The 60,948-nt window shown below is 39.2% G+C and overlaps 2 protein-coding genes across 2 annotated transcripts; both read left to right on the plus strand.

Annotated features, from left to right (window-relative positions):
- Positions 1 to 33,855: 33,855 nt before the first annotated feature.
- On the plus strand, positions 33,856 to 51,054 carry LOC308232315 (hypoxanthine-guanine phosphoribosyltransferase-like; the record flags this gene model as incomplete). The annotated part of the gene is made up of 10 exons (XM_080638388.1): positions 33,856 to 33,994; positions 40,225 to 40,340; positions 45,780 to 45,886; positions 46,367 to 46,550; positions 47,340 to 47,402; positions 47,942 to 47,959; positions 48,191 to 48,273; positions 49,292 to 49,338; positions 50,002 to 50,078; positions 51,007 to 51,054. The coding sequence occupies 10 exons, from the start codon at positions 33,856 to 33,858 to the stop codon at positions 51,052 to 51,054; spliced, it is 882 nt and encodes a 293-aa protein (XP_080494514.1).
- A 1,429-nt stretch (positions 51,055 to 52,483) lies between these two features.
- NUDT7 (nudix hydrolase 7) lies at positions 52,484 to 57,105 on the plus strand. Its single transcript, XM_080638825.1, has 4 exons — positions 52,484 to 52,526; positions 52,732 to 52,885; positions 54,417 to 54,575; positions 56,262 to 57,105. The coding sequence occupies exons 1-4, from the start codon at positions 52,492 to 52,494 to the stop codon at positions 56,643 to 56,645; spliced, it is 732 nt and encodes a 243-aa protein (XP_080494951.1). The 5' UTR covers positions 52,484 to 52,491; the 3' UTR covers positions 56,646 to 57,105.
- The last annotated feature ends 3,843 nt before the right edge of the window (positions 57,106 to 60,948 follow it).

The following is a 60,948-nucleotide window of genomic DNA, read 5'->3' on the forward strand; positions in this document are numbered from 1 at the left end:
TGAAAAGCTGACTTGAATGAATTCTCATTATGAAATTTGTTCACTTTCTACTTTTCTACTTTTTAGCCTGTCTGTTCTCAGGCTTTCTTACATAGTGCTGCCTTATAAAAGATCCATGAAATGTTACAGCTTTTCACCAAATAATTTTTTCCACTCACAGAACGTTACTTCAGGAACTGGTCCCACCTTTTCCAGGAGTAATTTGAAAAGGGTCCCACCCTGACCAAATCTGACCTCTGATTGATTGCTTCAAAACCTACACACCCCAAATGAGAATAACTGTCCAGGACAAGACATATAATAATGATCTCACCTGACAGAATGAGAATGATACAACTAAAGTAAAGCCAGAGTACTAGAGGGGGAAATGGATTGCTTTCTTACTTCCAGTGCTCATTTTGTTTGCCAAACACACTCAAACAGGAAGGATAATATAACAGATGATGGCCTGAACTCCAGAAGTCAAGGACCAAAGCATGTGATTCGTATACACTGCAACTAGTTAAGAAGAGAGATATTAACTAATTCTGGAAGGAAAACAGCACTTGTCTGTATCATTTTAGTGCTAATACAAAGAAACCCATAGCTCTGCCTAAAATACATGAGACATCCTTTCTGTGCTATACTTTCCAGGCAGTTACATGTACTTTTTCAGCAGCATGACCATAAACTCCTAGATATTTTTAGCATTCGGTTACTATTAAATTATGTTTCAACTATCCCAAAATATCAGTAAATGTCAATTCAATTAATATGCAGCTAACTGGCTTAGCTGTAGCTAATATAAATACATTTCTATTTTAATCTTGCCAACAAATATCAAAGACCAATTATTATTGACCAATATCTGATGCCATTAACTCCACTTTGATCACATTGTTCTTAACTTAAAACTGGGGTAAATGCTAACATTCTTGCAAAGCTGCAAATGTATGAACTTTCAACATAAAAATGTAAATATTATTATATGTGCATTCCTATGTTCTTTATCTTTACATGTGATCAGCCCTGAGCTACAGCTGAACCACTTTAAGTCATTAAGGAAACTTAAAAGCATGTAAAGCAGCGTCATTTTAGAAGACAAATTTATGCTCCAGTGAACCTCAAGAACTTCACTGAACCTCCAGGTTTTCAAGGATCTTTCATCACAAAAAACGTTTATATTAAGCATATTGCCTATTTAGAGTATAATTTTTCATTCTGTGTAAAATTCTGCCCTTGACCTCGGAATTGCAGGCAAAATTCTTAAGGCCAACATGGATCTTCAAACTGATTCTACTGAATCTATTTTGTTGGAATAAATTCAGTGCAAAGACCGTGAATTTCCAAGTTAATACTATCTGAAACTGGAAGGAAGAAACTCAAGAATTCTGTCTTCAGATTCTGAAGTCAGCATATCTAGATTTAATTTTTAAATGCATTTTAAAGCAAGTTTTCCAAAACCTCAGGTTGGTATTTGCCCTATTGCTGCTATATGAGAATCCAGCATTCCACACCGTACAATTCCCATTAAATTTAGTGGGAGACTGATACTAATTTTCTTAAAGAGTTGGATGTGTCCAAAGGATCAACTTTAAGCAAGTATTTGTGCCTGGTTTTTTTTTCACAGAGAGATGCTTTCCACAGTTAAGTGCTTGTTTTGAAATTATTTTAGGCAGCATTACAACCCAGATAAAACTTGGAATATTAGAATACCTAAATAAAGCTAAAAGCAATAATATAGAACAGAATTTGGCTCTCTATATCTTATTACCACACTATCTGTAGGCCTTCTCATTGTAAAGACCTACTGAAGCATCTCTTTGAATAGATGTGATATGAACAAAATTCTTGCACTAATAATAAACACTAGGTTATGTTACTCACTTCAGATATTTTCAAAAGCACTTTGCATCCTCAAGTAGCCGAGAGATTCAGATAAAGTAATTTTTTCGTTCTTACTGATTGTTACACTTAGAATGAATTATATTGGAACAATACATAGTAAGTAACTATGGATATGTAAACAGAAACCACTAAATTTTTGCAGACATTAAGTTTTCAGTTTATTAACCTCAGCTCAATCCAGCTTTCAGGTTCTTTTCTCCTGCAGCTCCTCCTTGTGAGTTATTTTCACTAAACTCCATGGAATTTCCACAGATAGGATAGGACCCAAATGAGCATCCAGTCATGCTGAAAAAAATGAGTAAAAGAAGGCAAAGTTATCATCTTCTTGCTGAGGGCAGCTTAGTTCTTACCTGAAAGAAAACGAGTTGCAAGGCTCTAAAAGGCTTTAGGAGCATAGACCTAGGAGGCATCTGAGTCAAGAACGACTGATAAATTTTTGTGCATGTTTGGGTTTGGGTTTTTTTGATAACACTTCCACTTTTCAGCATAAACTTGCTTTTTAATAGATTGAGAATTGCATTCAATCATCCAGCCTTCACTGCATGGGCTGAAGTTGAGTTACTGTTCATCTTGCTTTAAAACTTGATAGTTTTAAGCTGGCTTCATGTTGTTGAACTCCATAGGTCACACTGCAAGAACACTTTAGTATACTGACCGGAACACACATCAGCTCTCTTGTTGCGTCCTCAGAATGAAGAAGTGGACCAATGGCTCACACAGAACCAGATTTCAGACTCAAGACTCCTGGGGACTCTTCCCAGTTCACACCATATTGGCCCAAAGGTCCCATGACTTGTGCCCAAACAGCTACACAAACAATTTTGCAACAATCACTGTAAATGCTGTCTGCTATACTGGGAGTTTATACAAACTGCCATGCAGCTAACAAGTCTTTTCACAGTCAGCAGCTAGCAGGGAGGTTCTTTCTACTCTTTAAGACACTGTAATTTTGATTTTGCTCTCCTGGTCTTCCACACAACACAAAGTTCTTTTTTTGCTTGTTTTACAGTCCAGTATTCACATTTACCTGCCACCATCTCAAACATGGGAATATCGTATTTGTCAAGAATCACAAAATGTTGAAAATCTTTAAAGTTCTGAAGCTGTGGGACTCATTTTAGCTCGATCCAATTTGCTAATACCACCTGCTCCCTTTCTGGAGACATCTCTCTTGGACACTCTTAGACACTGAGACACAGCAGTATTTCTTTTCAGTAACTCTGAAAACAATGGGTAAATTTGTTAGTAAGAATTAACCAAGCTTTAAGCTTGGTTGAAAGCGTGCTCTGCATCCACACATAAAACTGAGGTTATAAACCAGTTTTAAACAACTTAACATGACTTACCTCCATCACTGCACCCTGTAATTTGGGGAGGTGGCCAGACTCTATCCTATGTGGCCAGAGTATGAACTGGGCTTGTAAGGCAATAGGGATACTTGCTGTCCCTCTGTTTCATGATGATTGCAGGGTTATAATCTAGGTCTGCATGGTTTGCACATCAAAAAAGTCAAATTAGAAAACTGTTGTTGAATTATACTTCAAAAGCAGATATGCATCATCCTTTCAACAATTTTTAAAAGGTAAAAATTTTCCATTTCCATCCAGAAAATCCAAAGATCTGATTTCAACTGACAAATTCTGGACACTTTTCAGCTGAAACATGAAATTTGAAAAGCTTATACTACTTTACTTGATTTCAGTTTTTCCATACTGTATCGGTCTGTATACATAAGCAAGGGTTCGTCTTCAAATTCAGCCTAGTATTAGACTGGGAAGTTCACTGTTCATTCTCCTTTGTTCCCATTTCCAAGGTACTTCCCTTTGTCAGCTATCTGTACCGTAGCTCAGCCTGGTAAGACAACACGTGCAGGATACAGGCGCACCTGTGCTCTATAACCTAGGCTCTATCCTTACATCTACTGTCGGGGCTGTTCCCCGCTGCTCACCCGCTGCTCTGCTCACCCGGGTGAGCTCCTCGGTGACCCCGCAACTGCTCCGCCAGCCAGCGCTGTTGAGGCGACGGCGCCATCTGCTGGGCAGCGAGCGGCACCGAAACGGGCACCCCTGGACAGCGCCGTGCCCGCTGGTGAAGGCGGGGAAGGAAGTAAAGGGAAGGAGATTTTTCCAGCTGAAAAGGGCGCGATCTCCCACTGTTTCTCGGAATGTGTAGTTCAAGACTTGCCCTGCAATTACATTGGTAACTGCATGTTATCATAAAGTCATGGAATCCTCGAATCACAGAACGGTTTGAGTTGGAAGTGACCTTAGAGCTCATCCAGTTCTAACCCCTGGCCACAGGCGGGGACACCTTCCACTAGAGCAGCTTGCTCCAAGCCCCTGTGTCCGACCTGGCCTTGAACACTGCCGGGGATGGGGCAGCCACAGCTTCTCTGGGCACCCTGTGCCAGCGCCTCAATACCCTCACAGGGAAGAGCTTCTTTTTATTACCAACAGCACTTTGATTTCCAGAAGGCCAGTAGTAACTTGCAATAATGTAAGCCAAGAGGCAGATTTGAAGAAGAAAGAATAGGTCCATAACCTCCCTTGCAGTCACTCACACATACATAGAGGAAACACTGTTGCCTCTATCTCTTTGATGATGTGTGGTTCTGGATATTCAATGCAGTCATGGAGCTGCATGGACCCCACAGTTCACAGTGTGACCAGACTGTCCTGTTGTTGATATAACATAGGCTCTATTCTCACATCTTCTACTGCAAATAGAAAATCCCCTAATAGAATTATAAGCAAAGACTCTTGTTGGCTTACGGTAATATGATTTGGAAACTCAAAAGCAATGCCTCTCAGTTGGCCCTAACCGGCAAAGCTCGCTGGGAGCTCAGGATACTCCTACAATTATACTGACCAGCAAGTCAGCCACAGATTTAAAATCCAATATGAAAATCTAATTGGGTTTGGGGTCAGTGTCCATAGGTGTTGAGAATAGCTGTGGCTGCGCCTGGCTTTCCATGCTGAGCAGAGTGAAAAGGAGTAGATACAGGAGCATGTGCTATGTTTGCTGCAGCTTATCAACACCTTTCTGTTCAATGTAATGGCCACTCCAGGAGCTTAGATTGAAGACAACAGGGAAGAATATGGCTATCTTGTCATATTTTTCTTCTATCTTCTGGCATCTTTGCATGCGAATGTAAGCAAGCATTGTCTTTTTTGCCGTTTAAGTTACAAACCCAGTCTTGTCTTAATGACTTTTAGAATTGCTAGGGAAATCAGTAATTAAAATTAACAATAAAAATTTATGGAAAGGTATCTAAGCAAGATTACATTTAAAAAAACCCCAACAAAACCAACAACAAGTAGGCACAGTAAACAACGTCACTGTTGGCATGAGGAGTTGACCAATGCTGAATCCAGGGAGAAAAATTTAAATCTATCTAAAGTTGAAGCCTCACAGCTTCCAAACAAAGTAAGCTAGTTAGAAGAAGACAAAGCATAAACAAAACTGTCCAGAACAGAGGCAGCAATCAGAGATCCATCACAGACTGTAAAAGGGTTAACACACAAGGGTCAGAAGATGCTCATTACGTATTGCACCCATCTTTGAGGCGCTCAACAGCTTATTCTTAAAAAGCAGCCATAAACACCCTTCCTATTTTTCAAGGGGTTCCAGTGTATAATTTATTGTTGCTACCAGTAGCAAGAGCAGTCAAAAAAGCAATAGGCAATAAGTACACTTTGTTTGCCTTTTGGATATGATGGCATGGAACATTTTTGACTTGCTGTATTATATCATAATTTTCCTCTTGACTTCAGCTGTCAACATGTCAGACCGCTCTGATCCCCTTTCAAGCTTTCATGACAAAAGCCCCCAAGAGATTAATTCTTTTCATTCATCAGTTTTCTACTTTAAAGCCTTCCGTGCCTTGAGGGAAAGAGAGCAAACACTGGAGGGTCAGTAGGGGGTTAACATTCTTTGGCCATATGAAACAAATGTGCAAGCCTACTAGTTGTCATAGGCTGGTACTGGGGAAAATTGATTAGCAAATGAAAGAGACAAAATAGCTAACTAACTCTGCACATTTATCTGTGAAAATTCATCACTCTAACCGACATACTTTCTCATAAAACACTTCTATGAGCTTTTCTGGTTTTAACTGCTTTGATACACTTTCCACAGTGCTTTGATTTTCAGCTAAGTGATTTCCACTTAAGTGAAAAATCTTTCTATATGTAGAAGCAGCAGGTGTTTGTTACTATTTTCCACGCCTTGACTGGCTAGATAGTTTTATTTCGACATTCGCAGTATAAAATGCCTTAGAAGTTTAATGTTTCTCACAGTGATTAATACATTGGAGAAAAAGAGGAAACAGGATCAATGAGTTCTTATGGTTAAAATGTTAATTTTTAGGAAAACACATCAGAATATTCTAAATACATAAATCCTACCTGAAGCTTCTCTGAAGGTTTGACTTTGTGTGTGAAAGATTTCACACAGTTTCTTTGGGGAACATAAACAGGCTACAGTAGCTCGGAGCAAGAAAGCTCAAGGGAATATCCTTTACTGGCAGTGCATTAAGAGCATTTTCCTTTCCAGATGACTGCTAATGATAACAGTCTGTATTTGGTTTGAACTCTTGTACCAACTGAATAGGTTTTTTCAACTTAGCAAGATTTAAGTTATCTCTAAAAACCGGCACCATTAGGGAGTCCAGCCTCCTGTAGGTTTCCACTTGATTTCCATTGTACTCTAGATTAAGATCAGTGCTGTGATCTAAAGAGTACTTGACTTTTCAGACTATGTCTTGAAACATATATGATCTTAGAGGTATGCTCAGAGCATGTCAATTGAATGTCCATTTAAAAGTGGAATCTACTAAAAGTATTGAATACTGTACATAAACTAAGTTCAAAGCAAAACAAGAGTGAAAGTAAAAAAACAGAAGGCAGCAAACTGAAAATACAGATAATACAGCCTGCATGCCTCCGACTTTTTTTCCCTACAGCATCTACCCAAACAGTAACTCAGCATAAATACATTTACATGCTTTTTAGGCTTTTTAATATATTCTGCTAAGAATGTGGAAAACTGTCTTTGACCCTTTCTATGGTCATCTGGAATCATTTAAGTGATCTTGGAGTGTAAGCTCTTGTAAAACACAGCATCACTACAGCTCCCAGTTCAGTTAAGGAAAGATGTTTAACCACCTGAAATTGTAGCTACATAGGTAGTAAGATTCTCAAACGCTCCCAGGATCCTAATTTTCACTATGAATTAGATATTTTAGAGGGTTTTGGAAATCCTAGTAGCTCTGTAACCTCAATTTTAGGTGTCTTTAAAATTTGGACCTTCAAAGTCAGGCCATTAAATATTTTTTTAAGTGTTGTCTTTTGAATCTCCAGGTCTTCAAGATGTTGGCTTCTGCTTTGCCTGGAATGATACTGTGTGTTACATCTGATTCTACCCTCCAAAGTCTTATATAATGGGGGAGAATGAACACCTCACATGGAAGGACCCTACTAATTCCAAAGAAAGAGTTATTTGATAGCTACCAAATAGCAGACTCAAGGTTACAAGTATGAATGGACAAGTACACCAGGCATTAAACATGACATTTTAGCACCAGTGGTTCTATATTCAGCACATGTCCCTCTCAGAACTGAACTCTGTAACTTTCCCTCCCACAGACAGAACCTATGAACTTTGCCCAGAGACTCCCATCTGAGCTGCATCTGCCCTGTTCCAAGCTGCTGGTAGCTGAATTCGTCGCTGGCTAGTTTTATGAAAGCATTCATCTATTATCACCATTTCCCTTTTGATGTATGTTGCAAGTGAGCCATTTCTGGTGCTTTGTACAAACTTGCAAAACAAGAAATTCTTGAAGCAAACTGTGTAAACATTTCACACATGCATGGCTGGAAAGGCAATGACTGTAATAAATGCTGCACTAGCTATCTGTATGGCAAGATGTGGGGGGGTTGTTGATAAAAAACTTGTGTTAATGACAACCCCATGGACACACCAGCTCGCTCTGCGTATGGGAACCCACTTAGAATTCCAGGAAAATATTCTATAAGAGTATGACAATGTGCCTGATTCTCTTGTGCAGAATCCAAAGGTCCACGCTCATGTTTGGGGTTTTTTTTCGAAGCATGCAGATGAACTCAGAAGTATCAGAATAAGAATACAGGCATGAATACAAGCATACCTTAGTAGAGCAATAAATGGAATGGAAAAGTTAGAGGATAAACTATGGTCTACAACCCAGAGAACAAGGTCAGCCCCACAGAACAAGGTGGACCTTAAGTTGTGCCTTTCGTGACAGCACATTAGACACAAGAAAGAAGTGGCTTCCAGCCTTCCAACAGGGTCTAAGAGTTCCTTCTCTATTTGTAACCTAGCTGTAGGCAACCTCTATTATACAATAGACAACATCAACTCAAGCAGCGGGCATAGGCATACGCACGAGATCACATGCCATGAGGACTGTCCCAGGGACAGCTACAGGTTGGGCAGAGAAGAGATTCAGAGCAGCCCTGCGGAGGACTTGGAGGTGTTGGTTGATGAGAAAATGAACATGAGCCGGCTTCAGTGTGCGCTCGCAGCCCAGAAAGCCAACTGTATCCTGGGCTGAATCAAAAGAAGTGTGAACCAGCAGGTCGAAGGAGGTGATCCTGCCCCTCTACTCTGCTCTTGTGAGACCTCACTTGGAGCATTTTGTGCAGTTCTGGTGTCCTCAACATAAAAAGGACATGGAACTGTTGGAACAAGTCCAGAGGAGGCCACGAGGATGATCAGGGGACTGGAGCACCTCCCGTATGAAGAGAGGCTGAGAGAGTTGGGGCTGTTCAGCCTGGAGAAGAGAAGGCTGCGTGGAGACCTCAGAGCAGTTTTCCAGTATCTGAAGGGTGCCTACAAGGATGCTGGTGAGGGACTCTTCATCAGGGACTGTAGTGACAGGACAAGGGGTAATGGGTTCAAACTTAAACAGGGGAAGTTTAGATTGGATATAAGGAAGAAATTCTTTACTGTAAGGGTGGTGAGGCACTGGGATGGGTTGCCCAGGGAGGTTGTGAATGCTCCATCCCTGGCAGTGTTCAAGGCCAGGCTGAACGAGGCCTTGGGTGGCATGGTTTAGTGTGAGGTGTCCCTCCCCATGGCAGGGGGGTTTGGTCCTTTCCAACCCTAACTATTCTATGATTCTATGATTCTATGACTACACCAGTGGTTATGAAGTCACTTGCTCACAAGTCAGATGCACATCCTACCACGCAGGGGAATGGGCCCTGGGTCAGGATTCTCGCTGTTTCTGTGCTGCCTCTGCTGGTATGGTACACGTTGTATTTTCAAACAAATAAAGTTCTGACAACTGATATCAGTAAAATATGGTGTTTACTCCTGCAATCTTCAGCTGAGATGGGTGCATAGCAGTGAGTGTGCAGCAAGAATATATTCTATGAATATAAGAAAGCAAAGCAGTTCAGTTAACATTTCCACATAATTAATAAAATGTATTCTTGTTTTGCTTTATACTCCAGTATCTTACTTTCACTTTTTCCTGATGGTCCAGCTGATCAATAACAAATGCTACCCATGCAGAGGGAAGTTTTACTTTGAGATGCTGCTGGGACTGCCTCACATGTCAAACCAAGAGGTGTGGTGAAATATAGCATCTCATGCCAGGTTGTGGGACTTAAGAAAATAAATACCTTTAACCTTACAGTGGTTTGTGGCATTCCTGCTAATTATCTGAAGATGCCACAGGAATTCTTGCTTATTTGTTTCAACAGTATTCCAGTTGCAAACTCATACAGCAACACCAGGCACCGTGAGTTAGAGTTAACTAAGGCTAAGCACAGCTCAGCCATTGTGTGCATTTACATGTTCTGAAGTAACTTCAAAGTCCCCACCATACTGGAATGTATACATATTTGCAAGCAAAGGAGTAGTTTCCTGGATTTCAGAGGTTAAATGGGTGCTGCACTGAGGTTTCATTTGTCAGGTGAATCCTGGTTTTACTTACAGAAGAGGAAGCAAGTATACAACTATGGTTATTTTGTACAACAGAAGAGATCATCACAAAGTTTTAACATACATGCACAGCAGTAGTGGTATGATTTTCTAATTACTCGTTATAGAAACATATAGGCTATATACCACTAAGAGCTAAATATAAACAAACACAATCCACTTGTTTAACTGTCAGTACAGAACACACAGGCATATGGAAATGCAGTAGGCATTCAATCCCTCAGGCAAGCAAAGCAAGCTCTATGGACAGATTTGGCACACTAACTGTTGCTCTTTTTATTGTACCATCTTGTGGATTGCAATTAAAACTGCAGCAACACTCCTCAAAAAGGCATGGTTTGATGACGCTTTTGGGTTGGTTTATTTTTGCAACCTGAATTTTTGGATGGAAAATGGCTTCTTCCGAGTTATGTGATGGGCAATAATTCATAACTAATGCTTTTAGAACATAAGTATAATGTTCTCTTTTCAATTAGAAGCTCAGCAAAAATGGGACTTTTTTTTTTATCCTTAGCAAATACTTAAAATTCCAAGGAATTTCAATTTAGCTAAATCTTTATCTGTGAGGAAGCCTGCTTTTCTTTAATTAAATAATTTTGCCTGTGTATATCCATATGAGTCAGAAGCCCTCTGTACTCTCATGCACTTCAAACTTTAGAGGCTGTCAGATTATGGTTTTACTTATAAGGATTCCCAGGCAGCAAAGAAAGATGGAGGTTCATTCCTTGGTTTGGAATAAATGATGAGCTAACCATTGGCGAAAACCTCCTGGTTCTTTCTGGACAGAAAGGTTTGCAAGTGGATGTTTTAGTGTATTTTTAGATTTTGTTTGAACAGCTGACAAAGACAAAATAATCGACAACAGATGCAAAGTTAAAGAGAGGCAGAATTGAGAGAATCAGCATACGTCTGGAAAATTTCTTATGGGGAGATGGAGGAGGATGGGTAAAATAGATACAGTTTGATTCCTGGGACTGTGTTTCACGTGTATTTGATTGTTATGTGACTCAACCTCAGATTACTTTTATTTCCATTTAACATCATGTGGAGTGCCAGAACTGTGATATTTGGTTCTGGCTGAATAATCCTGGTTTCTTAAAAGGCTCAAATCCAAAGCCTTGAATCAAGGCTGTAAGAAAACGGGAGATTTTACATATGTGGACACAAGGTAAAGACTTTTTTTGGAATTTAGGAGCAGATCAGACCAAGTGACACAATCTGTGTTAAGTGACCTGCTTGTTATAAAGTGTACATGCAGAATACATGTTCAAGACAGACTTCATTTAGATGAGATGTTCAGATGAAATTACTGTGGTTACTTTTAGTCTTGGGAAATTCCTCTTATGCTGTAAGCATTCATAGTGGAATATTCCTACAGTGATCTCCAGTTTTAATATATTTTCTGGCAGATCATAAATGAAATACATACTGCCTAAACATGTATAGTTTTCTAATGGCAGAAGAGCCTATACAGATTGCCTACAGCTGTCCTAACCACATGAAACAATTGAACAAGCCCCAGTAACCTTATTTTGCTGTAAATTCATTCATCAAATGTTAGATGTTGGGCCTTAGATAAATAATGAGCAGTTTGACTGCGTAACATTGTCTGCTGGTACAAATTTACCCTCTACAGCAAAACAATCGTTCCTACAGGATGTATACGAGGGCATATCAAAGACTTGTTTTCTTATGCTGCTATTGAATTTCACAAATGAAGTTCATGTTAGGAACAGATTGTTGAAGAAAATGCCTTTCTGTGGATTGATTTTCCAATCTTCATTTAACCAAATTGTAAGATCTGCCAACACCCATCAGAGCAGATATTAGCACTTGCTAATTATTGTCTGCATACAGAAATTGACATTATCATCCTTAATGGATAAGCTAACAGCTCGCTTTGTTTGGGACTGATTCTATGTAAATTAAATCTATGCAAGATTTTTAACTGTCTTTATACAGAACTCTCTCAATGGTGTTAATTATTAGAGAAGTGATTACTGAGTCTCAGACTTGAAAACATTTCCAGCAATTCAACATTTCCAGAGTTCCAAGTCAAGACCCAGAACAAACTGAAAGCCAGATTTATTCTGATGCAATTCAAATGAAGGATAAATCCAGTCTCAAGATTCCAGATCATGCTTTTGTAAGTTTGGAAATGTCCCAAGTCCTTTTTACTTACATTTGTTTATAATGTGGAGCAGGATAACGGGAGGCTGTGAGTGCCACCTTTTTCATGGTCTTGGGAGCCATTTTTAATATTTTCTAAACATGTCACAGTCTTTCAATGAAAGGTGGGATGAAATTCCATATTATTCTTGATTACTTTTCATACCAACTTTCACAGACAATGTATAAGGCATAGAATGCCCTGATTTGCCCTGAGTCTGATTTACCATTTTTTCACCAGGCTAATTCTATTGTTGTCAAGGTTCACACTAATTTAACATTCACACCAGTGAAAAATTGTTATAATAGAACGGGATTTGCCTGTAATAAATTGCTATACTGGACTGGTGAAGGTATAGGAACACTGATATGGTAAACATGCACAACTTATAACAGCACATATATAGGCAGATCTTTGTAATTTCATGATTGTTTTATAAGTTTGAAGTTAAAAACCAATGGTCAATCTTTCTTTATGTGTTTTTGAGCCTGCTGTTATGTATATACATATCTGATGAATGGTTAACATTTTACCCTAAGATTGTCCTTGAGCCAGTCAGAAAATTCTTCCCCAAATCCAAAATGCATGAAGATGCAAAATGCATGCAGACTGTTAGCAAGTCCATGTGGCAAGAGCACAAAATACCAAAGCAGTGCACTTGTACTAGACTCACAGGACATTCTGATCATGTTTTCTAATTGCTGTAACGGTAAAGTCAGTTCACCATATTGTATGTGTTTACAACTAACATGAAAAAAGCTAGCTTGCTTTCAACAATTTCTTAACCATTTTATCTATTTATAATACCCCAGCTGAAAACAGAAATGCACAGAACTCTTGCAATATCCAGAAACTTTAAATTACTTTTAGTCACAACAATTTGTAGCAAAAAGGGAGAGGAAAGGAGGACCATTTTTTTATCCCTTATTTTTTTCCTACTCTATCTCACACTGTCTAACTTAGAGAAATAGTTGGAATCCTTTTCTTGTCTCCCATCCAAGAGCATTTATCAGGTATTTTCCTAGCTCAGAAAGCGCTAAGAAGCACCTGTCAAAAGCTGTATCTCACTCACACATACACAAGATAATCATCAATATTGTAATTCATCAGCTAGGTCCATACAAAATCTGATTTTTTATCACCTTCTTAAGACTTGCCCTGTATCACTGATGAGAAAAAACATTGCTAGCTTTGCAGAAAAGAGTCCCATATACAGTTATTTACCTTCAGTTAGAGAGAAAAGCCTTGCTGTTAGCCAGGTGATTACACTGAAATACAGAAGTGGCAGCTGATTTTGTAAATCCTGGGTAAGAACATACACTTGATCACTGCTTAGACCACTGCGGAGGACCTTGAGCCACTCTTCCTGCATATATGTTCTCACCACGCCACTAAGTATCAGTATGAATCTGACACACGTCACTTATGCTTTGCACATTGGTGTCCCCACATTAGGACCGAAGTGGCAAGGTAGCACCAACACAGGTTTTGTGAAGTAAATAAAAACAGCTCAAAGGAGCCTTGAATCTGGGAATCAGAATCAGAAAAGGAAAGCACATATATATGGTCTGTAATGCTTTGGCCCTCAAACACTATGAAAATACGGAATACATCTCAGCATCACATATCATATCTAGAAAAGGTGTAGGACAGCCAAGGTTTACATTTGCCCTAGGCAGGAAAATTACTAAAGTAATTATATTCCAAATGTTATCATAATAAGGTATCTGGAAATTAAAATTCTTTGTTAGTTAATCAGTATTTATGAATGTGAAAACTGGGTAGGATCCCATTCTACAATTTCATGCATAGCAAGCTGAAAGATCACTCCTGTGATAGCATCTTCTAGCTACTAAAGCTTATAATTCAGAGGTTTGGTCTATTTTTAAAACTTAGAAGACCAGAAAGGGGGTTAGGTGTCTATTTTTTCATCTTTGGTTGCAATTGCAGTGGTGAAAAAAATGTTGTTTTTTAGACATAGCTCTGTCACAGCATGTACAGGAGCCTGAAATACCATTTTTGTGGTGTGCACTGATGATTGCAAATGCTCAGAGTAAGCCTCTGCTCATCAACTAAGTTTCACAGACTATGTGCATTCCTAGTCATCCCCAATGGTAAAGCAAAACTTCAGCTTACAAACTCATTAAATCTTGGTAACTAAATTGGTTGTGAACATCCATAGATATTCTATGTCTCATTTTCAAATATCACAGTATCACAGTATCACAGTATGTTAGAGATTGGAAGGGACCTCAAGAGATCATCTAGTCCAATCCCCCTGCCAGAGCAGGAACACCTAGATAAGGTTACACAGGAATGTGTCCAGGCGGGTTTTGAATGTCTCCAAAGAAGGAGACTCCACAACCTCCCTGGGCAGCCCATTCCAGTGTTCTGTCACCCTCACTGAGAAGAAGTTTCTTCTCAAGTTTAAGTGGAACCTCTTGTGTTCCAGTTTATACCCATTACCCCTTGTCTTATCATAGTTTGCCATTGAGAAGAGCCTGGCTCCATCCTCATGACACTCCCCCTTTATATATTTATATACACTAATAAGGTCCCCCCGCAGTCTCCTCTTCTCCAAACTATAGAGACCCAGCTCCCTCAGCCTTTCCTCATAAGGGAGATGCTCCACTCCCTTAATCATCTTAGTCGCCCTGCGCTGGACTCTCTCCAGCAGGTCCCTGTCCTTCTTGAACTGAGGGGCCCAGAACTGGACACAATATTCCAGATGCGGTCTCACCAGGGCCGAGTAGAGGGGAAGGAGGACCTCTCTCGACCTACTGACCACCCCCCTTCTAATACACCCCAGGATGCCATTGGCCTTCCTGGCCACAAGGGCACAGTGTTGGCTCATGGTCATCCTGCTGTCCACTAGGACCCCCAGGTCCCTCTCCCCTACACTACTCTCTAACAGGTCGTTCCCCAACCTATACTGGAACCTGGGGTTGTTCCTGCCCAGATGCAGGACTCTACACTTTCCCTTGTTATATTTCATCAAGTTTCTCCCTGCCCAACTCTCCAGCCTGTCCAGGTCCCGCTGGATGGCAGCACAGCCTTCTGGCGTGTCAGCCACTCCTCCCAGCTTAGTGTCATCAGCAAACTTGCTGACAGTACACTCAATTCCCTCATCTAAATCATTGATGAATATATTAAATAATACTGGTCCCAATACTGACCCTTGAGGCACTCCACTAGATACAGGCCTCCAACTGGACTCCGCCCCATAGACTACAACTCTCTGGCTTCTGTCCTTCAGCCAGTTCGCAGTCCATCTCACTACCTGATCATCCAGGCCACACTTCCTCAATTTAGCTATGAGGATGCTGTGGGAGACTGTGTCAAATGCTTTGCTGAAGTCAAGGTAGACCACATCCACCGCTCTGCCATCATCCATCCACAATGTTATTTCCTCATAAAAGGCTAGGAGGTTGGTCAAGCATGACTTCCATATGTCCTGCAGGCAACTTTCAACAGTGTTTAGGCACTTTGAGAGGCACATGGAAACCAAATGTGATCTCCAAATGCATGTAAGCAGATTGAACGTGCAATTAAAATTGAGCGTAGGCACATTCAACAAAATTTTACCAGCTACACCTTAAAATGTCTGTAGCTGTCCTTATTTGGACATAGGCTCCTAGTCTAAATGAAAATTTTAGTCCCATCTACCTGGACAAATACGTGGTGAATGTGTTAAGGTAAAGTAAAAGCAGAACTGAAGATCAACAGTAAATCAGTAGCAATTTTTGGCATGAGGCTGTGTTAATGTTGAACTCATACTAACTGCATTACAGTTGCAGCCGCTGCATATAGAGAAACATAGAGAAGCCTGGGCAGCAACAAAGGATTTTGTTAAATTTCATTTCAGACAAGCTCCTACTTCTGTTTTTTTGGCAAAGGAAGTATTAATGTACCTTACCCTGAGCAGTCTGCAATATGCAAACAGTCCTACTGAATTATCTATTAGCAAACTAAGCTATTTCTTTACCCACTTTACTGGTTTAGTATTGCCAACAGGCCTACAGCTATTGCACCTTCATTTATATTGGTGAGATTTCTCACAAAACAAAACTCAAAAAGAGTTTTAATTTATGGTGTGCTGACAGATTCCCTCTGTCCTGCATCTTCACTTTCAGTTATACTTTATGTGTTAATCTAGCTCAAGGAAATCAGAAGGATTGCAAGGAAACCAGAAGTATAAAGATAATTTTTAATTCTCCAATGTTAGAACTAGACTTTGACATAAGCAATAATAACAAACTGCATGAGTAGATTCATTGCGATCAATATTCTTGTAAAGAAACATATTGCTTAACAAAAGAAAGACCTTGTGCCTCTCCTCTTCCTAAGACACTGAAAGTATGCCTTAGCTGTTATATACAGCATGACTACTTCTTGCTGTTTTTTCTCATCATCTTACAGAGGCAATGCACATCCACAGTACAGCAATTTATTTCAGTAGTGTGTGGCTTTTTCATAGCCCATGTACATACTGGTAGTTATATACTAAAAAAAAAAAATGAAAGATACTTGAATTACAGTTGGGTGCGCATTTTAGCATTTTAAGGTGCCAGAAAAAAAGGGGGCAAAACAGTGGGGGGAAAAAAAAGTAGTATAACTAACAAAATATTGCTGATTTTATTTAAAACTTACTCATCAAAAAATCTCCCCCTTCAAACCTATTTTGCAGTCAACTATAGTGAATACAAAAATCAAATTTATAGGAAATTGTAAAGTCCTGACCCACTGCCCTTTGAGGAAAATGGGAACTAAGCCCTAGAAGACAAAAGAAATACAGGAAGGGGGAAAATAGCCCAGTCCAAATGTGTACTCCTGGACCATCCGTCTGAAATCCAGAGGACACATTCCAACAAAGAAAAACTCAAAATTCTAAAGCACACTTTACCACTACACTGTTCTTTCTGAAAACAAAGCAAGAAGTCCAGGGTTCCACACGCTGCTCCATCATGTGTTTCACTCGCGCCCTGCATAACACTCTGGTAAAGCACTGTACAGAAAAAGAAAGCCAGAGTGTACTTCAGTCTTCACATGCTTCATTCCTCTCCTGCATAATAAGCTGCTAGAGTATTTTACAGGAAAAGGAAGCCAGAAGGGCAGACACAGACAGAGCAACTGAAGAAGACAATTAAGGAAGAATAATGGAATTGAGTGGTAGATTAATGTTATTATTTTTTTAAAAATCTTATAAAAAATATCCTATTAGTTCTGAATGAGGTCAAACACAGTTTGGGATGGAATGCATATGACTGGCTATCCTTTGTTTTCTGAATGTAATAATAGTTAAAAGAGCTGAAATATTTTTTCATAAAATGATTATGAGTTCTAAGAGGTGAGATTTGAAGAAGGATATAAATTATAGGGAAAACATCTAAACGTTTTTATAATGTTGAAATGGTTATTGTAAAAAATGTATTTGAGATAATAGGAAGCATATGTTTCATTAGGCTGAACCCACAGAAAATGTCCTCTACAGAACAACTGCATAATCATTCACATTGAGTATACGCTATTCACCTCACAAAACATGTGCACTGTAGTCCTTTTCACACAGCAAACACTCTGTTGTTGTAGGAAAAAGGAACTTGGAGTCAGAGGTTTCTTAAAAGTTTTTGACTAAGAAAGGGAATCTGCTGTCCATAATTTGCAAAGATGCTTACATGAAATGTGCTGGAATAAAACCGTATTCAAATATAGGTTACAAGGTATACATTTTGCATACTCAATGCTCATTTAAGCCGCTGAATTCCTCTCCATTATTTGGAACACAGAAGTGCCCAATGGCCCAAGTTGGAAGCCTCTCCATTAAATTCATTGGACTTTGTGTAAGCGTAGGCTAAAGTTGAGTAATATAAGCTTGAACTAACCATGTGATAAACCTAGGAGGTTTTTTTCAACAGCTCTTACACCTATCTACCCTAATAGTTGGGATGATTTAGAGTTGAATGTTGCTTGCTCAACCATATAACGCTGTCATTGAAGTCACTGTATCAAATTAACAGGCCCTGACCTTTACAGGTAGTTTAATGAGTACAATGACGTAAGAGATTTTAACGAGTTCACAGTATATATCCTTCAAGTTACAGATAAAATATTTTAATAGCTGTTTGAAATATGCTGTCTTTAAAAATTATCCACAGAGAGAGATGTACACTGCAGCCATCATGGCTTACATCACGGCTTACTGTGCTTTCGCAGCATCTAGATCAAATGTGCACCAACACATTCAACCAAAACTTACTATCTTTATCTTTAAACTGATCATCTTTGCAAATATGAACATTAACATAGGGAATGTATTTTTACCTCATGTGAGAGAAAAGTAGGCATCTAATATGCCCAGTGTAACAAGATCACAAAACCTGCAGTATTACATACCCAGGTTAACTGTCCGAATGATCAGTGCTAAACAGCTATGGATGTAATCGTCACAATCAATTAACTGACATCAGGGAGAGACAAGATGTTATTTCTCAGGTTTTAGAGAACTAAGAGAAAATAAATCACCATAGAGATGGCAAATGTGACAGCTGACTACGAACATTCACAGTTGGGATGACTGAAGCTTTAGCAGAGCTGCCTGATGCTCAAGTGATTGTTCATGTCAGAAACATACTCAGAAAAGAAACCTTCTTAACAATTAGTACAGGACCATTTAGGGCCCCCAAATGAGGGGAGTGTAAGAAACATACTGTAAGCACATACCATTATACAAGCAGCTAAAACTGTAGCTATTGGCAAGGATGGCAACAAACAATGTTCAGGAGTACAGTAAAAGACACACAGGCAAAAGGTTAGATTTCTATTAGATTTCTATGTCTAAAAGTTAAATACCAAAGTTTGGACTTGCATCCTTTTAAAATCACAGTACCACAGCAGTCCATCCTGTTAATAGGCACTAAGTTACTATGTCTACTTAAGACCTAGGTGCTTAACTTTCACAAGCTTACATAAAAGAGTTTGAAGTCAACACTTCCCCAGTGAACTTTCTGGCATTTAAAGCTGTTTAGGTAAATCCCATCTAAGGTAGTGCATTATCATTAATGCTGAATTATGTTAAGATCACTATGGAAAAGACAGGAAGATAAGTGTTTGAGACAAGAGAAAAATCGTACTCTTGCTTTTTTCTACAACTTTAAGTCCTAAAGGACCTTAAAGAGCCAGAATAACAAATCCTGGCTGAAGTCGTATAGACAGTCAAGGGTTGAGCTGAAACATGAATGGAAATCTTGGTAACCTAGCTCAGTGTCCTATCTATCAAACTGCACAGCCTCCCAACTCATCCCTCATAAAAACTGGAGACTGGAACTGAGGCAAGGATTACCGCTTGTTGTTTTTTGCTCTATTTGTGCAGTCCTTTGTGAAACATATCCCAGTTCCACTTCAGGTTGTTCCACGTTCCATGGAATGAAAAAATAGCTTGTTACTATACAGCTGTGCTCATTACTGAGCAAAAAGCAGCACTGAAGACATTCAGAAAAGTAGAACTGTAGGTCAATCTGACATTTGTAGTCTTGTGCCTGTGAAAACATTTCTTATGAAACTTGGACTTTAAAAAGTTTTGGCTCAAATTAATGCAATTAAAAGAAAGCAGATTGTCTAAACTGACCGCAATGAACTGTTCTCCTTCTTTGATAGGAATTATCATACTTACAGCCCAAATCTCAGTTTCAGTCTGGGTTTGCCCTAAAGCATGGAGACTGGAAAACACTGCTTCTACTCTAATTCCTTGTGTAATGCACTGCTGAGCCACTATGAGTTGCACAAAAATTACCTACTTTGGTGTGCCTATAAAGAATGATGCTGACAATCAGAACAGCTAGAAGTCTGCATTATTGCTGATATAAGTGCTATTTAGGACATTACATCATGTGAAGCCATAATTTTTATGAAGTGACAGAATCACATTTATCATAAATTGTTAAAAAGTGAGGAGGTCTCAAACATAAAAATGCCATAAAGTGGAATGCAGAAGAACATGTTTTAAAGGAAAAATACATGCATTCCATAGTAAGACAGTTTCAATGAAATTCTGAAAAGCAGAAGAGAGTCTAGTCATTCTGGACTCGTACAAGTACAATGTACACAGAACTCGTACACGCTCATTGTACATGTGCAATGAACACAGAACAGGAGAAAATGGCTCAATGTAAAACAATTTAAATCATCATAGCTCTGCAGTGCTTATAGACTAAAGATGCACAGATACTTCCACTTCCACGGAAGGCAAGCGAAAGATTTTACAAGTATGAAGTGCAGGTAAATAGTCTGCAGTGTTCTGGAGTCTATGAGTTATTTATTTATAGAAAAAGAAAGATCTGTAAGAGATGAAAGGCCTCAATTTCTGAGATTCCAACAAAATATATACTGGATCTACCCAAGTCTTTTTACTTCTTATTAACTCCTTTCCAATTTTACCCAAATGGTCTGGTCCATTCACAGCTCAGGTCCTCATTCATCTTTCCTTCCTCCACTTTCCAGAGATATATTCTTATCCTAATTCCCAAGGCAGCTTCCCTGACCCAATTCTTTTCTGTCCCCTTGATACTCTAATCATCCCTCCAGGAACTGAGTTCAGAATGCACACAGTGTTCTATTCAGCCCTCCTTTTCACCTGTGTGACTCTCAGCAAGGCACAACACTTATGTTTTACTGTGATATAATCTTACTGAACATCAGAGAAAGAATTAACAAGACAACTTGTATATCTACTGATATGGAGCAAAGACACAAAACGCTTATGAACGTTTAAGGCCATGCCCCATATATTTTGACAACCTGAGAAGTGTTCTGCAAATCACCAAGTAGCCATGTTTTAGCTCCTTTGTTACAGTGCAAATGCTTTCCTCCAACTATTATGCTTTCTTCCCATCTGAATAAATAAAATCGTACTATTTTTCTTGTATTTACATCATTCAGCAATGTACATAATACATTAGTCTTCACATGGACAATAATTTAACCTAGTTTTTGTCCTTCCACCACTTAATAATGCACATATTTCTGAAGAAGCAGCAAAAATTTAGATGTGTTGCACTAAATGACTTTGAACAGAATTTACTCTTTAAGACAACCTTGAAAAGATGTTTCCTCTGAATTTGTCATAAATTTTCAAAAATCTGGTTATTGCTTTATGAGTAAGAACTTCAGAATGTAGCTGTCATTATAAGACTACCTTCATTAGACATAGCTGTTCAATATATTCAAGTAATTACTTTTGCAGCTGTTGTGTAAATTAAATAATAGCTGATTATCAGCTCATAATAAACAAAAATTCATTCTGCCACCTGGATGGTAATCTTCAAAACATGCTTCTCATTACCATTACCTAATCTAGGTCAGGTCAGAGAAGTTAGACGAATTGAGCAGCAACAGGAGATCCCCTAATGGCTTTGTGAAATGAGACAGACACGCTTTCTTGTTGCTCCAGAAGGATGACACTTCTAACACTGGTAGCAATCACAAGAAAAACAGAGGGTTCATGAAGACCTTAAGAAGTACATAGACCTGGTTCTGTTTTCAGAAGATGTATACTGACACTGAAGACATTGCCAGCAGATATTAATTGATGAGGTGAGGTGATAATTTAAGACTTGCTCTTGCGTATTTCTAAGCAGTTTGAACCACATTAGCATGCAGACAGAGAACAGAAGGGAACCTAGATACTAATTGGAAGTACTCAGTCCTTTTGAAGACAGGGCATGAAACTACTGACATAGTACTTTTTGAAGAAGTAGAATAGGTTTTCAAATCAGAAATAGTTTAGACAGTTGACTAGGACCTTTTAGGGCCTACATAACAAGCTCTGTAACTGCATCTCCTACATCAGCATTTTTGGTGGCTTCTAGATTGTTCAAGAGAGATAAGCTCCCTGAAATCCCTGTAGCTGTCACACATACGCACAAGTAAGCATATGACTGGTATTCCATCATTTACACACTGTATTAAACTGTCACTGAGCACTCTGTGAAGGAGGGCATCCAAAGCGGTATGAAAGCCTCTATCCTGCTGACACAGGAAGCATTACAAAAGGTGTCCAAAGGACTTGAACACAGGAGCTGCCCATGTTGAACTGAAAATCAAAATTATGATCACAAATGAGAGCCACGCTATAAATTCAGTCCTCTGAAAGTCAGTGCAGATAGAACCTGGAATGGACATTTTCCAATGCAGTAAAAAGGCCTTGTTATAAGTAAAACCAGAGCAACCTTTCAAGTACAGGAATAAAATGTGATAGGCATGCACAATTTGGTATTACTGTAGCATTACTCTGACCTACCATTTTACTACTCAATATTTTATTGTAAGCCACCTCTGAGCCAAACCAAAAACCACACTGATTATTTTACATTAGAGAGTCTCCTTCATTAAAAAGCAGTAATGTGGGTAATCTGTCATTTTGTTAGGGATATTTTTATACTGAAAATGAACACTCCTGTAGTGGGAAACGGTCTGCGGGCAGGAGCTGGGTGAGGGTGCTAAGTGCTACTGAAATACAGTCAGAGTTGAGGAATACTGCCACACCACATACCGAAACTAGGTCATCCTTTGTATTTGGAATATGATCCACCCCACAGCCAGACACCAGGAACAATTTTTCCATGCATAACTGTCTTCTGGGAAAATAAGGGGAAAAGATTATCTGGTACTCAGAATTAAAAGCAATTAAAACTGGGAGGAAGCAAGACAGGTGGGACACATGCTGAGTTTCTGGAATACAGAAGGCAGAATTTCCAGGATAAAAGGTACTTGCCCAGATAAGCTTTCAATCAGCTAAGATCCAGGTCAATACCTGCTTCAAGATATGGTCAGAGGCTGCAAAACTTGCCCAGAAAGGCTACATCTTTGGGCAGTTAGCCAGCATTAAGCACATTGCTTCTGCAGCCAACGTACTGCTGGCAGTGAAGTATCATAAATTATGCAGTCCTGCATGAAATCCTCTAAGTATGGGATTTTCAAAAGATGCTCAATCTGATATACACTCTTCTCACTCCTAACTGCATTTAGAAAGGCTATCTGCACTGGTTTCATGAGTGAGTTCCCTTGAGAATCTTTTCACAGAATCTGGCCTGACAAAGTCTCTCAAGGCTTCAAGATCCCTGCACATAAAGTTGTATTCTTATTAATGAGGATGAAATGGAAGTTCTATCCTAAAGAAACCAGAGTAGAAAGCAGGAGTTCTATGCAATGGGACTATACTTACCTGTAAGATCTGAGAGATACCAAGAATACTGCAGCCTGAAATCCTCCCAGGACACAGTTCCACATGTTCTTTCTCCCACTGCCAGGCAACCAGAATGTAGAATTTCTACAGATGTTATGTCCACAGGGTGAAAAATTCTGGGACCTTTTTAGAAAGACTTTGTGTCACCTTATGTCCTGTATATTTGCCATTGAAAGCACTGTGAAGTCAGACAGGATAGATTAGATCACTAGGCAAAGTACAGTCCTGACAGCAGGTCAGCACTCCACAGTAGAGGACTCACCCAATTATTTCCTCCTGGGAGTACCAGCAGATTGCTCACAAAGCCAAACTAATAAGAATTTTTGTAGGTAAATTGTGTGGATAGATGGAAAAATTTGACCTCATCTGAAACTCAAGACTGCTCTTGCACAGCAATAACAATGTACTATTTTATCAATTACCCTAGTTCCATGATTTCAATTTGTATCAGTCAAGAGCCTAGCTTAGTGCTCTGAGCAGTATCTGAGTGATTTCCTGTGTTAAGATAATGGGCAGGAAAATATAACAGAGCCATTAATTTCCACACATTGTAGAAACACAATGGCAGCACAATCATCAGCCTAACAGACTGCCACATGGAATTTCTTTCCACAGGATGTTGTAGATGCTGGAAGATTGCAAAGGCTTGAACGGGATTGAACAAATTTGTTGAAGAAACATCTAATAAAGGCTTTTAAACACAAAGATTACCCTCCAGCTCAGAAAGTCCCTGAATACAAAATAATTTTGGCAGTTGATTATTCTCATAATATATCACTATGCTTTTTTCTATCCTTCGTTATCTATAGATGCTGTCATCTTTCAGGTTTTTTGCTGGTTTTCTTTCAAACAATGAGTTAAAAACATTTAGAAATGAAAATTCTGATTATATCTGTGATCATTTCACTATGAACTGAAGAGGCTTTGTGAGAAGGAAAAAACCCCACATTCGGTTGGAGACTAAGGAGTCTAAAAGCACACGACAGCTATTTAAGGGCTTGGTCAAGAGAAGAGCTGACAGGTGTTCTCAAGTCAAGATATTTCTTGGTCTCTAGTACCTGAAGATCATAGAATCATGGAATGGTTTGAGCTGGAAGGGACATTAAAGCTCACCCAGTTCCAACCCCCTACTGTTGGCAGGAACACCTCCACTAGAGCAGGTTGCTCCAAGCCCCATTCAACCTGGCCTTGAACACTGCCAGGGATGGGGCAGCCACAGCTTCTCTGGGCACCCTGTGTCAGAGTGCTGACAGTGTTTTAAGTTCACTGAGATGGTGTGCAGGCTTGGGAAGAGATGTTATCTGGCTCATCCCCTCCCAGCAAAACAGTTTAGAAATTGAGTCAATAGGTTTGGACTTCTATATAAAGATGTAAACACAACACATTTAGTCCTATAGAGAACAAGAGCAAATGAAGCCTAGTGGGCTTTTGATTTGACCTGATCTGAGCCCACCACACCACCACACAAATAAGGAGCTTGCTTTTCTTATTATTATTTATTTTTCTTTAAAAACCTGATGTTTGAAATTAAAGGAATATAGGGACAGTCTTAATTTATGCCAGTTCTCTGATACTTCCCCTAGTGATCTGCAGCCCTTTTTTAGAAAACCATGAAAAAGCCATAAAATTAAAATAAAAATTGCAGGGGAAAGTGATACCATGTCTTAAATAGTACAAGTCTGTGTGCTGTTTTCACATAGCATTCAGTACTTCATGATACAAATTAATGGTTGGGAAATATTTTTCCAGAACCCAACAAAGTGAAACAATAGTTTGGGTTTGGATTGACTATTTGGCATGGCAAAGATTATACCAATTTTCATTGCTATGAGATTTGCTTTGATATAGAGTTTCTTTACTAGAAAGTAACTTTTACAAATTTACTTTGCATTACATTGTCCTTTATATCACCTCGCCAAAGACAGCTGATAGTCACTGATCCATATAATGCTAAAATAGGCTACATGTTACAGATCTTTGCTCCATTTAAATACTACTTCAGATTTGGAGCTATTCTTTTCAGGCAAGTTGCCTCTTTTTATCTCTCCCTAGTGAATCTTTCAAGAGGTCTAACAAAACACCTACCAACAACATCTAGAACAGCTTGTGGCGTGTTGCTAACTTTCTTATTTGGAAGATTTTTAAGGAGGAAACTTTTTTATTACTCTCTTCAGATTTTCAAAAGAGTACACTTTGTAGTCAGTTCTTTACACATTGGGAATAATGCTTTCTCTTATCACTACATAAAAATGCAGCTGTTTTGAAGGATCCTGAGCAAGCTTCCATCCTATGTCTCTACGTTATACAAGGCACACCATTTAAAATTTTTACTCATTGCACTGGAAGACTAACATCTGGAAATGTGAGGCAACTAAACCTAATTCAGATTTGAATCTAATTAAAGGACTTACTTAAATCAAGCTATTTGCATAAGTAGATAAGTAAAACGTGTTAGTTACATGCAAAAAAATCAGCAACAATCGTTACCACACAGTGATATGCATGATACCACATGCTTTCTTATGGTTATCTAAGACAACTACTGGCTGTTTCCAGTTCTGAAGGTTGATGTGGTTTGCAGCTCACAGCATGAGCTCCTTAAATTTTGCTATTATGATGGGAGATTTTAATATGGCTTCAATTCTATTCCTGAATTCAACAAACAATAAATACACTGTGCCAACAACTGCATTCATTCACAGCACTAATTAATAGACTTGAAAAAGCAATGAATTTTATGAATAACACTGCAGCCTTCGTTTGGAGACTTGCAATTTTTATGAATGAGTTGTGCTCAGCATCTCATCTACATCCTGTTAGATGCACTTCATCTAGTTTCACATGATGATCAAGTTAAGCCATAAAAGGTTCTCATCTACAGAGAGTTTTTATCTCTCATCAACAAGCCCAAATGTAGAAACTCAAGGAAAAAAAGAAAAGAGAAGTCTCAAGAAAATACGCATTTGGGTTTATTTATGTCAATCACCAACTGAAATAAAAAAATCAGTGGATCACTAACACTTTGGAAGGTTTCCCTTAAGACTGCACAGATGTCCTTATCTGACTAAATAGAGAAAACTGTTGAAAAGTTGCAGTTTGCTTCTGAACTTACATTTAAAAATTCCTCATTCTGGGAATAAGCAGAGGCTGAAAGGTTAGAAAGGTAATGAGAAATTAGACTCCATTTGAGACCCATCTAGTTCACAGCAACATTTCCAAGAGCAGAAATATCTTGCTGCCTCTGATAAGTGAAAGGTAACCTCCTCCCCTGTAAGTAAGGAGGACACCAAAAGGAGGCAAACATTGATTTATTACGAACAAAATGTCTGAGAAAACACAACTTTTTCTCCTTATTTTTTAGAGTAGTTACACCTTTCTTTTTGATTTCTCTAATCTAGCTTCTAATACAGTAGATGGAAAATATTTCACATTATTTCAGTCATAAACCACTAGTTCAGGTGGATCTGATTACCAGTTGCTGGAGGTGGCATGTTTCCAACACGCTACCAAGCGAACTTACATGTTTTTTATTCATAAATTCTTCATCTTGTGGAATCTTATCATTTATTTATGGACTGTTTGGGTTTAGAGCTTTTAGACTTATGTTCAAGTTTGTTTAGGTTTTGCCTTTTGTACTTCAGCCACTATTTATAATATCAGAGCTCTGAGTAGGATTTGGGTAGCATACCTGCACTCTAACAAGTCTGGGGGGAGGATCCAGACAGTGCACACACTTTTCACTTGCAACTTGGAAACGTTATGTTTTCTTCCAGCAAACATCACCAGGAACAGGCAATGAAAAACCAGATGCTACATGAAGCTTTTCTTAATAAAACCGCAGCTGTGGAACCAAGCAAACCTCGAAGACAAAAAACTACCACTGACACCAAGCAGTCTAAAAAATGTTACCCTGAATCCTGTGGTTTCTTGGTAAAATCAGGTCTTAGAAAGCCTCACAAAACAAATGTCGGGCCCTTAGATACACCAAATAATTAGTGCTGGAATAAACTTTGAAAGAATGACTATATGATTTAGATCAGCCAAACCCTGGAAAGTCTGTGGGCCTAGAGTAAACCAGAGTAGGTTTTACTGAATTCATTGCATCTTCTCAGATTTACTCCAGCTGAGGTCTAGCCCTTTTGTTTATTCAGACATTTTGATGTTTTCCATGTCCCTCATCTGTCTCTGTCTCCTCTTTCATGCCAAACCAGACTGGTCTCTGCTCTCCTGATCCTGTCATTCCAGTTCTGTGACTCCCAGCTGGTTCAGAGTAAAACCATTTCAGATTTCATCCAGCAAGCATAATTCCTTTTCCCACCACCTCAGAAACTAAGGTAAAATGTGATTTTGCTGGTTAACACACTAAAAATCTTTTGCACAGACAGAATTATCCTCTTAGTACTGATCATAACTTTTTGGTTGTTATGAGCATATTGATGTTATAATGCTTCACTGTCTAACTTTAACTAAAGAGACAGCAGTCAAAGTGTCTGTGCTTACGTGTGTGTGTGATAGGATTTGGGAATGCAGGTATTCCTGCTGCAAAACCGGAATAAAGCATTTTATCATAGTCTGAAAACAGCAACCCCAGCTGATAGGCAAAGAGCAAAATAGTAGAGCGAAACAGAGTATTTTCCCAGGGGGAGGACAGAGTCACATATATCACATGTCTTGTTTAAGCTGAATAGCATGTAAATTCTGTTATCTGCAGAGCTAAAGTGTTCAGAAAACACTTCTACACAATGTACAGTGCTCTAACAGTGATAGTCTCAGTGTGCGGTACTGCTAGAGGGGACAGCGCTCTCAGCCGACTCAGCAAGCTAAAAGTGAGCTCTGTGTGGAAGTGACTATAGTGCTCCCTATTTGGGTTGGCAGGGAGCAAGACCAGCTTGCAATTGAGTCTACCTACACTTTTGTAATATTTTTGCATGAATTCCACTTTGTGTTTCTTCTCTAAATGGTAGAATGAATACTCAGCATAAGCTTGACTCCTCTAGCATTGTTTATTCTGGAGAAAAAGAATTCTGTTCCCATACTGTCCATATAGATTCAGGCTTAAGAATGATTTGTCTCATAGAACTGCTATGATTCACTTTCAAAATGAGTCATTAGGCACAAGGATAACCATAAGTGAATATTGATACACTGTCATTTATAATAACATCTAATTTTGATGCTAATACACTGTTGATGTCATCTACCTGGACTTGTGCAAAGTATTTGACACTGTCGCACACAACATCCTTGTCTCTAAATTGGAGAGACATCAATTTGATGGGTGGACCACTCGGTGGATAAAGAACTGGCTGGATGGCCGCACGCAAAGAGTTGTGGTCAATGGCTCAATGTCCGCCTGGAGACCAGTAACGAGTGGTGTCCCTGAGGGATCGGTGTTGGGACCGGTCTTGTTCAACATCTTTGTCGGTGACATGGACAGTGGGATTGAGTGCGCCCTCAGCAAGGTTGCTGATGACACCAAGCTGCGTGGTTCAGTTGATACGCCGGAGGGAAGGGATGCCATCCAGAGGGACCTCGACACGCTTGTGAGGTGGGCTGATGCCAACCTTATGAAGTTTAACCATGCCAAGTGCAAGGTCCTACACCTGGGTCGGAGCAATCCCAGGCACAGCTACAGGTTGGGCAGAGAAGAGATTCAGAGCAGCCCTGCAGAGAAGGACTTGAGGGTGTTGGTCGATGAGAAAATGAACATGAGCCAGCTTCAGTGTGCGCTCGCAGCCCAGAAAGCCAACCGTATCCTGGGATGCATCAAAAGAAGTGTGACCAGCAGGTTGAAGGAGGTGATCCTGCCCCTCTACTCTGCTCTCGTGAGACCTCACTTGGAGCATTGTGTGCAGTTCTGGTGTCCTCAACATAAAAAGGATATGACTGTAGTGGTAGGACAAGGGGTAACGGGTTTAAACTTAAACAGGGGAAGTTCAGGTTAGATATAAGGAAGAAGTTCTTTACTGTGGGGGTGGCAAGGCACTGGAATGGGTTGCCCAAAGAAGCAGTAAATGTGCCATCCCTGGCAGTGCTCAAGGCGGGGTTGGACAGAGCCTTGGGCGACATGGCCTGGTGTGAAGCATCCCTGCCCATGGCAGGGGGGTTGGAACTAGATGATCTTAAGGTCCTTTCCAACCCAAGCCATTCTATGATTCTATGAAACTGTTGGAACAAGTCCAGAGGAGGCCACGAGGATGATCAGGGGACTGGAGCACCTCCCGTATGGAGACAGGCTAAGAAAGTTGGGGCTGTTTAGCCTGGAGAAGAGAAGGCTGCGTGGAGACCTCAGAGCAGCCTTCCAGTATCTGAAGGGTGCCTATAAGGATGCTGGTGAGGGACTCTTCATTAGGGACTGTAGTGATAGGACAAGGGGTAATGGGTTCAAACTTAAACAGGGGAAGTTGAGATCAGATGCAAGGAAGAAGTTCTTTACTGTGAAGGTGGTGAGGCACTAGAAGGGGTTGCCCAAGGAAGTTATGAATGCTCCATGCCTGGCGGTGTTCAAGGCCAGGTTGGACAGAGCCTTGGGTAACATGGTTTAGTGTGAGGTGTCCCTGCCCATGGCATTGGGGTTGGAACTTGATAATTTTAAAGTCCTTTCCAACCCTAACTATTCTATGATTCTATGGATATAGAATCATAGAGTTGTTTAGGTTGGAAGACACCTTCAAAGGTCTTCTAGTCCAACCCCCCTGCAATGAGCAGGGACATCTTCAACTAGATCAAGTTGTTCAGAGCCACATCCGGCCTGGCCTTGAATGTCTCTAGAGATGGTGCAACCACCACCTCCCTGGGCAACCTGTGCCATTATTTTACCACCCTCATTGTGAAGAATTTTTTCCTCATATCAAGCCTGAATATTCCCTCTTTTATTTTAAAACTATTATCATATACACCATGCTATTGATGCTGCTCAAAGCAAAAAGGCCTGCTATTGTGATCTGACATTTAAATGGACTGGTGAAACCTCAATTCCACAGAAATCAAGTAGCCTTACCACTGATTTCAGCAGACCCACATTTTTATGGATAATTATAGTAGTTTTTACTATCCTAACACAGACACTTTAGTTGCTGTAGGAAATAAAACCACTTAGTTAAAATGCAGCTTAACACTTACTGCTATGCTGCAGATGAAAGGAAGACCTCTCTCTATAAAAAATTGTGTCTTTTTCATTGCTGAAGCCAATGTTGACATTAGAGATTCTCATTCCACTATAGTGGCTTGGCCACTCACCATCTGCTATGGAACTATGGTTAAGTACTCAAGAGCTCCTGCACTCCAGGGAAGCAAACACTTCCAACAAAGACATTTTTATCCTATTACTCTTCTTTCAAATATGACTCAAATATTTTATGCAGACAATACAATGACCTTTGGGGCATAGAGGCCAGCATAAATGCTGCACTACAAGCCCAGTTTGTAGTTAATTTTATTGGAGGAATGATAAAATTGCATTGTTTTACATGAAGTATGGCAATGAGGTACTCAGTGGTAAAATCTATAGACTAGACATCTTGTACTGGGGCTTGTCACACAGCCAGCAAAAGCATTATCATCTATTTAACCAGACTTCATTTCCAACATTATTTTTAGGATCATTTTTCCTCATTGCTAATTAACTGCATTCACAGCTATACTACTACAAAATACTGATTAATTTATATTGCTCAATTTTCTTTTCTAAGCAATGTAAACAAGATAAAATTAGTATATGCACAAAGGAGCTTCCATACTTTTTCCTGATACTTTGACAGTTAGTTTCCTGCTTTTGAGTTGCATCCAGAGCAGTATTTTTGTCATTACTTATTTGCATTATGACGTAAAATCACCTTACATTATCATCATCTACTCACCAGCCAAAAATGGCTCCCATGTTGAGAAGTTCACTATCATCAGAGAGGACGGAAAAGAGGTTTCCTATAGACTGACTAAAGACAAAGTTTTCAGAGGTAGTTATAGGAGATCAGTGAGCCTGACACACACATGTACATTTAAGAACTTTGAGTTAGTAAGCCCAACTTCCACAGTACATGAGAAGATAAATTCAGAAATGTCACTCTCATATCAGTTGACCCAAGAGACATCAGCCTGATCTCCCTAGATTTAGTCTCTGTCTCTTCTGTATCTCTTCATATTGGGTATTAGCAAGCTGGCATTTACTTACTTTTATTTCATTGTGTTAGCTTGTTGCTGGCCTTCTGAAGCAGTGAAAGAGGAAACAAAGACATTGACTTCCTGCCTGACACTATGAAGTTGGTTTTAAATCCATCTTTGTACCTTGAGCAATACAGTGGGTGCAGTGCAGGCATATAGAGAAGGAACAGAACAAACTGGAAAAGGAATAGAAATTTCACTGTATGCTGAAAAGCTGAGGTAGGTGGGCCCTTGGGGAAAAGCAAACATTCAAAAGATGGCAAAAAAATACTAGCTTCCTTTTGCTTTTGGAACAAGAGAAGAACCTGATTTGCCTTCGGCACGTATCTAACACAGTAAAGTCTTCATAGAGCAGTCAGAGACTGCTCCTCAGGCAGGATTTTCAATCTGTTTTATAAGACCAAGTACTGAGTCCACATATGTACATTGGTATACAGGCAGACTAACTCCTTGTTCAAGGAGCAGACATATTAACAAATCTGTAGCTACCTGCAGTGTCAGTTAAATAAAGATATTAGTATGTGGTCCAAAGTTACCATGAACTACGACTAAGAGGGATTACGTCAGTCCCTGTATTACACTATGGGTTTGTCAGAAACAACCTGTAACACTCAGAGTCTTCTCTTTGCATAGCAATAAGGCAATTTATCCAGATATGTACAATAAAACACTCAAATTAATATCTATGCATAAAACCTGACAATCAGATGTATGATTCAAAAAGAAAGAAAAACCTTTTATTACCTTCAAATCAGCACTGAAGAAAACCATGGAAAGGGAATAAAAAATTAATGTCATACAATGTGACAAGTTACATTTCAGAACTGAATGAAAAAAACTGGTCACCATATAAATTATTTGTAGGATATTCTTTTTTATTCCTGTTCCTTAGATACCAGGTGTTTAATTCTCTTTTCTATGTATTATCTCACATTTCTCAGAAGGTGTTATGCAAAGTTTCTTTTAAAGACTATTTCAGTTTTGAAGTTTGCACTGTTCTGACAACCTGCCTACCTCCCAACTCCCAGCTGAAATGATTTCTGTGATTAAATACTTTTCTTATATGGCTGTGTCTCTGGGCTGGCAATAGAACAAATGGAAAAGGATTTTTTGTACGTTTCTCTACTGTGGATCAAAGCTAGCAAGAACCCTCAGAAGTGAAGATACACAGTGTGGAGACTCCCCGAGAGGTTGCATGTAGCCTATTTCTAACAAGGTCACGGCTAAGCTGCACCAAAACTGAACTAACTGCAGAGAGATAGCTCCTGGGGAATCTCTCCACAGAGATTCCATATCTCACAATACCTGCTTGATGTCTGTTTTCCATTACTGGGACCTATCCCAGTTCCTCATTATCCTGACTAATACACCTGACAGCACATATATGACAAATTACTCCCTCACACAAATAAACACGGAAAAGCAAGTAATTCCCCTCAAATTCTTCTTAAAGGTTGCTATACACAGATGCAGGATGCAAAAATCCATATAAGACTCTGTTGTATCCCAAGTTTATTCTCTACAGTAGGGAAAAGTCTATGTTAATGAAAGATTAAATTGGCCTTTTTTACATTCTTTTTGAATAATGATAAAAGTAAAGAAATTGGGATAGGAATATAAATAACATCTCTGACAATGCTTAAGAGGTATGCAGTTCACTGGATACCTCAGAGATATATATGCTTTCTGTTAACTTTATGATGATGGGCTGTCTGAACATGCCTACAGTAAGAATAATAGTTCTAATGCTCTTTCAGCCTATGTGGGGACAAGGATCCAAACCAGCTGCCCTGTTCAAGATCATGCCATTTATCTTCTCACTTCCTCTGAAGATGCACAGCTGTGGAAGCATTTGATGGAAACAGATTAGCTTCTTGAATTGAACTGTTAACCAATTCAAAGCCTCAGTGCTAAACCTGAATGCTTATTGTAATATGAGAGATTTTGGATATTACTATTTCCTTTGGTTTGAACAGATTTTGTGTGATCTCAAAACTCTTTGGCTAGAGCAAATAAAACTTATTTTTGTTGTTCTTTTCCAGTCTTTCAGGTATGCATATCAAGCATGCACAGTTATTATGTATAAAACTATCGCAGGTGGGTCTTAATTGTGATTTTCTCTTCTGATTAACTCTAAGCATGACTTTTCTGGGTTTCTTTAAAGAGAAAATCCCCTGTAGTTTGGGTTCTCATGACATGTGGCCTGTGTCAGGGCCCTGTGTGCACAAACAGGCAAGACAAATACTTGCTATGGCTAATCTTACCCGGGGCCACCAACAATATCCCTGTCCATGGGCCCAGTGACTCCATTTAAGTGCAGGGCTGGGTTGTTAGTCCTTGTCAGAGCTGTATCGTATGTGTAGCTGTCGTCAGCTCAGTCAGATCTATTTTGTTGCTGTGGACTTGTGCGATGGTCACTGTGCCTGACCTGTGGATTTACTTCCCAGTTTGCCCTTGGACCTGCCGCATCACCACAACCTTTTCTGGTGATCTGGACTCCCGGCTGACTCCAGTCCCATCCCCAGGTCTGTTTTGCTCATCTCAGTCAGGTACTGTGGGTCTAAGCCTTGGCTGGTGAGGCCCCTGCTCTGCCTGCTATGTCACCATGCTTGACTCCTTGCCCTTTAGGCAGCAGTTTTCTGTTGCTCCTCCCTGGCAGCCTATTCCTCAACCTTTTCTAGCTTCCAGATACGAAGCACAGCTTGAGATGATGGATTTTTTAAAATGTACACTTAAGCATAACAACATACTGTGTGTTTTAACTCAACACAGAAGCTTTTGCTTTGAGCCCATTGACACAGCTGTGTGGGAGTACTATTATACATCCTAGCTGTCCAAAACTTATTTTTCTTTTAATAGCTTATCTTGTTTTTCCTGGGTAGACTCACTATACGTACCATATTAGCCATACAAAAATGTTGCTATTACAGCCTCTTACTGACAGCATCCTTGTGGAATTCCGTGAACTGAAAATGTGAAGATATCTTGTCTCAGTTGATACCCGTGACACCCGGACAGCCCTTCCTTCTGCCACTCCATAGTGCAGCCATCAGACAATCTCTTAGAAGATGAGGGGCTGCAAAGCTGCAAATGGGACTTTTCAGTTCCAGTTTACTCTATGCCTGAATCACTCAAACTTCTTTAGTTCCACAACTGAAGCCAGTGACTTCAGTCCGTGACTGAAGCCTTAGTACATGCCTGCCATTAAGAATGGTTTTAACTATTGCCTTCAACAAGGATAGTCCTTGATGCAGACTTCTGTGCTTTCCTAAATTGGACCCCTACTGATTAAAATGAATTTTTGAAAAGTCAGTCATGGTGGATGATGTTTTAAAATGGAAGCTGTTTAAGAAGATAATTAAAAGAATAATTTCTATAATGAAAACTTAACATGTCTGGAAATGACCAAAGTTATCACAGCTGTCTTCCATGAGTTTAACTTTCTTCTTTTCTCTTAGTAAAAGCCAAGATGTTAGAGATTTTCCAGCTTCACCATACAGTGGTGCATTTTTAGATTTGTGGCTAGACTGAGTGAACTTCAGCCAGAATCTGAGCCCACAGTCTTACATTCTGGTTTTTCTTGATTACTACTGCATTATACCTTCTACAAAGTCATCCTCTCTTTTCAGTCAGTGCTGGACGGCACTTTCTGAAATGCATGCTAACAGCAACAAAGGAAAACGAAAAGCTAGCTGCTATGTCACATGAGGGTATCACACAATGTTACATAATGGCTCCCTCCTAGTTATTAGTTTGATGTCAGTTTTGGCATAGACTCTAATTAAATATGGAGAAGACTAGTTAAGGGAAGAAAAATGTATGCTGTTTCCCTTCATTAGTATTCAGCCATGGTTTTTATCTTCATTATGACATACTCTAAGAATGGTTGAAAAACAACTGCTGTGTCCACTGTGTCATAAAAACTTGCATAGCTCTTCCTTATTAACAGGCTTGGAAGATCCTTTTGATGACATGTGTTCTGGGTTCAGCAGCAGCAGTCAGTTTTTCTCCTTCTTAGTAGCTGGTGCAGTGCTGTGGTTTTGACTTTTGGCCTGGGAATAATACTGATAAAGCTGATGTTTTCAGTTGCTGGTCAGAATGTTTACCCTGACCAAGGACTTTGTGAGTCTCATGCTCTGCCAGGGAGGAGGAGAAGCCGGGATGAAGCAGGGACAGGACACCTGACCCAAACTAGCCAAAGAGGTATTCCATACCACAGCACGTCATGCCCAGGATGTAGAACTGAGAGTTCCTGGAAGGGCTGGATCACTGCGGGGTGGGGGTGAGGTACCAGTTGGTGAGCGGTTGTATTCTCTTCCTTGTTATTTCCTTTATCATTATTATTATTGGTGGTAGCAGTAGTGATTTGTGTTATACCTTAGTTATTAAACTGTTCTTATCTCAATCCATGGGAGTTGCATTCTTTCGATTCTCCTCCCCGTCCCTCCAGGAGCGGAGGGAAGAAAGGTGGGGGGGGAAGTAGACTGCATGGTTCTGATATATGGCCTGAGCTTAAACCACTACAACATGCAAGCTTTTTTCTCTGAGTTAAGGTCTTCCCATCTCTAATGAGGATAAAAGTGAATTATTCTGAAAGCAGACTTTGCTTATATTTGTGTTACAGCTTTCCTTCATAAACAAAATCTGTGAGAAAATAAAATATGTTAGAAGAGATCAAAAATTGTTGAGTGGAAGGAGACAATGAAATCAGAAGCAAAACAGGGACAAGCGTTCAAGGAGGAAAACATTAACCAGGTCAAAAGCTGCCATGATGCAGAATTAGGAAATGAGAGCCCAAACATTTCCTGTGAAGGCAACTCAGTGAATGGACAGAAATTGTAAGTGATGTCTCATAGGAGAATGGAAAGAAGGTAGATGATGGAGAGAACGAAATTCTGCTTTTACAATGGAAAAGCTCTAATACTACTTGTGAGATGCCAAAACCAGGTGGAAATTATTTTAGAGAATAGGATAACAAGATATCAGTACAAGGTAAGTTCTTCTCTCATTACTAGATTAAGAGGAAATTTGCAAGGAGAGTGAAGGCATGAAACCTGAGGGGTGGAAGTGGAAATGAAATACAGTTTTCAGCAGTATAAAAAACATACTGGAGAGGGTCCAAAGGAGGGCCACGAAGATGATCAAAGGTCTGGAGAACCTACCCAATGAGGGCAGACTTAAGGAGGTATGGTCTTCTTAACTTCTTAAGGAGTTAAGGTCTTCTTCCCCTCCTCCCTGGAGAAGAGAAGGCCCAGGGAGGACCTCATCACAGTATTCCAGTACTTAAAAGGTAGCCATTAAGAGGACAGAGGCTTACTCTTCACAGGGTGCCACATGAAGAAGATAAAGGCCAATGGATACAAGTTGCACTGGGAGAGGTTTCATCTTGATATAAGAAATGGAACAACCTCCCCAGGGATGTGGCAGAGTCCCCACCACTGGAGATTTTCAAGGTGCAATTGGATGGGGTGCTAGAAAATCTCATCTAGGCTCCCTGCCCCACGAAAGGTTGGATCACATGATCACTCAAGGTCTCTTACAACACAGGCTGTTTTAGGATTCTTTGAAAATTTTTACTAGGATTTACTGACTTCACAATGGCATGGGCCCCCAACGGAATTGAGAGGCTTAACTAGGTAAAGAGGTTCCAAAGAGTCATCTATGCCAGTAGATTCGGTACTTTAATGGAGATCTGAACAAGTAATTGAAAACTTCAGAATCAGTAAAAAGCTTCTTAGCTTTCATTTTGTTCCCTCCATTGTCTTAGGAAACTGTACTGACCAGCACTAAGTTTCCTTTTGATTGTGGGCAAAGGCTAGTTGCCACTAGCAGTGGCTTTCACTGCAAGCTGCCAGCCACTGGAATAAGTAAACAAGAGTATCAGAAGTGAAATCTTTCTAAGCAAGCTCATACAAAAGCATCATCATTAATCAACATCTCAACAAAAGGCACTGGCAACACTGAAATGTTTGGTTTTACAAAATTGAGGTTTAGAGATGAGCTATCTTTATTCGAATGCACTAATTGCATGGTATCTTAAAAGAGCTTTTTTTTTTTCGTTTTATCAAAATGCATAATCCACATTTTTCTTACATGCTGTTATGGGAAGATAGTACTTAGTTTTTCTAATAGTCAAGCATGGCTTTGCAGAACAGAACATTGTTAACAATTAAAAATAGTGATTAGAAAAAACTAGAGGGAAGAATTTTAGAGTATTTTAAAATGTGGCCTCTCTGTGGTATGTTTCAAGGTCTCAAGTAATAGAAAAATCATACAAAGGTAATACAAGTAATCTGAAATCCACTACATGCAGTTCTATTTTAAAAGAGCAATTCACACCAAATTCTTTCACTGCGTTACGAATGAGCTCAGGAAAATAAATATCCAAGGAGGAATATGGATTTAATTGTTACTGCTGTTACATTGCTAAAATAAAACAGCTGTGATCACACACTCAGATAAAGCCATTGTTTAACAAATATTTTTATTAAACATCTCTGCAGTGAAGATGAGTCCAGCTCCCCAAGAGCACAGCAGGCTGCTTCCTGGACCACCCATTGCTCCCTAGGTAAAACAATTCAACCAGCTGTTGGGGGGTGGGGGGAACATGATCAGGCACACTGGACACTATGACAGTTATGGAGCAGCTCACGCTTGTTCACTGACACACTGAACTATAACAACTGTATTTTAACATTCAAATAAATAGACCATGGTCTTTTTTTCAAAGCATTAATTTGACCACTAGCTAATGACAGCAACAGCGTTTCTCAAATGGCACCTTCCCAAAAATAACCATGACCTATGTAGCCCACAGGAGAGGAGTTTCAGAAAACTAAGGTCAGCTGATTACAGGAGGAACCAGGGGAAAAGCAGGCACATGGGAAGGTCAGAGGTACAACAGGAGCAGTCAGGAAAATAAATTGGCCACAGTCATACAGCAAATAAACGGTATGTCAGAGCTGTGAATTAAATCCAGAAGTCCTGATTCCTTCTCTCTCTGCCCTATTGCCACTAACCAGATCCTCTCTCAAAATGACTTCCTAACATAGGCAATACAGGAGACTGAAACATTTTTCCTACGTACCAAACAAATGCAGCAAAAGCTATATAAAGGTTTCCTTCACACAGTTACTCCACCATTTATGCTATGGATGTAAAGACGTTGCTAATAAATATTGTACATTTCCTCCAGGTCAACAATCAGAATGAGTAAGCCTACAGAATTTGTCATTTGTCTATTTGGGAATTTGTGTTAGTGTATTTTCAAGAATTATCCAAACTTAAATCTGAGTCACCTTTTACAGGAGTGTTTCCTTCAAGCTCTGCCATCAATCAGTCTGTGTTTGCTAGATGTCTAGATGTTGGGGGTATTAGAGGAGTTGTAAAAACAGACATTTCCAAGCACAACATTAATAAATATCCGATATTTGTCAAGATGTCTACCACCTTTTTGCTTCAGTAAAATAAGAAAAATCTCATATTCAGATTGGACAGAAAAGAGCCAAGTAAAGCATGAATGTTCTTACCCATGAAATTTTTTACGTAAGAGTCATATAATAAAAAGAGTACGTGTGATAAAGACTAAAATAGCAAAAGTGTTTCTAATTTCTAATCATAAACTTGCACTGTTTACCAGGGGATGTGCAGTGTGATTTTTCCAAACAAAAACCAATTAAGCAGCTGGTCTTATCTTAGACTTAAAAGTGCCAAACAAAAAACAGATTTAGGATGGGCTCCAAATTACTAAAGTTGAGCCATTTCAAAGTGTATTAATTAGGTTTCCTAATAACACATCAGTCACTGAATACAAACGATCAGCTTTAATTTAAGGTTTTATTAGCCACTTGGAACATGGAGCCCATGGGTCAAATCTCCAGTGATGGAAATCAGAGCAGTTTTCCTTTAATCCACAATTGTACAAGTTCAGAACTGATCTAAATATTTAAGACGCCTGTTTTAAATTACCTGATTGTATTTGCATTTCTTTGAGATATCTGTGCAGTTATTAATTGAACACAGAGTTTCTTAGTCTGGAAAGTCTGCTCCATAAAATGTAGGCTTTTCTTCTTCTTTGGCAAATACTGTCTTCCATGGTAGAGGCTTCCCTCTAGTGGACACTTTCTCTGATGCTTTATTTGTAAGGTTTTAGTAATCTAATGGAACATTTGTATGATACTTCCAATCTGCTTTCCAATTCAAAATAACTAAAAGAAAATGCCAGGACTTAATTAGTGACTACAAAATGTTTCTTGAGGACCTTTGAAATTATTACCTTAGTCTCAAGACCAGTTACTTCAAACTGTAATGAACTTAGGTATGTATACAGCAAAATCATGTCCTGGAAAAAGTAATTATTGATTCAGTAGTTCAGAGAATAGATTCAAGGACAAGAGCAGTGTTGTTCTGTATTGACTGGATGCTGTTTTATCAAGCTATCAGTGCTGATCTAATTAATCTCCAGTCTGTTTGTACAGGCTACCTTACCGGCTCTCTCAGGATCGTGTTGTTTAGAGGAGGGCAGTAGATTGAGAGCAGATTCACTTGGTGGTTTACTCAAAATATTTTACTTTAAAAAAGATGCACTTGGGACTCCTATATGGAACAAATACATAAGCACATACACTTTTTTGTTCTCTCCTATGGGAGTATGATCACATAATATACAACTGAGACACTGCGTAAGGACGCCAACTGGCTACATTCTATTCTATTATTCAGCAATGACAAAGGGCTCTCTTAGCATGAACCTTTCACCTGTGAATTTTTCTTCCTTCAGAATGGGACAATAAAAATAGTCACTGTAGCAGTAACTTTCATAATGCAAATCTCAGCCCACTAATTGAGACCACTAAGACATTTATTGGATTGTCAAGTATTTGCCAGCTGATAGTGGTATGTGGCTACTATTATGGTTCTATGGAATTTACTGAGAATCCTAAATCAAATATTATTTGGGAAGTAGTTTTCTGAGTTTCAGATAGAGTAAGCAGAGGCTTCTTGAATGAGCTTAAATTTTATGAAAGCATATATTTTTCCCAACACTAAACTTTTCTATTCCAAGTCTCCCATAGTTCTAAAATCTGCTTTTTTTTCTCCCTGGTGGGCTGTTGACTTTTTCTCATGAATCCTTTCATAAAGTTTTGGAGGCTACATGGTGGCCTGTCTGACACTTTCCATCTATGGGGATTTTAGTAGAATACACTTATTTTCCCAGTTCAATTAGAGGAATCTCATTCCAGCTGAACAGACGCCCACATCACAAAGCAATATCACAACAGTTTCTTTTGTTGTCAGTTTCTCTAAAGAGAAATCAGTACTTGCTAAGAAAATGTAATAATACTATAATTATATAATACATGCATATATATATATATATGCACGTACCACTTATAAATGAAATTCTTCTGCTCTTTCTAAGCACGGATTGTAGTAAAAAAGTTGGTGCTTATTTGTAGCTCAGACAATACTCCCAGTGCAGCAAAAACTCAGAAATAAAGTGAGTGGGAGGGATTTTCTGCAATTTTTTCCTGAAACAGAGTTAAACAGGACTTTAGAACTGGACTCAGTTCAAATGAGATCAAACACTACAGTGCCTAAAGGAGACAAAGCTTTGCAAGGTCCAGTGTATATAAAAATATGAGTAATGTGAAATCAAACTTGCCTGCAGTAAAGACTTCAGGGATTTATAGAAGTAATTTACACAACAGAGGTGGTCTAATAGACAGACCATATTACACTTGAGAATATTTTAAGGCTGCCTAGGATGTAAGATCTTCAGTCAAGGTTTTGCTATACAGAGATCAAGTGCACAAAAAAATTCATAATATAGAGAAGAACAGAGCATTTAACAAAAGAGCAGAGCTAAATTGGGTGCTACAGATCATATCAGATATGCACACAGTATTCTTCACTGTAATTTCAGTAACTCAGCTCAGTTAAGCTGTTGGAAAGTGCAAACTGAGATAGTACCAATAATTAGCCCCTTCATTAAAAAGAGGTTTAAAAAAGTAGTTTCACACATACTATTGATCTTGGCAAAACTACACTAAATTCTGTTTAAATGTGTGTTGATTACAGGAGAAACAACAAATATGAAATATAGATATGTCTTTTTTGCCTGTAATTGGGAAAAAAAAGTTCGAATCCTAGAACTAGTAATCTAAAGCTGTAGGTGTGATATATGGGCAATTTGTATAAGCAATACTGCTGCACTTAGTATTCTACCATGGCACCATCCATTCAGGGCTCTCTAGAGCTCCAACACCCTTTCAGCATAGCTAAATTTAAATTACTCTGGGTTGAAAAGCTCAGGAGAGAGAAAACACACAAACTAGTCTGAGATTCCCCCCCTTTTCTCTTACTTTACTCCACAAACACTTACAAAGGCAATGCATGTTTGCATGAGTTCCTTGTCAGTGCTGCTGTTCACCTTCATTTTGGCTTCTGAGAATAATGAAGGGAGAGTATCTGCTCAAGCCATTGTTCTTTACATGTATGGGTTTTGTTAATGTTTGCTTTCAAAGCAGGATTTTGTTGAGGAAATTCTCCATGTTTTTGAACACAATTTACTCCCAGAGAGAAAGGACTGTGTTACACTAGGAATTAGAAAAGCAAGGCTTTTCACAGGATAGGGAGCTCACATGTGTAAGGTAGGGAATACAGTGGGAATTTGTAGAAGGAAAGTGTTGCCAGCTGTATGAAAGGCATTAGTAGTTCCCAAATAGTACTACTATTTAATGTATCACTGAAAGTTGTGGATATGCCCATTAATCCACTTGGAAGAGCATTTCTCTGTTATCCCAAGTGTTATCAACCACAATCTGAAGAGCATCCGTAAGACTACAAAGAGAAAAGAAAAATCTTGTTTCATAAATGTGCCCTCTCCCAAAGAAAACACAATACTTGATGAATTAATAAAATTTACCCAACCTGGTAAGAACATTCTGTAACATTGCATGCAAGCTGGCTTTAGCTCATTTTGTTAGTACGATTAATTTTTAGAAATCTAAAACCTTCATGTTAATCCCAGATAATAGAGCAGTTTGGTACCCTAATCAGATTACAGTGTATGTCAGTGAGATTTGATTTTAAATGATGTGAAGCATGTTACTCGAACTATCACCCCTTCATTTTATGAAAGGATGGCCTGGAACAATGTCAGACAGGGTTCACCATGTCTCAACAGCTCCAGACCTCTTTGCTTCAAGTCATCTTTAAAAACATGGCTTTGTTTATTCAAATACTGATTTTTTACAGCAACTTGGAACATCTTAGGTTTAAAAAGCTGTGGGCTTTATCACAACAATGGATGTACAGATATTATGTAAGAAAATGATATGTAAAATTACCTTCTGCACATATACCACTTAATTACCATTGTAATTAAATGTAATTAAACTCATAATCCAATTTGCATTTTCAATTAGAAAAACCCTACCTTACCTAGACCTTCCTACTAATTTGATTCATGATCTTCCCTTTTGCATCCCTCTTGTTCCCCAAAGCTTTTCTGTGATTGGTCATGGCAGGGCTCATGCCTATTTTATCTCTGATTAATCTGATTAAGTAAGAACTCAGGATTGTGATGTCAGTGCTTTAGCAGAAAGAAGTAATGCTTCGTGTAGGAAGGATGGCAATTTTGACCTTTTAGAAGCAGGTCATGATTTGACTGCAAGATGAAAATAGAGCAAGACAAACTGCAGTGACAATACCAACTCATTCTCTGGTAGCATAGTTCAAAGAAAGATTATGGCTCGTGGACTGCAGGTAAGACAGCATATTGCCTCGTATTTGCTTATTTAATTGAAGGGTGCTTTGGGCATGAGACAAGTAGTTAGCTTCAGCAAAATACTAGAACATTAGAAATACTGACTGATGAAAGGCCTTGTTTCTTACATCTACTCACGAGAAAAAATGGCTTTCAGAACAGAGGCATATTAATAGACTAAATTTTTTTACAAACTTATGACACTATTAATTTGACATTAATATACCTATATTCATATTCTTTCCTTCAGTGCTGATGAAACAATACTTATTTATGAATCTCTTTAGTGTACAAAATTGCTGTTGGGTATTTTTTTTCCTCCTTAAACTCAGAAAACTACATCAGTAAATGAACAACAGATGAGACTGAATCAAAATTAAACAACTAGTTCTCCAATTCATAAGCTTATGATTTAAAAATTTAACGACTTTGTGTAATAGTTTAGTAGATTGCTTTATTATAATGAGGTTCTGCTGTATTATTTAGCATGTGCCACAATACAAATGCTTTTATGAGCCTATAAGGCATATGCGGGATGTTGCTATGGTGATGTGGAGCTCAAATTGATGCAATCCTTTAGGTTCTGTTCATGAACCTTTCAGCAGAACTTAAAAATGTTTCACACACAGCAACAAACAAGATATTAATGTGGCAGACATTGTGCAAAATAATCTCAATGAGCATAGTTGTTAGCCAAACAGAAGGTACTAAACTGCATTGTCAGAGTACCTAGAAGCAGTAATCACTACACGCACCTATATGCATCAAGATCAGCCTTGTTCAATAGTTACATTAACATGGACAAAGCTCATCACTCACTCGAGCTGAGCCAGTTGTGTTGCCTCTCATCAAATGCAGCAGAAAGTGAAATTCATCATCAACAAGGCTGAACTTTACCTCGCTGTGCAGATGAAAGACCAATTTATAGCTGCAAAAGCAAATTGTAAAGCTGATATCCACTAAATATGACAATCAGTATCATGACTGGGCGAAAGAAAAACTGGTCATTTCACAGGTGGCATAGTCATTATATTTCAGCTGCAGTTACGCAGAATGCAGTAGAGATGGGGACTCTTGAAAAAAAAACAAACAAACAAACAAACAAAAAAACCAACCAAACAAAAACAAACCACCACAAAATCAAAACCAAAACAACAAAACAACAAAATAAACAACCCACCTTTCAGCACTTTTTAAACTGTTTATCGTGTCAGTGACTATCCTTAAATGTGCTTTTTCTGTACTCCAAATGAGAATTATGCTTTTATGTTCCAAATAAACAAATAAGCACCATCTTTTCACTTTGACCAATGCTTCTAATGATGTCCCACTGTTACAGCTTCATGTTGACAGAACTCCATATCCTGTATGTGTTTTCTGTCTGTCACCACTAGCAACCTCACACAGGCAGAAATTAGCCCATTTCACACTGGCCAATACTCCAACAATAATAACCAGTTCTGCACCATATTAAAGCCTGCTCATAGATGCTACTGTCTAGCCTGATCTACAGCTGACACCAGTGTAACTGCCCACATCTTTTCCAAGCTGAATAAAGAACAGGCTTAATTTAAGACAATCATTCACTTAAGCTTTCACTTCGCTGACTTCAACCATGAAAAACATAGTAACTAAACCAGGCAAAATAGTGCTGCTGACATTTAAACAGTGCTCAACTGCAAGGCTGCTCTGTAATTTTAACTTGGAACACCAAGGCCTATCAATTTTGAATACCTGCAGATTACCCCTAGTTCAGCCAGGATGAAATTCTATATACATTGCCTCGTATTATGATTATTTGTTCCTTGCAATTCTTGCTAACATCTGTCTCTTTAGATTTATCTTTAAATTAAGTAGGCTATTTGTGGACAAGTTAAAAATAAATGGCAGTAACTGGTTATCTCATTTTTGTGGCTGCTGTTTTGCAAGTGATAACCTATTCCTGCTCCCTACATCCATTTTAACTTTCTACCTATATGCTCATCTCCCACATGCCAAAAAAGAAGAATTAGAAACAATTCATCTGTCTAAAGAGTACACAGGTGTTAACTTGTTTGCTAGCAATACTTTAAACTATTATTACCAAGTCCACAGCTCTGTGCTGTCTGTTAACCAGCCACTGTATTGAGTTCTGTTGAACGCAACCAGTGTGTAGTTCACCTATTTCCACTAGTGAAGCTTTGAGCCATAATTTTAATTTTTGATTGTCTAGCACACAAGCAAGCTGCTGTGCTCCACAGAAGGGGAAAAGGAGAATACAAGAGGGTGGTTTGTTTTTGGGGGTTACTTTTATTAGTTCACGATGGTTGAGAATTTCTCTTACTACGACTGGGGTAAAATAGTTACGTATCTATTCAAATCTCAGACAAGCACACTAGCTCCTGAATTATCAGGCAGATTGTGAACTGTTCTATCAGAAAGTTTAAAAGCTCTCAGATACATATTTGACACATTATTGGGGTGTGTGGGGACAGGAGTCTTTCTCCACATTGTCAGAGACTGGAAGGTTTTTTCCTGTATGGTTCGATTGTTACACTTCAGAACTATTTCCCTTTCACTTGCAGATAAAAGATGAAGAAAGTGGCTATAATAAAAATCTATTTTGCATTCCTAAGCATTATGAAGAAGATTTAGAAAGAGTCTTCATTCCTCATGGGCTCATCCTGGACAGGTATGAGGGTAAACAACAAAAAATAGTGATAGTGATGACAGTGATCTATTTCCATCCAAATGAAAAGACTGAGGTCCTACCCTGCATAGACCGTGAGAAACATGGAAACCCTGCAGCTATAATAGTTGTGTTCTGGAGTTTAATACAAAGGGCATTCTAGAGGATTCCTCTACAATCCCAGTGAAGTTTCCATTTTATCTCAAATATCTTTAAGCTTTCATATTCTGCATTCTTTAGATAAATGGATTAAATCAACAGTATGGCAAATGGAGTGGGTAGGCACCATCTCGTGAACTGGAAGTATGTAACTAACTTTTCTATGTCTTAACATGGCCACAATTTGTAAGATCAACATTTTAATATGGACAATGTTTAACATATGGACAAACTAACATGATAAATAAAACACTTTACAGGTCTTATAAAACCTGGGGGGTTTTGTTGTTTTGTTTTCTTTTTTTTTTTTTTTTTTCCTTCCAGGACAGAACGCTTGGCTAGAGATATAATGCAAGATATGGGAAGCCACCATATTGTTGCACTCTGTGTCCTTAAAGGAGGCTATAAATTCTTTGCTGATTTGCTGGACCATATAAAAGCACTAAATCAAAATGGTGACAAATCTGTGCCTATTACTGTGGATTTTGTTAGAATAAAAAGCTACTGTGTAAGCAACTTTATTTTCTTTGGAAATAGACTCCCTATAGACTTACATTCTGAATACTGGTAGTTTACATGAAAACTCCACCTCAAAATGAGTTTATGTATATATCCTGTTCAAAGCAACTCAATTTATTACATGCTGATTTACCGATCTTCCCCGACAACCAGATGAATATTGTATAGTTACAGGAGTGAACATATAGTAGAACACTTAATATGACAAAGCCAGGGTCAGGTTTCCAAGGTCCTCCTCTCCAGACAACAGTTTCCACACAGATTCTACTCTGTCTGTACCATGGCACCCTTTGGTGGAAGGGAGTATGCAGAGGAGTTTAGCATCAGAGACTTGCTTATTGTCTCTCTCAGCATTATTTTTTATTCCTATCGACAATATTGGAGACTTCATAATGTGTGTGGAGAACAAGTATCTTTTACCCAAACCAATCGTAGTTGGCCTGAGCCAACTATTGTAAAGCAATGACTTATGCCATTTTTTTCTGTTTTTATCTTCTCCCCTTTGTGAAGACTAGAACTCTGTGCACTGATCAAAATTTATCCTTTGCTAAATATAAGAGTTTACAATATCCTAGAAATTCTTCATGGAATTATAAAACAAATCTGTGCTTGCTCTCAGATGCTTAAAAGGATATTACTTTACTGAAGGAGTGCTGTGTAAATTTGCAAGTGTCATTTGGTAGGCAAAACGCAAGAGCAACATACCATTCATACACATAAAAAAATAACACTTCTGAGAATGTTTTATGTGTCTTCTCTCTGCTCTTTCTCCTTCTAGAATGATTCACCTACAGAAAAAATCAGTATTGTAGGCGAGGAACTGTGTACACTAAATGGGAAGGTATGATTAGCATATTCAGCTTTTACGGGGAAAGAACAGTTTTAGTGTATCTTCCAGTAAGTCCATCTTTATTAAATTTTTGACACTACTTACTTGCAGCCACTTAACACTGGTTTAAACTGCCATCCTTTGAAACAGTGAATAATTCTCACTGGTCTCAGTGAAAACTTAACATGATCAGTACTGAATGCTTCTATTCCCCATTTTATCCCACAGATATTATCCCATTTTATCCCTGGAAATGAACCATCTTAAAACTGACTCTTGCAGTATGGTTCTAGAATGCTATTGCTATACATAGAATAATATGTAAAACCTGACATAGGTGGCTTTCTCAAGATGTTTTATGCTTCCATAAATACCTACTGAAAATCTATTCAGAAAACACTAAAATAACTAAAGTAGTTAAAGTGACAGGCTCCTTTGAAAACTCTGTAACTGAGGTTTGTAGTGGAAACTTCTGCTGACTGTGTAATTCACTGTTGACATGTAAATATTTTCTTTCCTTATTTTTTCTCTCCCTACATGATCTTTTCCAGAATGTGTTAGTAGTAGAGGTAAGTAAAGACTGGGAGGGAAGCAGAGAAGGGAAGAAAGGGGTAGTGGGGAAAAACACAGACATTTTCCCAATGTTTTGAAAGTTATTAGCTTTTGCATATAAACAAATAATTTATTACGTTACTGTGCTGCCAAGGTAGCTGACTGGTTTGGGGGCTTTAAATTAATCAACTCACAGTCGGTTTTTTCTTTCAGTCTCAGAGGGCAATTTATTTTTGTCTCTCTTTCAGGACATTATTGAGACTGGTAGAACAATGAAAGCCCTACTTTCAAAACTAAAAGACAATGAACCAAAGATGGTAAAAGTTGTAAGGTATAATGTTATGGACACTTACTAATGCATTGTAATGTAACATATAGAAAAATCATTTAGGTGAATAATCAGTGTATGCTGGTGGGTATTTGCTTGGTTTGGTTTAGTCAAAGTAAAAAGTGGAAGTAAAAGCAGGAGGCAATCTTTATGCAGCTGGTAAAAAACTAAAAAAAAATATGTATTTATTAAACTAGGAAATTTACTACCACCTTCATTCTCAAAATGAATAAAAAATGGTTTCCTGGCTCTTTATGCATAGTCCATAAAGTCTGATGGATTCCCTGTTTCTTACCTCCTTATGTCTGAAGAAAATACAGCTCTTTCCATAGGTTTCCTAACACTTCAGTTGCCTCAATACTAGAATGACAACACTCAAAATTTTCCTTAATATCTTCAGTCATACTGGTTTTCAGAATCTAAGAGTTTGTCAGCACTTGCAAGGTTACTTCAAGTGGCATTCTAGATCTGCTTTTAGATGGTCTCTAGAAGGAATTTTGGGGGAATAGACCTGTTTGTCAAGTAATCACAATACTTTGAAAATACACTTCTTGTCTGATGTACCATTTATGATCCTCTTAATAACTGTCCAGGAGATTCTCAGTTTGTTCAGAAGTGCAAGAATGGATATGACTTTGTGGAAGAAATCAATAGCTTGTCCTCTTCTCCTTCCCTCCCTGCTAAAATCTAAATGCCACTTGAACATGCTTACCTGCCTGTGCTAATCTAGTTTGCTGATACATTGCTACATGAGGAGATAATGATTTTGGATACAGATTTTAAAATAATTAAATATAAAACAATGGAGTAATTCGGGTCTTCAGAATGAACCTAGACGAGTGCCTTAACTTCCTCCTCAGTTATAAGGCTGAACACTACTTCTTTCTGTTGCGATAATCTCATTGTTTTAATTTAACTGCGTGATTATAAAAGTTTATAGGGATGGGAGGTAGAAGTGAAGTATACATCTTAAAGCAAGACATATTTTAAAAAACATAACCTTCTCTGCTTTGCTTCACAGCCTGCTCGTTAAAAGGACACATCGAAGTCCAGGTTACAGACCAGACTGTAAGCATTGTGTTTTTCCGGTTGTCCAAAATAGTGTCTCATAATCTCACTTCATGTAGGAAGTCTGAGAATTGTCATATAAGTTTCAGGAAGGCAAAAAGAAATGGGGAGAAAATACATACAATTTCCAAACTGATGACCAGCTATCCCATGCTGAAACTTCATGACCACCACCTTCTTTTATCCCCATTGGTCTGAGGATGGGTTTGGCTGTTTGTTACCAGATACTGGAAACAGAACCAACCATTACATTCGTATTGTTTGGCTTGGATCCTACATGGAATTTGTTTTGACTCTACATTAAACTTGCCTTGTTTTCAAACTGAAAACCCCTAGTGAAGACTCTCAGTGCAACTAATTTTACTCACTCCTTGTCTGTCTTTTCAAAGACTACTTCATAAGTAGGTTTTAAATAATTATTTTGTTCTTAAAACACATTCTCTTAGCATTTTAATTGTATTACTAAGTGATGAGGATGGTACAGATTCTAACTTTTGCCATCAAATTACAGCTCTGATTTTTAATGAATCATGCTAAGTACCTTGAAAGCAAGATGATATATTTGTTGGGTATTACTCTTAAACAGCTCGAGCTGAATGCAAAGTGTGTGCTTAAAAGCAATTTACACCACCCCAGTATAAAAATAATTCTATTTTCTTACAGACATAGGCTTTGAAATTCCAGATAAATTTGTGGTTGGATACGCACTTGATTACAATGAATACTTCAGAGATCTAAACGTGAGTACATACATGTGTGCCTCAACTGTTACATATGACTGTTCAATCAGGTAACAAGCAAGAATATTAGCTTATACTCAGAACTTCTCAACAATTAACAAAACTTCAAATCTCATTAGGAAGTTCCATTAAAGGGGCAAAAATATTACTAACATGCCAAGCTGATAGTTCAATGTAGATGTAGAACTTGTTATGCCTTACCTTTCCATGAATCATAGAATAGTTAGGGTTGGATTTACTCTACAAGTCTTGTGGCCCAGCCCTGCTGTACAGTATTCTGAACCCTCCAGGATGGCTGGCAGCATGCAATCTGCCAGCCTCACCTGGAAAGAAAGTAACCTGTAATTTGGCTTTAATTTGATGTTTGTCTATCTTAGTGAAATCCTATGTTGCTCTTTTCTAGCCAACTCTTTAAGATGGCTGTGTGTGGACTGTGCATGAAGGTTTTCCTATCATATGTAAGATGTCCATCTTTATTTCCTTTGTCTGTTACATTCTCCTTAAGCTGCACTGAGTAGCAGACTTGGAAGGACCATTAACTGACAAAAAGAGCTGATCTTTTTTTCTCTCCTTAGTTTTCAAAAGTACCTTCTTACATCTGGTTAAGTGCTAAGGTTTTCACTTGAAACTCTTTTTAATAAGACACATACTGGATCCATGCTATTGCAAAGTGATATGAAGGATACAATAACTGAACAGACCTGACCTCTTCAGAATATACAAATATAAATATTGCCTCCAAGCTCATCTGTAATTTAAACATCTCAATTTTACTGCAAGTAAAATTTACTCAAGTAAATTGCAACCAACCTCTCAAAGGTTACTGTTCTGTGTTTTGCTTACAATGCTAGGAATACGACTGAAAAACATTCTTGCATTTCCTTTGAACGTAAAGATGGACTAAAGTTGTACTTTTTCACTTTTTTAGCACATCTGCATTCTGAAAGAGAAAGCCAAAGAGAAGTATAAGATCTGATAACATCAGTCTTCTGGAATATTAAAATGTCTGAATAATAGTAAACAATCTACTAATTGCACTCTTTTCACTGAAGAACTACATTTTCTTAAGATATTATTCCACATATTTTTTCTTATAATAATTATGTAGAACAGTTTAAAGGTGAATCAGTTTTGTCTAAGTTCCGGTGAAACCTTGACAGAGCAATAGCCATAAAATGGGTATTATAGTCTACTGGAATCACAGCAGATTGGGACACGGCCAGGACATGTACATGTGTATGCCATGTTTGGGTTTTAACTTACTACGTGATGTAATGTATTATGCATGTTGTATATAAACTGCACTTATTTTTACATGTGAGCTTGTGTGCGTAAATATATACACATTTCTTTGTGGAACAAATAGGCTGAATAAGCATTTAAGGACCTGAGGTTAATTAAGTTAACTGTACAAAGCGCATACCTACTGGAAAACACACTTGGTTCTTTATCTTAATGCAATAAAACAAGTAAACATAGTAAAAAAATCTAAAAAGTAAACACTAAGGTAGCTAGACTGAGATTAGTTCTTGTACATTCCATGTAATTGGGCTGTTGTGCCTTGCTTTTTGCTGGATCCAATGTTGATTGTACCATGGTGGTGCCACTTTAAATACGGGTAACACTGATTACCAGCTGTTAAAACCAGATGATAAATAATGCAGCAGGAAACTACTTCTGCTACTTGTGCATCTGTGACAAGAATTAGAAGCTCGATTTTACTGCCCAGAAACTGCACCAAGATGGAGAAAGTATCTGACACTGTTTCCTACTTATACTGAATGATTAAAATAAGCTCTGAGACCTTGGTTTGGTTTGGTTTGATTCCATTGTATATTAAGAGCACTGAGCCAAGAGGGTCTTTTGATGCCCTGTAGCTCTTACAGGCTGCAGGTGACCGGGCTCCCAAAGGCGTGCCATGGCTCTTTCCATAGCCCCCCGGCAGCTGGAGGCTGCGACCTCTCACGTCATCCACTCCTTAAAGCGGGTGAGAGCGGGAACGCAGCTGCCTGTATGACGGAACCCCTCACCTAACGCACGGGACCGGATCACGCGGGAGCCCAGCACCCCCCGCCCGCTGCCACCGCCCTACATTCCCTGAGGGAGGGCCGCGATCCCCAACGGCTCCGCGGTTCCCGCTTTTCCCAGCTGTACCGAGGACTGCGAGCTGCTGCTGCCGCCCTTCTCCGGGTACATGTAACCCGGGGAGGCAGCGATCGGGAACGAACGATGCCCGGCGCGCTCCCCCTTCCCGTCCCGTCAGCGATCGCATCGGAAACCGGTCCGCTGCGGGAACCGGACCGCCCCGCTCGCCCCGCCCTCAACACCCCCGCTTGTTGATTGGCGGAACCGGCCGTCAGTCACGGCGGGTGGGAGGGACGCGGTGCGGAAGGGGAAGGTCGGGGTGACAAAGATGGCAGCTGAGAAGCGGGATGGAGAGCTGGAAAGGTATCGGACATCCACGGCCTTCCGCCGCTGCCGGCCGGGGTGGGGTGCCGCCGGCAACAAGCTCTGCCTGGGTCCTTCAGAAGCAGGTCCGGGTAGAGGAAGGGCGGTGAGCGGTGTGTCAGCGGCCTAGGCACCGCGGCCGTTGGGTTCAGCGCTGTGGACAGACACCTGCCCTGTCATGGCGGTCATTTCTGTTTGCTCCTAGAAACAGTATCAAAGAGAAGGCCAGGCTGCGCTTGAGGGAGTTCGATGTGCGGGATAGGTTCTCCCACTTGCCGCTGGCCAGAGCCTCTGTTCTCCTGCCGCTGATGGTGAGGGCGGGGAAGCTGCACCTGCTGCTCACGGTGCGGTCCATGCAGGTAGGTGGGCCGGGGAGCGAGATGGCTGCCGGAGTCTCGCCCCCTGTGTGCTGCTTCCCGCGGTGCGGCTCGGCTGCTGTCCCCACTTCGTGTTCCGAGGTCTGCTTCTCTAATGCCAGGCAGCGTGCATGGGGTTACAAGTAGATATTCCTGTGCTGTAGTGTACGGGGACTGATAGGACAAGGGGTAATGGGTTCAAACTTAAACAGGGGAAGTTTAGATTGGATATAAGGAAGAAATTCTTTACTGTGAGGGTGGTGAGATGCTGGAATGGGTTGCCCGAGGAAGTTGTGAATGCTCCATCCTTGGCGGTGTTCAAGGCCAGATTGGATGGGGTCTTGGGTGACATGATTTAGTGCGAGGTGTCTCTGGCCATGACAGCAGGGTTGGAATGAGGTGATCTTAAGGTCCTTTCCAACCCTTACTATTCTATGATTCCATGCTGATGATTCTGGTATTTAGATGTGACAAAAATGCTGGATACCCAGAAGAGTATGACAGTAAAAGGTGACTTCTGGATCAGAAAAGGAAATTGTTATTGTTTCCTATGGCTTAAACACAGTGCACTCCAGGTTTTATTAGTGTGACTTTCAGTCTACATTTACTATTGCTCTTTCCTGTTCATATGTGAAAGGCAACAACCCAAGAAGATTTTTGCCAGTGTTTTCCCCACCCCCTCCCTGATCAGCTGCCTGTATCCAGGGACTATTTACTTGCCTATTTTTCTGTGGCTGAAAAGTGGAAGTTTTTGGAGTCTTGCTTAGAAATTTTAAGGCCTAATAATTGCAGTCATTTAACTGATAAACTGGTTGTAAAGGGGCTTTTTACTGATGTTTGATACGCAGGGCTATTACTATGATATATTTAAAGGGATAGGACAAGAGGTAATGGGTTCAAACTTGAACAGGGAAGTTCAGGATAGATATAAGGAAGAAGTTCTTTACTGTGAGGGTAATGAGGCACTGGCACAGGTTGCCCAAAGAAGTAGTAAATGCTTCATGCTTGGCAGTGTTCAAGACCAGGTTGGACAGAGCCTTGGGCAGCATGGTCTAGTGTGAGTCATCATTGCCTGTGGCAAGGGGGTTGAGACTGGATGATCTTAAGGTCCTATTCAACCCAGACTATTCTATGATTTAATTGTGCATTTTAGAAGTTCTCAGTCCTACCTTAAGTACTTCAATCTCAGTATTCAGTTTGTCTGCCTAGATTCATCTGTCAGTCTCTCATGCAAGCAGGGTGATGAAAAGTCTAGATTTAGAATGTATAGTAGAAATTACACAATACTGCACAAGTGGTATATGTAATCCTGATAGTGAGGGTTTATGGATTAGTTGGGTATAAGCCCAGCTTTCTCTGGTGTAGTTCTTGATAAGGCACATTTCTTCAGGTTGAAGAAACCTCTTAACCGCCATTCCCAGCTTCTTTGACTGATAAACATGAAGTGAATCTGCAGTAAGAGCAAGCATTTGTGTGTATCCAAGAAGAAATGTAAATTTATTATATTTAACAATAGTATTCCTGTAAATTCTAGCTGAGAAGATCACCGGGGGAAGTGTGTTTTCCAGGAGGTAAAAGTGATGCAACTGATAAAGATGAAATTGATACTGCTCTTCGAGAAGCTAAGGAAGAAGTGGGTCTCCAGCCAGAGAAGGTGGAAGTCGTCTGTAGGCTTGTGCCTGGAATTGATAAAGTAAGGAATAAACTGAGTAAGTCAGCATATGGTTAGAAAATAAGCTTGGGTTATTTTTTGTGGGGTTGATAATGACCTCTGAAAACCTGTAACTGTAAATAACCACTGCTTCTTAAAGTGCACAGCCCACATTGCCAGCAGAGAAGGGAGGGGATTCTTGTTCTGTGTTTAATATTTATGAAAGCATGTTTGGTGTACCACGTGCAGTTATGGACACTCTAGAGCACAGAAAGAGTGCTAAGCTGGTGACAGTTTAGCCTAGAGCCACAGAGATAAGTAAGGGGGGTGGAGCATGTGGAGTATGAGGAGAGGCTGAGAGAAGTGGGTTTGCTCACCTGAAGAAAAGCTAGCAGGGGATCTAGTTGCTCACTTCAAGTACCTCCTGGTGGTTTTAGAGAGGATAATACCAGGCTCTTCTTGAGACAGTGTACACAGGCAACAACAAATGAAATTTTGATGAGATGCAAGAAAAATTGTCTTCACCATAAGGTTAGCTTAACACTGGAACTGATTTTCCTGTCAGGCTGTATAATCTCTATCCTTGGAGATTTGCAGAATTCAACCAGACAAGTCCCTCAGCAGCCTGATGTAACCTCAAAAGTCTTCTTGTTCAATATCCACCTAAAAGCGGGGTTAATTCAGGTGAAAAGGGACTTCTGGAGTTCACATGAACTGTGATTCTGTGTGGAACTCTAGCAAGGAGACTTCTGGACGTGTCTTTGGAGTGTAAGTCACTGTAAATTGACAGGCTGCCAGTTTCAGTAACAATATTTCATGGGGTCAGTTCTCCCATGATACAGAGAGGTTACTGTTTCAGAAGACTTTATTTTTGTTTTTCAGGTAACAGTTTCTCTTTGTTAATATGCTTAAGGCGTGGATTTGTATGTGGTAGCTACTCACTGTTAGCAACATCCTCCTCCCCCATTAAAACCAAAAGAAACTAGTTTTAAAATTTTATTGCATATGCTTTATTTAATACTTCAGTTGTAATTTCTGTAGAGATAACATTAAAGCCACATAGTTCAGAGGCTATAAGTGAAAAGAATCCATTTCGTTTTTATAACTCTCTTCAGTGTTTTCCAGCAAATTGCCTCAATCAGTAGCAAAAATTATGTGGTTTTGGACCACAGAAATTTTACCTATAGATTTTATTTTCTTCTCTGTACGTACATTCCAAATGATTCTAACTAGGGTGTAGTGTGTCCAGACTTGCGTCAAATAGCCCAAATGTTGAATGTTGCTGTTACTGCTTTTTATTTAACAGTGATGCTTTTTTGATAAGAAGAATCAGACCTAGCAATGTATCTTGAAAATACTGGTGCCCTCTTTGTGCAGGCTATCATTTCAATAGATTTTGCCTCCCTGTGGAAGAAGGGATTATATTTAAAATAAAAATGTCCATAAATGAGCTGTTTGAAAAAATTTACATATATAGCTAAATATACTGGGAAAATAGGCACAGAGATATGATAAAGCATAGATGAATTGGAAAATCTGAATTAAAATCAGAACTCACCAAAGTAAGGAAGATTTATGAGAGAGAATGCATGGAGTTTATTTATGTTTAACTGAATATTTCTTAGGTGTCTTATAACTCTGAAATGTTTTTAAAATAAAGAACATTCTTTTACTTGTTACAAATTCAGTGTTTGGCTTTTTTTGTTGTTTTTTTGTTTTCCCTTTTAGATGAATTACTTGGTAACACCAGTTGTAGGATTTATAGAGGATACATTCCAGCCCACTCCTAATCCTGATGAAGTGAGCAATGTTTTTTTCATGCCATTGGAATACTTTATCAAGCCATTAAATTACCAGACTGTGCCTTATAAAACCTCATCTGGTTACCATGGTCGGATGCACTCCTTTACATATGATGACCTGGAACGTAAAATGTCATTTAGGATATGGGGACTTACTGCCCACTTTGCTGTATTTCTTGCTCTTGTAATTTTTAGAAGGAAACCTACCTTTGAAGTTGATTATGATCTGGACAACTTAATTTCATCCTCTGAGAATTACTTCATGAATTTATATGCATCTGTATATGAAAGAAAGAAGAGTAATATATAACAAATTAGTCTGGCAATTAGTTTATACTGAAGGAGAAAAAAAGGTTTTGTTTATTCCCTTTATACCAATTCTTTGTTTGAATTTCCTCTGAATTAGGAATTGATTGAAAGTTATTTTTAAATAACATTTTTAAGCTGACAACCCCTAACTAGATTAATGCAACTATTAATTTGGTTTAGAGCTGCCAAAAACACATGGGGTTTTTGATGGTCTTAATATACAGTTTTGGAAGATGTGTTTCACTTTCTGCCTTTGTTTTATGGGATCTAAGATACTTTCTGTGGTTTGCCTTCTGTATAATGAGTTAATACTATTTTATCTAATTTTTGTCTGTTTGAATTAGAATATGAATACTGTTGAGGGTTTATCTGTGGCATACTACATATGGACAACAATGCACAGTCTTGGGTGGTATCTTCAAGCACTTACAAAACACAATAAAAATCTAAAAGGTGGCGCATGCTTTCACAATCTTGTTTTGTTTTGGTTGGTCTTGTGGAGGGAAGAGGAAGATTTGATGGGGTTTTTTTAACTTTGCTCAATTTAACATTCCTCACAAGGAGATTCTGTAGGCTATGGAAGACACTGTACAGGCAACAGTACTGAATTTGCTCCTCAGCACCTTGTTAGGATCACCCACGCAGCTCCTAGAGGGAGTCATCTTCAGGAAAGAAAAGTGGAGTTGAGTATTCATAAGGACTAAAGTGCTTCTCAGTAGCTGAACCTTTAGAAGTCACTCTGGCAATGTCAGATACATGGGGTTCTTTGTGCTGCGAATCCTTGCTTGTCACTGCTGGTGAACCAGAAGCTTATTCACAGCAATCATCATCTCATTGTCAAATGGTTAAGTTTTAAGAGCAAAATTGACTTTAGCTGGGTTTGAGATATAGTTTGGAATTAAATAAGTTACTGGTCGTTAAACAGCTGGTCTTCTCTGAGTAGCACATGTGAGTTGAAAGTATTTGGTGTCCCTCAGGATCACATGCCCTAGTGTTAGTATTGAATAGGGTGAAAAAAAAAAACAAACCCCACTCAGTTGTTCTGTGTGTTTGCAGTTTGTGCTCCCCCCCTCTATTCACTAACAGGTGCAAGTGTGATAAAAAAGTTGCTGGCAATTGCTATGAACTGTGCTGTAATTGAGCAGCAGTCAAATTTTTACATTAAACAACTTCTGTAATACACTCGAAATTGGCTGTGACTTTAGAAAATTCATCCTTTTTACAAACAAGTGTTTCCCAAGTATGGCCTGAATAGCTAATTATGATTTTCTAGAAAACCCAATTATTAGATTTTTATTTTAGCTTCTCATAATTGCATCCATAACATTATTTGGCTGCTGTGCTGGAGTAGCATTTAGGCACTAAAGTACCAGCTTGTGTTTGGTGGTAACTGCAGCATAACCTTTTACTGAAGAAGAGAAAGATGCTGGAGTTGCACTCAGCTGACAGAAGGGGACCAAAACAAATCAAGACTAAAATCAATGCAGATCTTGTAAGGACCAAATTTCACTTAGCCTCCTCTCCCTGCTACAACTGTGTGATGCTTACCATTTTTCTCATCGCAGAGGTAATTCAGTTGTAGATAATCCTGCCTGAAATACTCTTCATGCTGTGGCGACATGAGCAGGGGGATTAAGTGTACCCACAGCAAGTTTGTCAACAATACCAAGCTGTGTGGTGCAGTCAAGATGCAGGAGGGAAGGGACCTCAACAGGCTGGAGAGGTGGGCCAGTGCAAACCTCATGAAGTTCAACAAGGCCAAGTGCAAGGCCCTACACCTGGGTCAGGGCAATCCCAAGCACAAATATAGACTGGGAGGAGACTGGACGGAGAGCAGGCCTGAGAAGAACTACTTGAAGGTGTTTGTTAATGAGAAAGTCAACATGACCCAGCAGTGTGCCCCTGCAGCCCAGAAACCCCCTGTGTCATGGCCTGCATCCCCAGGAGCAAGTCAAGGGAGGGAATTCCCCCCCTCTACTGTGCTTTTATGGGACCCTGCACCTGCAGTCCTGCATCCAGATCTGGCGCCCCCAGCATAAGCAAGACAGGGACCTGTTGAAGCAAGTCCAGAGAAGGGCCTGTAGGGACAGGACAAGGAGGAATGGTTTTAAGCTGACAGAGGGGAGATTTAGGTTAAACGTTAGGCAGAAGTTGTTCCCTGTGAGGGTGCTGAGGCACTGGCACAGTTTGCCCAGAGAAGCTGTGGCTGCCTCATCCCTAGCAGTGTTCAAGGCCAGGCTGGATGGGGCTTGGAACAACCTGGTCTAATGGACGGTGTCCTTGCTCATGGCAAGGGGTTGGAACTGGATGAGCTTTGAGGTTCCTTCCAACTAAATCATCATTCTGTGATGATTCTTCAAAGTACAGGATTGGCAATCAGAATATTAAGTTGGAAAAAAACTCAAAAATTAGCCTAATGGCTTGCCACCTAAAGATGGAATCAGGTACATGATAGTCTGATAAATACAAGCTTTTTTTCCTTAAGCTTCCCCAGGCAATCCATTGTAGTCCTTTAGCCATGCTTTAGAGTTGTGGCAAGGATCACTTACATCTTCTTCTGTACACAGCAAAATGGGGAACAGCTGGTTTGCCCTTTTGCTTTCTGTGCTTCTGGAAAATACATCACTGTGTCTTCCTGAGGCATTTTTAGGCTTCGTGATCAGGGTTTTTTTCATCAGTCACATTTTCCATACACATCTTGTCATCTTGGTTGCTTTCCAAAATCCTCGGTGAACCTTCCTCCTCCAATTCCACCCCAACCCCCCAACAAGTATGTGATAACTAAACCAAACCTGGTCATAGTTTTCCAGTTAAGCATTTGTTTAGGTTGGATAGGACAGGATTACTCCAGAGCTCCTTTTTATATAACCCATTGTTATTGTTCTTTGTGAAGCAGCATAATAATATTGACTCATATTCTACTTCTTCCATTAAAGCTGCCTTACCCTTTTCTGAAAATGCTGCCAATTGTTCCTATATTTATATTTATTGCATTCTGTATTTGCACAACTGATTATTCCTACCAAATGTAGCATTTTGCATTTGTCCTGATTGAATTACATCCTGATTAAAAAAAAAAAAAAAGAAATAAAATTGTAATGATCTACTGCTGTGTTTTTCAGACATTTCCATTTTACTGTTATCCGCAAGTTTAATGAATATATTTTCTGTTTCATTTACAACTTAGAGTAAGCTCACCCAGAACAGGCCTCTGCAGAATCCCAATTGATACTTGCCATTTTGACAATGAACTACTACCTAGTTTTCTAACCAGCTGCGTAACATACTAATATTAGTTTTATGTAGACCAGCCCTTCTTAGGTTGCACACAGGAACATTGGGAAGGTCTATATCCAAAACATGAGGATTTATTCTTCTCCCTGTACACCAAGCCTGTTACCTGGGCCACAGAGGAAGTAAATACAGTTGTCAAAACCAGTTCATAGGAAAAGGACAACAGTTGCTGCACATGTCCTTGTTAATTAAAGCACTTACGTAAAGGTTACTTCTCCTGATACCTTCCAGGAATTAATGAGTTCTTCAGTTCTTTCACAGGACACTGTTTGCCTTTTCCCAGCCTCTGTTAGGGAAGAAGATACAGTTCTGAGTTTCAGACATAATTGCTAATAACATTGAGATCAGTTCTTAAGAGAGTGGCTGTCACATTGGGACGTTTCAAAGATGCACCCAGTTTGAACATTTTAGCATATCTAACTGCTATCAAACCTGTCATTTTCTTACATTAGCTCTTTTGGTGCCTGTGTTAATTATATTTGGTATCTGTTGACTTTTTAAGTTGAAAGAGAAGAAAGACTTTTTTTGTTTTTTCGCTGAGATGAAATCCTTGGAGAAGTAGTAGCCACACTGATGAAGAACAGCTTTGTTTTTCATTTTAAACACTTATGAAATTGTTAAAAGCTTAACTTTAAACTCTTCATCATATCATGCATATCCTCAGTGGCTTCTCTCAATGCTAATGTATGCAAGAAAAGTAACTAATTAAAATAAGTACATTGTTAATTAAAATAAAGCATAGCAATTAGAACTTTGATTAGTAAACAAAACAAGTACCAAGAGACATAATTACTAACTTACCATCATCTTCTGTTCCCAGCAGACTATTTTCTCCTTTATCTCTCAGCCAGATCTGGCACAGAAATTGTACAAATTGTACAAATCCAAACCTTAGTTTGTTTTTATTTCTCTTGTTTTAAACATCATTGTGTGGAACTGCAAGGACAGCAACAGCAGTTACAGCTGTTGCTCCTTTTAGCAAATGCAAATTTTTTGATTTTTGAATCGAA

The sequence above is a fragment of the Psittacula echo genome, assembly GCF_963264785.1.
Source record: "Psittacula echo genome assembly, chromosome: Z".
Classification (NCBI taxonomy): Eukaryota; Metazoa; Chordata; class Aves; order Psittaciformes; family Psittacidae; genus Psittacula; species Psittacula echo.

Bases quoted from the DNA above. Each gene is read 5' to 3' on its own strand.
- NUDT7 (XM_080638825.1), top strand. From the start codon at position 52,492: ATGGCAGCTGAGAAGCGGGATGGAGAGCTGGAAAG. The intron at 52,527-52,731 runs GTATCGGACATC...GTTTGCTCCTAG, and splicing joins CGGGATGGAGAGCTGGAAAG to AAACAGTATCAAAGAGAAGG. The intron at 54,576-56,261 runs GTAAGGAATAAA...TTTCCCTTTTAG, and splicing joins TTGTGCCTGGAATTGATAAA to ATGAATTACTTGGTAACACC.